Source organism: Coregonus clupeaformis, chromosome 17 (genome assembly GCF_020615455.1).
Source record: "Coregonus clupeaformis isolate EN_2021a chromosome 17, ASM2061545v1, whole genome shotgun sequence".
NCBI classification, from domain to species: Eukaryota; Metazoa; Chordata; class Actinopteri; order Salmoniformes; family Salmonidae; genus Coregonus; species Coregonus clupeaformis.
The window spans coordinates 10,996,154-11,066,942 of record NC_059208.1 but is presented as its reverse complement, the minus strand read 5'-3'; the positions used below and the strand labels follow the sequence as shown (position 1 = coordinate 11,066,942).

Sequence of the window (70,789 nt, the reverse complement as noted above, 5' to 3'; positions counted from 1 at the left end):
AGAGAGAGGGTTAAGGACACCTCAGCATTCTGAGAGGGAAGTAAGGAAGAGAGAGGGTTAAGGACACCTCAGCATTCTGAGAGGGAAGTAAGGGAGAGGGAGGGTTAAGGACACCTCAGCATTCTGAGAGGGAATTAAGTGAAGGTAGGGTTAAGGACACCTCAGCATTCTTAGAGGGAAGTAAGGGAGAGAGTGGGTTAAGGACACCTCATCATTCCGCTGCTCCAACATCCACACTAGAATTCATGTCGGCCTGAGTTTGTCTGCTGTGATAAACTACATAGACCTATCCTTCTGCATTTCAAAGATGCTCTTATCCAGATCAATAGCTGCAAGTAAAACCCTCAAAGTAGCCGCTGTTTGAATAACACGTACACTGAGAAAACGAAACACTAAGGACACCTGCTCTTTCCATGACAGACTGAGCAGGTGAAAGCTATGATCCCTTATCCACTTCAATCAGTGGACACAAGTATTGGTCTTCACAAAGTTCGCTGCTTCAGTGTTATGAGATATTTTTGTCAGATGTTACTATGGTATACTGAAGTATAATTACAAGCATTCCATAAGTGTCAAAGGCTTTTATTGACAATTACATTAAGTTTATGCAAAGAGTCAATATTTGCAGTGTTGACCCTTCTTTTTCAAGACCTCTCCAATCCGCCCTGGCATGCTGTCAATTAACTTCTGGGCCACATCCTGACTGATGGCAGCCCATTCTTGCATAATCAAAGCTTGGAGTTTGTCAGAATTTGTGGGTTTTTGTTTGTCCACCCGCCTCTTGAGGATCAACCACAAGTTCTCAATGGGATTAAGGTCTGGGGAGTATCCTGGCCATGGACCCAAAATGTCGATGTTTTGTTCCCTGAGCCACTTAGTTATCACTTTTGCCTTATGGCAAGGTGCTCCATCATGCTGGAAAAGGCATTGGTCGTCACCAAACTGTTCTTGGATGGTTGGGAGAAGTTGCTCTCGGAGGATGTGTTGGTACCATTCTTTATTCATGGCTGTGTTCTTAGGCAAAATTGAAGCCCACTCCCTTGGCTGAGAAGCAACCCCACACATGAATGATCTCAGGATGCTTTACTGTTGGCATGACACAGGACTGATGGTAGAGCTCACCTTGTCTTCTCCGGACAAGGTGTTTTCTGGATGCCCCAAACAATCGGAAAAGGGGATTCATCAGAGAAAATGACTTTACCCCAGTCCTCAGCAGTCCAATCCCTGTACCTTTTGCAGAATTTCAGTCTGTCCCTGATGTTTTTCCTGGAGAGAAGTGGCTTCTTTGCTGCCCTTCTTGACACCAGGCCATCCTCCAAAAGTCTTCGCCTCACTGTGCGTGCAGATGCACTCACACCTGCCTGCTGCCATTCCTGAGCAAGCTCTGCACTGGTGGTGCCCCGATCCCGCAGCTGAATCAACTTTAGGAAACAGTCCTGGCGCTTGCTGGACTTTCTTGGGCAACCCTGACGCCTTCTTCACAACAATTTAACCTCTCGCCTTGAAGTTCTTGATGATCCGAAAAATTGTTGATTTAGGTGCAATCTTACTAGCAGCAATATCCTTGCCCGTGAAGCCCTTTTTGTGCAAAGCAATGATGACGGCACTTGTTTCCTTGCAGGTAACCATGGTTAACAGAGGAAGAACAATGATTTCAAGCACCACCCTCCTTTTAAAGCTTCCAGTCTGTTATTCTAACTCAATCAGCATGACAGAGTGATCTCCAGCCTTGTCCTCGTCAACACTCTCACCTGTGTTAACGAGACAATCACTGACATGATGTCAGCTGGTCCTTTTGTGGCAGGGCTGAAATGCAGTGGAAATGTTTTTGGGGGATTAAGTTCATTTTCATGGCAAAGAGGGACTTTGCAATTAATTGCAATTCATCTGATCACTCTTCATGACATTCTGGAGTATATGCAAATTGCCATCATCAAAACTGAGACAGCAGACTTTGTGTAAATTAGTATTTGTCTCATTCTCAAAACTTTTGACCACAAAGCAATGATGACGGCACTTGTTTCCTTGCAGGTAACCATGGTTAACAGAGGAAGAACAATGATTTCAAGCACCACCCTCCTTTTAAAGCTTCCAGTCTGTTATTCTAACTCAATCAGCATAACAGAGTGATCTCCAGCCTTGTCCTCGTCAACACTCTCACCTGTGTTAACGAGACAATCACTGACATGATGTCAGCTGGTCCTTTTGTGGCAGGGCTGAAATGGAGTGGAAATGTTTTTTGGGGATTAAGTTCATTTTCATGGCAAAGAGGGACTTTGCAATTAATTGCAATTCATCTGATCACTCTTCATGACATTCTGGAGTATATGCAAATTGCCATCATCAAAACTGAGACAGCAGACTTTGTGAAAATGAGTATTTGTCTCATTCTCAAACCGTTTGACCATGACTGTAGATGAAGGAGAAGGGACAGGTTAAAGAAGGATTTTTAAGCCTTGAGACAATTGAGACATTGAGGGTGAATGGGCAAAACTAAATATTTAAGTGCCTTTGAAAGGGATATGGTAGTAGGTGCCAGGCGCACTGATTTGTGTCAAGAACTGCAACGCTGCTGGGTTTTTCATGCTCAACAGTTTCCTGTGTGTATCAAGAATGGTCCACCACCCAAAGGGCATCCAGCCAACTTGACACAACTGTGGGAAGCATTGGAGTCAACATAGGCCAGCATCACTGTGGAACGCTTTTGACACCTTGTAGAGTCCATGCCCCGATGAATTGAGTCTGTTCTGATGGCAAAAGGGGGGTGCAACTCAATATTCGGAAGGTATCCTTAATGTTTTGTACACTCTGTGTGTAAGTAAACCAATCATATCCATGTTAAAAAGACTGATACATCCATTCAATCTGAGGTGTAGTGGTAGTTGAAGAGGCCAGTCTGTCTGGATGGAGACTTGAACAAAGCCACCATTGATCCTGGTGCTTAATGTTGGTCTGATCACATTACCTTGGTCTGTGCATGGGGTTGGATGAAGGGGGGATTGTGCCATCAGAACACTGAAAGTGTGAGACAGAGGGGTCAGTAAGGGCACCAGTATAACCACTCTCAATTCATAACCTCTTGTCTAGGCAGTTCCTGGTTCCTTAAACGAACCCAACCATTACTTAAGTAGCCCTTCCTGCAGTCAAATGACCTAGTTGCTTCATGGGTGGAATGTTATGAATATTTTTCATAATTTTATCATTAATAAACATTATTTCCAAAAAGCCGCCGAAAATGTCTGTCAAACGGTTTGTGATATATATAACGTGCAATATTGGGATACAAACTCGAAATTGAACACATTTATTTCTGACATGGTACAGGTGTCTTCTTTTTTGTAAGCCCATAACCATTTGTGTGAGGTGTATACTTTTGTTTCAAAGTAGATTTGAAACACTCTGTGTGACCTTGATTTAGCCCATGACAGTAAAAGGTTAATGAGACCAACAGAGAGAATCAGTGTGGCAGTTTGTTTCTTCACCCACTTTAATCTGTGTGTTCAGGGCCTCAGGCAATACATTTTACATTTACATTTTAGTCATTTAGCAGACGCTCTTATCCAGAGCGACTTACAGGAGCACTACAGCTGGAGAGAGTGAAAGCTGTAAGGGGTAATCGAACTGTAGTTCCTATGGTGTAGAGGCATGAGCCTCAGACTGAACCCCCCCCCCCCAAAAAAAAAACAACAACAAAACACTTCTCTGGGTAGAGGCAGTACAACGCTCATTTCATAGCACAATGCTGATTTATAAATGTGTATGACACCGTAAAGACAGAATATAGGATACAGTGGCTTGCGAAAGTATTCACCCCCCTTGGCATTTTTCCTATTTTGTTGCCTAACAACCTGGAATTAAAATGGGGGTTTGTATCATTTGATCTACACAACATGCCTACCACTTTGAAGATGCAAAATATTTTTTTGTTTGTAACAAACAAGAAATAAGACAATAAAACAGAAAACTTGAGCGTGCATAACTATTCACCCCCCCCCCAAGGTCAATACTTTGTAGAGCCCCCTTTTGCAGCAATTACAACTGCAAGTCTCTTGGGGTATGTCTCTATAAGCTTGGCACATCCAGCCACTGGGATTTTTGTCCATTCTTCAAGGCAAAACTGCTCCAGCTCCTTCAAATTGGATGGGTTCCGCTGGTGTACAGTAATCTTTAAGTCATACCACAGATTCTCAATTGGATTGAGGTCTGGGCTTTGACTAGGCCATTCCAAGACATTTAAATGTTTCCCCTTAAACCACTCAAGTGTTGCTTTAGCAGTATGCTTAGGATCATTGTTGGGGCGGCAGGTAGCTTAGTGGGTAAGAGCGTTGTGCCAGTAACTGAAAGGTCGCTGGTTCTAATCCCCGAGCCGACTGGTATGGCAACTGCTTGGCCTCTGACCGCAAGGCACTACAGAGGGTAGTGCGTACGGCCCAGTACATCACTGGGGCAAAGCTCCCTGCCATCCAAGACCTCTATACCAGGCGGTGTCAGAGGAAGGCCCTCAAAATTGTCAAAGACTCCAGCCACCCTAGTCATAGACTGTTCTCTCTGCTACCGCACGGCAAGCGGTACCGGAGTGCCAAGTCTAGGTCCAAAAGACTTCTCAACAGCTTCTACCCACAAGCCATAAGACTCTGAACAGCTAATCATGGCTACCCGGACTATTTGCACTGCCCCCCACCCCATCCTTTTTACGCTGCTGCTACTCTGTTAAGTATTTATGCATAGTCACTTTAACTCTACCCACATGTACATATTACCTCAACTACCTCAACTAGCCGGTGCCCCCCACACATTGACTCTGCACCGTTACCCCCCTGTATATATAGCCTCCCTACTGTCACTTTATTTTACTTCTGCTCTTTGTTTTTTCTCAACACTTTTTTTTGTTGTTGTTTTATTCTTACTTTTTTTGTTTAAAATAAACGCACTGTTGGTTAAGGGCTGTAAGTAAGCATTTCACTGTAATGTCTGCACTTGTTGTATTCGGCACATGTGACCAATAAAATTTGATTTGATTTGATTTGATTTGATTTGACTAGGTGAAAAATCTGTCGATGTGCCCTTAAGCAAGGCACTTAACCCTAATTGCTCCTGTAAGTCGCTCTGGATAAGAGCGTCTGCTAGATGACTAAAATGTAAATGTAATTGTCCTGCTGGAAGGTGAACCCAGTCTCAAATCTCTGGAAGACTGAAACAGGTTTCCCTCAAGAATTTCCCTGTATTTAGTGCCAATGGAAGACCCAGAGTTACCTCTGCTGCAGAGGATAAGTTCATTAGAGTTACCAGCCTCAGAAATTGCAACCCAAGTAAATGCTTCACAGAGTTCAAGTGACGACACATCTGGACTCCAAATTTGTAGATTTTTGGTTCCAACCGCCGTGTCTTTGTGAGACGGGTGTGGGTGAATGGATAATCTCTGCATAATGTAGTTCCCACCATAAAGCATGGAGAAGGAGGTGTTATGGTGTGGGGGTGCTTTGCTGGTGACACTGTCTGTGATTTATTTAGAATTCAAGGCACACTTAACCAGCATGGCTACCACAGCATTCTGCAGCGATACGCCATCCCATCTGGTTTGGGCTTACTGGGACTATCATTTGTTTTTCAACAGGACAATGACCCAACACACATCCAGGCTGTGTAAGGGCTATTTTACCAAGAAGGAGAATGATGGAGTGCTGCATCAGATGACCTGGCCTCCACAATTCCCCGACCTCAACCCAATTGAGATGGTTTGGGAAGAGTCGGACGGCAGTGTGAAGGAAAAGCAGCCAACAAGTGCTCAGCATATGTGGGAACTCCTTCAAGACTGTTGGAAAAGCATTCCTCATGAAGCTGGTAGAGAGAATGCCAAGAGTGTGCAAAGCTGTCATCAAGGCAAAGGGTGGCTACTTTGAAGAATCTAAAATATATTTTGATTTGTTTAACACTTTTTTGGTTACTGCATGATTCCATATGTGTTATTTCATAGTTTTGATGTCTTCACTATTATTCTACAATGTAGAAAATAGTAAAAATAAAGAAAAACCCTTGAATGAGTAGGTGTGTCCAAACTTTTGACTGGTACTCTCTCTCTCTCTCTCTCTCTCTCTCTCTCTCTCTCTCTCTCTCTCTCTCTCTCTCTCTCTCTCTCTCTCTCTCTCTCTCTCTCTCTCTCTCTCTCTCTCTCTCTCTCTCTCTCTCTCTCTATATATATATAGATAGATAGATAGATAGATAGATAGATAGATAGATAGATAGATAGATAGATAGATAGATAGATAGATAGATATAACAGGTCAATTTTAGATAAAATAGGAACATCATGTTGGTGCACAATGACCATAGCGTCCCTTTACATCACTACAAACAGTTGATACAACATTACACTAAAAGTACAAACACCAAAGGGAAGTTCACACATTTGTACATGTCCTTATTTTACCGTTTAAAAAAAATATATTTGTTTTGTTACAGAGAAAAGTGAGTCATCACTTGACATTGACTACAATTAATTTAGAAAATGTGTCTAAAGCATATTAGAAAACATTTTTTATATCACATCAGAATCCCATTCTGAATGATGTCTCTGCACAATTTTGTGCCCTAAATCCATGTTTGAATGACGCTGTTTACGACAACAACAACATCAAGATGCAAATATGGATTTATTGGAAAGTATACCTTTTTTTTCACAATTTGAGCAGAGACATCATTCAGAATGGGATTCTGATGTAATCAGAATCAGATTCATATTACATCAGATTTATTTCCCCACTGTCCCATAAATCCATATTTGTATCTTGTTGTTGTTGTTGTTGTAAACAGCATCATTCAAACATGGATTTATGGCACAGTGGAACATCTTTAAAAAACAATTGTGCAGAGACATCATTCAAAATGGGATTCTGATGTAATATGAGTTGGTGTGGAGTGTTTTATAGTGTTTTCTAATATGCTTTAGACACACTTTCATATTTTCATACTGCATTATAGTCATTATCGCAAAATGTGACAACCAATTTTCTCTGTAACGAAACAAAAAATGGTTTGGGGTATCAACTACAAGCACAGAAAGAGTGAAAATAAGGCCACGTAAAAATGGATGAACTTCCCCTTCAACCCTATTAAATCTATTTGTTTACTTTATGAAAGTTCATTTACTGAGAATGATGTCAATCTCACGGATCTGACCTGAACCAATCATGAACTGACTAATAGCCCCGATATCAAATCAGATTCCTCGATTTAATGCTGACTTGTCCTTGGATTTGGGCCAACTATCATGATTCAACAGTTCCGTTACACATTCTTCCGATAAAACTCCATGAAAACGTACATAACAACACTATCATATCCAACTTAGGGCAAACAATTTTAACCAGGCTTATAACATGTCTTTAAAAGCCTGTGTCCGATAGCGATGGAAGGGAGAGAAAGTACAAATTCTAGAATCAATTGCGCTGCCTACCTCCACAGTCCACACACATTCAATCAAAGCATTGGTGGGTTGGTGGGAGGGGCCAGCAGGTGAGCTTAGGGCTGGTGTATAAGAGCAGGTCCAGATGAGAGAGGAGGGACACGGCAGTACGAGGAGCTGCAGAACACAGGAGACACACAAAGGTGCCACAGAGAACAGGTAGGAAATAGATCTCTCCCTCCACCACAATGGAAGCCTTATTCTCTGACCACACATCTCTCTTCACTATCCCTTATCCCTCAATCTGATCCGTTTTCTGGTAAATGTGCCTTGAAATGCTATGAACTTTTTCAGAGTCTTTCAGTCTTCAACAACTTCAACAAATCTGAATAGATGTGCAATTATTGTAATTCTGCATGGCATTAATTCATTATCTTTTTCCCCTCTCAGCTATACTGTTGAGTTATAATGGTATGATGATAGAAGTAGACTATCTGTGCAGTTTTGTTGCATGCATGTGGTATCTGGGCCCGTATTCCCAATGATTCAGAATAGGAGTGCTGACATAGGATCAGTTTTGATTAAATTATTAGAATTATATGGACAGTGGGGTCCTGATCCTAGATCAGCATACTCTGAGATGCTTATTGAACTCTGTTTCCTTCCAGAAAATTAGTAATCATGATTCGAGGTCTGCTGTCGGTGCTGTTGGTCCTGGTGGCTGTAGCTGTGTCTTCATCTCTGGCTAAGCCTGAGAAGAACATTGCCAAGAGGGGGAAGAGGATCCCCCAGACTCTCTCCAGAGGTAACACTCTCTAATGAATAGAGCTGACATGCGATTCCTTATTCTACATGTTAGTGGAGGCATGTCTGTTCTACACATTATCTTTCTACCTGAATGTTCTGTAATGTTGCACCTTCCTGAGCAGACTCCAGGTGTCCTGACACTGTTCTTCCTGACTGTCTCCTATAGGCTGGGGTGATCAACTGGTCTGGGCTCAGACCTATGAGGAGGCTCTGTACTGGGCCAGGGCACAGTGAGTGAACAAACATTTATGGCCACATACGAAATGGCACCCTACTTTTTATGAAGTTGAAAATAGGGAATAGGGTGCTATTTCACATACATGATGTAATAGATCTGGATGGCTGATGTGTTTTAATACATTTAAAGGATTTTCTTGGAATCTCTTTAATATTCTATTCTATTTTATTCTGTTTTGACCAGAACTCATTTGTCTCCACAGGAACAAGCCTCTGATGGTCATCTTCCACCTGGAGGACTGTCCCCACAGTGCATGTAAGACCCTGACCTCTAACCTCTGACCTCTAACCCCTGACCTATAGCAAATAAGCTGCCACTCTGTTGCAGCTTCCTGAACAGACCACAGGTCAATGTCCCTCCCTTGGCTAGTTATGAGTATTACTTTGCATCCTGGCATTCTCCCAAATCGTGATGCATCATTCAGTTGTATTAGATGCCAGGACTTGTTTAAACAGCCATTATCAAACTCATTTTAGAACCGACATGGCTCTGTTTTCCAAGGTGGTATACACCTTTTACATCCTGCTGCCATGTATGGGAGAGGACAATAAAACAATTATGGAGATCTCTTAAGTTAAGTCAATGTAAAAAAATTATAATGTCTTTCATGATGTCTTCCATGTATCTAGCCATGAAGAAGGTCTTCGCCGAAGACAAGGACATCCAGAAGGTGGCTGATGAAGACTTCATCATCCTCAATCTGGTGGTGAGTTTTAAATGAAGTCTTTGGAATACATTATCAGAATCAATACCTAGATTATTTCTCTTTTGATCTATTAGATTTTATGATTCTATGTTTAGATTTTTATTTGTATTTTAGCGCACTGTTATTTTTGTTTTTTTGATCTGACTTTTAGTATTAAGAAGCAAATCATTGATATGTGTTTCTTTCCCTGTGTTATCAGTATGAAACCACAGACAAACATCTTTCCCCTGATGGCCAGTATGTCCCTAGAATCATCTTTGTCGGTGAGTGAAAATGTCACGTTTTCCCAGCAGCATTACATGAAGGAATGTCCCATTTTCCCAGCAGCATTACATGAAGGAATGTCCCGTTTTCAAACAAAAGCAACAGATTTTAATCAATAGTTATCGCTACCCCCCCCGCTCTCTCTCTCTCTATCCCTCTCTTCATCTCTCTCTCCTCAGATCCCTCTATGACAGTGAGAGCTGACATCACAGGGCGCTACTCCAACCGTATGTACGCCTATGAGCCTTCTGACATCAAACTCTGTGAGTACAACTTGATCTTATCTCCCTTTTGACTGTTTGATTGCATTTACATACTGTTAATATATCTGTATTTAATAGATTGTAAATATTTAAGCATTGTATACATGTATAAGCTTTTATTAATGTAAGGTATTACAAAGTGTATTCAGATATTGTTTTATAATTAATTCAGAGATATTGTATTTGGCCTTTAGTGCCATCTTAAGGAAATTTGACCTTTGTGAGAAACAACCTGCTCCTGAGTGACTCTTGAGTGACTTACTCTTGACTTACTCTTAATTTTCCCTTCTCCCTATAGTATTGAGCAACATGCAGAAAGCCAAGAAGCTGCTGAAGACTGAGTTGTAAGCACTGACTCATCATGTGACCCCGTGACCTTTGGCCTGCGACCTCAGAGGTTTTCTGAACATTCTCTAAATATTCTTGGAACATTCTCTGAACATTCTCTGGAGCCTAGGAGTCAGCCAGTGGCATACTGTCACCATGTAAACCTAAGCACTGGAAAGAACTAGTCTTCAATTTCACAAAACGCAATTCCATTTTTAAAATTCTGTTATTTTTCCTGAACCTCTCTGTCTTTGTAATGTATTGCTGTACATCTGAGATGTCTTTTTATTAAATATAGTGCAATTATTAAATTATGTGTGTGTCATTGGAAAATGTAACCAGATCATCTGAATGTATTCAGTCCTTTCACCCTTCATGACAATGACTCAAGTTAAAAGGGCTATTGAAAAAATACAGTGTGCATGAATGCGTGTGTTTGTGTGTGTGTAGCTAGGGAGTGAGTGTTGACATCCTGGTCACGTCCTGAATGGGCGGGGTCACATCCTGAATGGGCGGGGCCAGAGAGGATCTCAAAGGACTTTTCCTGAACCAGTCACAGCCTGATTGCCTGGCTACCGAACATCAAGACACCTTTGCTGTGTAATGGGCTTCTTTCTTAAGCAGGGCACTGGTTGGTCGGGAATGACACACACACACACACACACACACACACACACACACACACACACACACACTCTACACACACCAACACATTATTCTCAGTAATGTCATGAAGTACTGTAATATTGTAATGTAATAAGTTAATGGGAATCTATGTTAATGATATGCCAGAAAGCAAATAAAAGCATTATTTTGTGTCATTCCACTTGCGTAGAGATTTTAGAGTTTCTTGGAAATGGTTAGGCTACTGCTGTGAGCTGAGCTCTACATTTTGCAATGTCATTGAATGCCACTGGTTGTGTTTCTATGGAAACAGAGCCCAACAGACCCAGCGAACTTTCAGGAAAAAACATTATAATAGGTCAACTTGACTGGGCATTGGTGGGAATTGAGTTACACATTGTTGAAAGGAAAGCCCAAGAACAGAAACAGTGTATGAAATATATATTTTTTAACATTTCTATTTTATTGAGATTTCTTGTACACATGGTCAGGTATGGTGTAGTTCACAGAACCACCAGTGCGGTGGAAGCAGCAGCACACACTAGTAGAGGAGACATGCAAGAGGCACAAGCCAAGGTAACTGTTACAACAGCACACACAGACCCACGCACACAACAGACACACACGCACACATGCACAGACCCACACACATGAGTATGCGCGCACCTATGCACACACACACACACATGCACACACAATCGACTGCCAGGCTTTGTAACACTATCAGCAGAACAAAGCGCATCATCTTTTCTTTCACGTCAGTCTTCCCCAGCATTTCATAGTGATGATATTCAGACAGCATGAGCAATTGACTCTTAAAGGGATACTTTGGGATTTTGGCAATGAGGCCCTTTATCTACTTCCCCAGAGTCAGATGAACTCGTGGATACCATTTTCATGTCTCTGCGTGCAGTTTGAAGGAAGTTGCTAACTAGTGCTAGAGCAATTGCTAACTAGCATTAGTGCAATGACTGGAAGTCTATGGGTATCTACTAGCATGCTAGTAGATACCCATAGACTTCTAGTTATTGCGCTAACGCTAGTTAGCATTGGCTCACAAAACTACCTATAACTTCCTTCATGCTGGACACAGAGACATAAAAATGGTATCCACAAGTTCATCTGACTCTGGGGAAGTAGATAAAGGGCATCATTGCCAAAATCTCAAAGTATCCCTTTAAGTTATTGCATTTTGTTTTGCTGATTTTTCAAATAATTAGGAATGTTTACACAGAAATAAACATACAGAACACAAAAAAAATGCAAATGCTGTGTAACATAATGACTTAAAGTAAAGCCAACAACAAGCTGCTTAAATAGTGGTAGTTATGTAGTTACAGCATACAATTGTCAACATCACACTATAGTTCTTCAGTTATTGAGTGTATCAAATCAAATGTACAAGTATTCAATGATATCTTCAGTCGTTCTTCACCATGTCAGCCATCATCTGTAATACAGGAGTCATTCAGTAGTCACATCACAGTTCACATGCTCTAATACAGGTCTGAGCATACTGAACGCTTGCCCAGCAAGGGTGTATCAAATATCAAATGTATTATCTGAAAATGTTGATTTCTTGAGGAGATTTGTCACCAGAAGCAGAGCCAGAGCCAGAGCCTCTGTATATGAGAGGATAGACACGGAGTGTACAAAACATTAAGGACACCTGCTCTTTCCATGACATAGACTGACCAGGTGAATCCAGGTGAAAGCTATGATCCCTTATTGATGTCACTTGTTAAATCCACTTCAATCAGTGTAGATGAAGGGGAGGAGACAGGTTAAAGAAGGATTTTTAAGCCTTGAGACAATTCAGACATTGAGGGTGAATGGGCAAGACAAAATATTTAAGTGCCTTTGAACGGGATATGGTAGTAGGTGCCAGGCGCACTGATTTGTGTCAAGAACTGCAACGCTGCTGGGTTTTACATGCTCAACAGTTTTCCGTGTGTATCAAGAATGGTCCACCACCCAAAGGGCATCCAGCCAACTTGACACAACTGGGGAAAGCATTGGAGTCAACATAGGCCAGCATCCCTGTGGAACGCTTTTGGCAACCTGTAGCTGGATGGACCTCTGTAGCTCAATTGGTAGAGCATGGCGCTTGTAACGCCAGGGTAGTGGGTTCGATCCCTGGGACCACCCATACGTAAAAATGTATGCACACATGACTGTAAGTCACTTTGGATAAAAGCGTCTGCTAAATGGCATATTATATTAATATTAGGAAGGTGTTCTTAATGTTTTGTACACTCAGTGTATACAGGACATGGTTCTGATCAGGAGTGGTCTAAGGTATCCTATTAGGGTAATAGGCTCATGCAGCATCTTTAATGTACAGCAGGGTCATGTTCATTAGGGCACACAACGGAAAACATTTTGCAGTGGAAAGTGTAAAGGAGCGTTTCTTATTCGACAAGTGAAGGTCAGTTTTCTTCCGTTTGGTGCCTAATGAACATGACCCAGTTCTTTTACAGACACACACCTCACTCTGGAAAAACAATCACTTCATGTAACACCACACAAAGGGCTGCCGCTTCGCTCAGCTGGTGAAAACACACACAAGTCACTCGCTTATTTACAAACACAGCCACTAAAACAGGCAGCTAACCCTCCTCCACCTGGAGAGCTACTTGGTGTGCAGGCTTTTACTCTGGCCCTGCTTTAACTAACACAACTGATTCAGCTGAACAAGGTCCCGATGAGCAGCTCATTTGTTTAGAATCAGCTGTGTTAGTGTTACAGTTAGAGTAGGGCTGGAGCAAAAGCCTGCACACCCAGTAGCTCTCCAGGAGGAAAGTTGGCCACTCCAAGAGTGGGGCACAAAGCCAGCAGTTGCCAACGGTTACAGGAAGGCACTGGGATTGGCTCGAGGGTCCTTCTGGTTCCTGTACCGGTACGTTAGCCACACCCCCAGGAACTGAAAAAGGACGAATAAAACATTAATGGGTCAAAATAACAAACATTACTGGGCCCAGTTTTATGCTGCTGACCTACAAATAGATCACATACTGTATATAGCTACATTTTCATAACCTATTAGATTTCATAAACTGCACCTCAAAATAGGCCAGTTTACTGTAAAACAAAAGCACTATTTTAAAACACGATATAAGTTCAATTGATTGATTGCTTGATTGATACAGCAGAACATTCCCCTGACTGTATATAAAGGGCGATCTCACCTCAGTGAAGCTGAAGAAAAGGCCTATCCTGCCCACGAAACGCAGCACCTCTCCTGCATGCTCCTGGATTTGCTCAGCACACGGTGAACAGGAGTGGTTGGGGAAACAGGCCTGTAGAGGGACACAGATGGACCAGTTAGTCAGGAAAACTGCTTCACAACCACAATACTGAATATACAGCAGCTAATATCATCAGAAACAAAGCCAACACCTCCTTTGGCTGCCATTCCTTCCAGTTCTCTGCTGCCAATGACTGGAACGAACTGCAAAAATCTCTGAAGCTGGAGACACTTATCTCCCTCATTAACTTTAAGCATCAGTTGTCAGAGCAGCTTACTGATCACTGCACCTGTACACAGCCCATCTGTAATTAGCCCACCCAACTACCTCATCCCCATATTGTTATTTATTTTGCTCATTTGCACCCCAGTATCTCTATTTGCACATCATCTTCTGCATATCTATCACTCCAGTGTTAATACTAAATTGTAATTATTTTGCACTATGGCCTATTTATTGCCTTACCTCCATAAATTTCTACATTTGCACACACTGTATATAGATTTTCTATTGTGTTTTTGACTGTACGTTTTGTTTATTCCATATGTAACTCTGTGTTGTTGTTGTTTTTATCGCACTGCTTTGCTTTATCTTGGCCAGGACGCAGTTGTAAATGAGAACTTGTTCTCAACTGGCTTACCTGGTTAAATAAAGGTGAAATAAATAAAAATAAATACATTTTTAAAAATCCAAAAACGAAATGTTAATATCCGAGCCATTGAAACACAGATGTACTGTATGTGTAAAAACGTGTTATTTCGTTGTAATTAGATATCTTGGCATGCACAAACAGAGCTTGGGACATGAGCTAGAGCGGTCAAAGACAATAGACGGTAGATTCAGATTCAGTGCAACAGAGGGTTCATTTGTTAATGCTTACAGCGTCGCAGGTTCCGTTGTTGTCTACGTGGTAGAAGCCACAGCAGTTGAGACTCTTCTCCACATCTCTCTGGGTGGTGTGAGAGTTGTTCCATCCCACCTCCAACAGGTGTTCCTAAAACAGGGGTATAACAGCAGGCACGGACCACCATAGATACACTCATACACAGATATAGATGCATTACAATACCTGTATGCTCAGGACCAGACATCTCTAAGGTAGTCAGCTGTTCTAGACCCAGATGGTGGACAGTCTGAATAAAATAGTGATTTTGCTTCTAAAAATATACTCAATACTGCATGGAACCGGAACACACCGCAGTGCAGAACACTAAGAAGCCTGAGAAGAGACACGGGAGGTCCCTAGCTCTGTGATTTCACCACAAAATGCAGCTCACATCCTTACAGACATACTGTATCATGATTAATGAGTACAGGTTGTCTTTTATCTATCTAGTGATTTAATTACAAGGTTTCTGTGATTTGTCTGAAAAGTTGTTTTTTGTTCCTCTAGCAACTAGCAGAAGGTTGTTGTGATTGACAGTAGTTTGTGTTCCTACCTGCTGATCCTTGTTGATGGCCAGACAGGCGCTGGAGACAGAGAACTGGACGATGAACACCATGAAGAGGATGATCATATACTGGGGTCCACTGTCAAGGAATAACACTCCAATACACACATTCTCAACACAGAGCTTTTGTAGTTTTGAACCCAGTTCCTCACACTTCCGAAGGCAGAGGTTACTTATTTTCAACAGTCAATGGGTTCGAACTATTTTATTTCTCTAACCTTCTGTATCAGTAACATGGAATATTCTAGAGCGAAAGACCCTAATAATGACTGTGTAATACTGTAATAATGTAATGTAATAATAATCCTGTAATAATGACTGAAAGCCAGAAGCAGGGGTCAGGAGTATCTATGCAGGCTGACTACAATGTGTAATGCCATACTGGACCTGGGCCCAGATTCACAAAAACCTCTTACACAAAAAATTAAGAAGATTCTAAAGAAAAAAAATAAGAAGTTCATAAGAAGTGCAATTCCTCAACAATATCTTAAGATTGAATGATTTTCTTATGAACTTCTCAAATATCTTCTTATGAATCTTCTTAAGAGGTTTGTTGCTAGGAAATCAATTTAGCTAGCTATCTAGCTAGCAATGGCAATCATGTTAGCATATTTCTTACTGAGATTACGGTTCTAAAACATGTTCTTGGGTTTAAAATAATCAATACTGAAACTTTCAGATGAAGTTTGTGAGTGAATTAAACATGGTAAATTGCTTTCATGAGCTTTTTCTCTCAATGCCCTGAGTTTAAGACAAGGGTTTAGCTATCTTGGAATTAAGAACATTTCCAATAACTTTATTTTCAAGAATCTAATTTCTTCTTAACTTTTTGCTTAAGGAGAAACATAAGAAATAGCGCAATCAAATTTCCAAGAACCTTTTTGAGGAATAGCAACTTTGCTTCTTAAGTCTATAGTTAAGGAAAAATGGCAGTTAAGAAGAAATGTCTTCTTAAGAAGGTTTTGTGAATCCGGCCCCTGGTCTGAATGGAAAATCAGCATGGATTTTCCCACAACATACAGTAGGGTAGGGGTAAGAGAACAGCACAGCCTGGAAAACAAGTAATGGATAAACAACAAGGGGCTATGAGTCCTATTGAAATAAAGCACAGTGGGTGAGGGTAAAGGACGACGTGTAGAGGGTTGTCTCATTCAGACAATCCCTTTTGGCGATCTGCTGAAGCTATTTGAAAAGCTTATTTGAAACTTCAGTTCTCTTGAATTTAACACGTAGCCTACCCAAGGCCGCAATCTACTGGACTTGAAACCCAACCCCAAACCTGTACTCAAGCCATAATTCAAATTCTAGACCCCAAATGTACTTGGGTGTCGGGTCAGGTCAAGTCTGCCTTAGTGGAAGGTTGGGATACGAAGAAGAGTAGGACCTGGTGGTGCTTCATGGCCCCGATGAGGCCGACCAATGCCACGAAGAACAGGAACACCCCCACTCCGATGACTCCGCCCACCACCTGGAAGCTGGACACCAGGCCGAACCACTTCCCCCATGCAGCGATGCCGATCATCAGCAGACTCACCATCTAGAAATGGAGGGACGGATAGACGGACATAAATAAATAGATAGGCAGGCACAGACGCAGACAGACAAGACCCTAAGCAATAGTTATCTTTGGGTCATTGTATGAAGTATGAACTGTATGAACTCTCCCCACAGTCAAATAGGAATATCAGATCTGACATGTTATCGCCTTCTCATTATCTCAGAAAGTACTCGAGAGTACAACATGGTCTGTGTGTGTGTGTGAGAGAGAGAGAGAGAGAGAGAGAGAGAGAGAGAGAGAGAGAGAGAGAGAGAGAGAGAGAGAGAGAGAGAGAGAGAGAGAGAGAGAGAGAGAGAGAGAGAGAGAGAGAGAGAGAGAGAGAGAGAGAGAGAGAGAGAGAGAGAGAGAGAGAGAGAGAGAGAGAGAGAGAGAGAGAGAGAGAGAGAGAGAGAGAGAGAGAGAGAGAGAGAGAGAGAGAGAGTGAGTGGACATTGACCACACCTATCAGATAGGCTTACAGGTTATGGTATGTAATAAAACAAAGTGAGTAATGTACAGTACCAGTCAAAGGTTGAGACACACCTACTCATTCAAGGGGTTTTCTTTATTTTTTAAAACTATTTTCTACATTGTAGAATAATAGTGAAGACATCAAAACTATGAAATAACACATATGGAATCATGTAGTAACCAAAAAAGTGTTCAACAAATTAACACAAATTAAGCTACCGTTGTGGTCCTCTGTAGCTCAATTGGTAGAGCATGGCGCTTGTAACGCCAGGGTAGTGGGGTCGATCCCCGGGACCACCCATACGTAAAAATGTATGCACACATGACTGTAAGTCGCTTTGGATAAAACCGTCTGCTAAATGGCATATTATTATTATGACAGCTTTGCACACTCTTGGCATTCTCTCAACCAGCTTCACCTGGAATGCTTTTCCAACAGTCTTGAAGGAGTTCCCATATATGCTGAGTACTTGTTGGCTGCTTTTCCTTCACTCTGCGATCCAACTGATCCCAAACCATCTTGATTGGGTTGAGGTCGGGTGATTGTGGAGGCCAGGTCATCTGATGCAGCGCTCCATCACTCTCTTTCTTGGTCAAATAGTCCTTACACAGCCTGGAGGTGTGTTGGGTCATTGTCCTGTTGAAAAACAAATGATAGTCCCACTAAGCCCACACCAGATGGGAAGGCTTATCACTGCAGAATGCTGTGGTAGCCATGCTGGTTAAGTGTGCCTTGAATTCTAAATAAATCACAGACAGTGTCACCAGCAAAGCACCCCCACACCATCACACCTCCTCCATGCTTCACGGTGGGAACCACACATGCGGAGATCATCCGTTCACCTATTCTGCGTCTCACAAAGACACGGCGGTTGGAACCAAAAATCTCACATTTGGACTCATCAGACCAAAAGACAGATTTCCACTGGTCTAATGTCCATTGCTCGTGTTCTTGGCCCAAGCAAGTCTCTTCTTATTATTGGTGTCCTTTAGTAGTGGTTTCTTTGCAGCAATTCAACCATGAAGGCCTGATTCACGCAGTCTCCCCTGAACAGTTGATGTTGAGATGTGTCTGTTACTTGAACTCTGTGAAGCATTTATTTGGACTGCAATTTCTGAGGCTGGTAACTCTAATGAACTTATCCTCTGCAGCAGAGGTAACTCTGGGTCTTCCTTTCCTGTGGCGGTCCTCATGAGAGACAGTTTCATCATAGCGCTTGATGGTTTTTGCGACTGCACTTGAAGAAACTTTCAAAGTTCTTGAAATGTTCCGTATTGACTGACCTTCATGTCTTAAAGTAATGATGGACTGTCGTTTCTCTTTGCTTATTTGAGCTGTTCTTGACAAAATATGGACATGGTCTTTTACCAAATAGGGCTATCTTCTGTATACCACCCCTACCTTGTCATAACACAACTGATTGGCTCAAACGCATTAAGAAGGAAAGAAATTCCACAAATTAACTTTTAACAAGGCACACCTGTTAATTGAAATGCATTCCAGGTGACTACCTCATGAAGCTGGTTGAGAGAATGCCAAGAGTGTGCAAAGCTGTCATCAAGGCAAAGGGTGGCTACTTTAAAGAATCTCAAATATAAAATATATTTTGATTTGTTTAACACTTTTTTGGTTACTACATGATTCCATATGTGTTATTTCATCGTTTTGATATCTTCACTATTATTCTACAATGTAGAAAATAGTAAAAATAAAGAAAAACCCTTGAATGAGTAGGTGTGTCCAAACTTTTGACTGGTAGTGTAATTGCAATGGTACAAACGGTCAAGAGCACACCAGATTCACCTCAGACTACATGCTTTTAGAGGTAGAAGAAGCGACAGTCAAAAGTGGAACATAATCTCCTGTCATGACAGCATTTATCTCCCTGCAAATGTATATTCAGCTTAAATCTAGGTCACCACTGTGGTCTGTTTTGATGCCACCATCACTCCTGTATTTCCCAGACTGTAAAACATTGGGTTGTGCAGTGGACATCTGAGGCCCTATGTTGAGGATTTGGACAGGAACGATTTGGAGTCTACAGACACACACCCTATGGCCCATATAATGTTGTTTTCTGTAACTATCACTTGAACAAAGACAGGAGGAAAAGAGATAGGAAATGAAGAGGAAAGAATATAGGCTATTCTAAATATTCAGTAACCTAAATACTGAATATAAATTATAATATTTTGACGTGTCGAGGTTGCCTTTGTCAAACTGGAGACGCAGATCTTATTCCAGACAACGGTTCAGTTTGAATAATTAATAGCAGCAGAGTCTGGTCTGACCCAATGTATTGTTTACAACAGGCTGCATGGCAAAAATGTTTCTTACACACCCGTACAGACCGCATAAAAAGCAGCATATAGTCAGTCTACCCGACCCAACAACCAAAACCTGTTACAGTAGCATAATAATGCTCCATATGGTAAATTCTTGAACCGCATACTCACAACATAGAGGATATTGAGCGCACAGAGGGAGTGCTTGGAGCAGGTGAAACCGGCGCAGCCCATCCTGGCGATTTTTTATAATAATCTAAACGAATAATAAGATAAAGCAATTCCTTGTAAAAAAAATAATAAAAAAATAAAACGGAAATATCCTAAATCAAGACGGTTACGAATTTCACCACTACAAAGTCTAGTCGCGAGATGACATCCCTAGAAGGGAGGTTGCTATTGAGCTGCCACAGTACGCTGATTGGTTACAGGAGAAGTTTGTCATTGATATGCAAATAATTGCGGAGACGTGGTGGCGGGTGGCGTTAGAGCGTTTCAGACCGTTGTCGGACCGCCAGTTTGCTCCAGCCGGTGCAGGTTGAGTGTGCGTTCCAGATAGATAGCCTACACAAAAATTACAAGATCATTGTATCATATTGTGTATCATATTGATGTGGACACATGATACATTGTATCCGAATACCCTTATGAGAACTGGAGATGGCTAATTAGTTGAGGTTATCAGTGACAGTCCATGTGAGGAAGTGCATGTGACTAAGTGCATGTAAGACCAGCATCACATTACAGAGATAGGCAGGCCTAGTTCTTGAATAATTCATAATCCTCTGTTGGTCAGTCAGGCCTTGCATGGATGGGGTCTCCCTGATCACCTAAACCTAAACACAGACAGACAAACAACAACTGACAGACAGGTTGGGGTAGGAGAATACCCAGATATCCAGAGATCCTCAAATGAAACACACACGCACACACGCAGGAACGCATCAGAGTGAAAGCTGTTCAGGCATTTATTTGATTTACATGCACCAATAAACTGAAAACCCCAAAGGTAGTGGACTCTCAGCCCCTGGATTTAAAAAGGAAAACAAGTCTGAAATCAGGTTATGGCTCTATTTAATATTATTAGAGGCAACATGCTGCTCTGAGAAACATTTAGACCTACAGTAGATGCAGCAGTATGGCATTGATGTAATTCTCCAAATCTACAGTGGAGGTCCATGTTGCTCATTAACTCCCTAGATTCTGTGTCCAAAATGGCAACCGCTTCCCTAAGGGCCCTGGTCAAAAGTAGTGCATTAGATAGGGAATAGGGTGCTATTTGGGATGCAACAAAATTTGTTTACCTAAGGGCCATTAGAACTCTGGGCCATTTCCTTGAAGCACAGGACAGAGGTCACAATAGTGTCAACGGCATTCCTTTACATGGCCTGTTCAGGTGCAGAAGCAGGTGCATGAAGGTTAAGTTACACAATGACTGACTAAACTTCCCCTATTATCTCATCCCAGTAATAGCATTCACAGTCACCCACTTTCTCATTCAGCTCTGAGTTACTGAGTACCTAACTAATCAGTTTTTTGAAAACCACAACTTCCTTGGCCTCTATCAGAGACATGGAAATAACCCTTATTTACTTGCCTACTGATTTAAGAACACAATACAGAAACAAGACTAAACACGCAAATACATATCAAAACACTTTAATAATAAAAAGATAAAAGCATTGCCAAGTTACATACACAAAGTTGAGTATCCATAAAATATGAGTATGACAATCTACTGCAGATTGAGATCTTGACTTCCTCTCTATACCTAAACAACGTTAGTAAAGGTAGTCCTCTCTGACTGACTGATGTGTTTAACCTGTATTAAAGGCCCAATCTTTAATTAAAAAACAGCTGTAAATATCAGAGATTGGGCAGTCTTGATAGATGACATCTAGTCTCCTGTCCTCATGAAGATGAGTCGGGAGGTCCAGTTTTTATTTTTGCTGGGGGTTGTGCTTTGATTGCCTGAAGCAGGAGGTTGAGGAGTCTGACCGCTGGTCGATCTGACATTATGGATGGGCGCGTTCCAGGTTGTCTTTATTGTAGTCACGTTGCACACGTTATCTCATACTTCTCACAATGCCTGGAGAAGTGTTTATCTTGAATGTCTCAGGAACCCCATTAATATGATAAAGCCTAGCAAATCTTCTAAAATAGGTAGCATGAATGCTTTAAAGACAACCTGGGGACTGACTGACATATAGGCCACAGGATGCAGCAGACTTCAACGTTACAGACAAATTCCTTGCTGGGTCTGTCTTCTAGTCCTCCTCTCCCTCAGACTCAGACTCTACAGGGGAAAATAAACAAGGAGATTATGACTAAACAGCTCCTCTTCGTGGTGAAAACAGGAATTACAGTTGAGAGCACATTACAGCCCAACAGGAAGTCTATTTCTTTTTTTAACCTATATTTAACTAGGCAAGTCAGTTAAGAACAAATTCTTATTTACAATGACGGCCTACACCGGCCAAACCCGGACGACGCTGGGCCAATTGTGCACCGCCCTATGGGACTCCCAATCATGGCCGGTTGTGATACAGCCTGTAATCGAACCAGGGGGTCTGTAGTGACGCCTCAAGCACTGAGATTTACATTTACATCATTTAACAGACACTCTTATCAAGATCATACATGTTTTTTTGGGGGGAGGGGGTTTCATACTGGCCCCCCATGTGAATTGTACCCACAACCCTGGCGTTGCAAGCACCATGCTCTACCAACTGAGCTACAGGGATGCAGTGCCTTAGACCACTGCACCATTCGGGAGCCCAATAGAACGTTAATAGTCCAGTTTCATTGATTCAACAATGATTTTCTGAAAATGCAATGGTTTTATATTCAGTTACAGATTAGGTTACCTGTAAATGTAACCTTCAACTTGAACTTGTATTTAAATGTAAACGTTACCCTCTTCTGCATTCTGCAGCCACTCAACAAACTTCTTCATCTGCTCGACAAAGACACCTTTCCCTTTGGTGGTGTGAGTGTCTTTGTACCACCTCAGAATGGCCTCCTCACTCAACACGTCAGCTGGGTGGAGAGAAGAGAGACAGAACAGGAACAATTAGCATAGCACCACAAGGAGAAGTTATGTGAATTTATGTGAAATTGGAATTTCAGTTTACTTCCTAAATTTAAATGCAATTGACCCCAACCTGACTACTAAGACAAATGAAAGAGAGACCATTTCTTTCTTTTTCTACATAGAAATAGTGTGAAACAGTGTCCTGTATAAGATGATAATACTGACCTTTGTAGAAGAGCACCACTATCTTGGAGAAGGACTTCATGAAGTGGATGTTGTCATAGCAATACTCCTGGATCCTTAGTAGCAGCACCAGCTCTGACTGGCCCTGGGTGCTGAACGCTGCTAGCAGGGGAGCATAATGCTGAAAGGGAGAAGATACACACCCCACCAACAAAGTCATTCATTCATTCATTCATTCATGGTGTTGATGTTAGTGTTCGAGGTGTTTGAGAGCCTCCAAAGTGACCAGCTCTCATGTTGTTATAGAGTGGTTAGGTTAGGAGTGATTTACATTATTAATGGTTGATGTTAGGATAACGTACTTTAAGGTGTTTAAGGGCTTGCTCGGTGACCAACTCCTCCTTCTTGTTCCACTCCACAGCGTTCATGAGAATGTTCCACAGCAGACCAATCACAGCCTGCTCCTGGAGGTCACTCCTTTTCATCTCCTCCTTGACGTACACTACCATCTAGAACCACAGAAGAATGGAATTTATTATTTTTGCTTATACAACCCAACCCAGAGATAAACAAACACACCCCAATGATGGGTTGGAAGCACAGGGTGGGGCGCAATGCAGCTCTCTTGGTGCTTGTTCAAGAGTACAACGGCAGTGTCACGCCCTGGCTCTGGGACTCTGTTATGTTGAGCCAGGGTGTGTAGTTTCTATGTGTTTGGGTTATAGGTTCTTTACCTAGCTCATGTGTTTCTGTGTTGGCCGGGGTGGTTCTCAATCAGAGGCAACGAGTGTCAGCTGTTGCTTGTTGTCTCTGATTGGGAACCATACTTATGCAGCCTGTTTTGCCACAGTGTTTGGGGGATCTTGTTCCGTGTATGGTTTGTGTCTGTTACCAAGGACGTCACGTATCGTTTTGTTGTTTTGTTCGTGTGGTACTCTAATAAATAAAAGTATGTTCTCATTCCACGCTGCGCATTGGTCCACTGTGTTCGACGATCGTGACAGGCAGGACATGGTTCAGTGGCTTGCGAAGGTTTTCACCCCACTTCGTATTTTCTCTATTTTTTTGCCTTACAACCTGGAATTAAAATGGATTTTTGGGGGGTTTGTATCATTTGATTTACACAACATGACTACCACTTTGAAGATGCAAAATATTTATTATTGTGAAACAAACAAGAAATAAGACAAAAAAACAGAAAACTTGAGCGTGCATAACTATTTACCCCCCCAAAGTCAGTACTTTGTAGAGCCACCTTTTGCAGCAATTACAGCTGCAAGTCTCTTGGGGTATGTCTCTATAAGCTTGGCACATCTAGCCACTGGGATTTTTACCCATTCTTCAAGGCAAAACAGCTCCAGCTCCTTCAAGTTGGATGGGTTCCGCTGGTGTACAGCAATCTTTAAGTCATACCACAGATCCTCAATTGAATTGATGTCTGGGCTTTGACTAGGCCATTCCAAGACATTTAAATGTTTCCCCTTAAACCACTCCAGTGTTGCTTTAGCAGTATGCTTAGGGTCATTGTCCTGCTGGAAGGTGAACCTCCCTCCCAGTGTCAAATCTCTGGAAGACTGAAACAGGTTTCTCTCAAGAATTTCCCTGTATTTAGCGCCATCCATCATTCCTTCAATTCTGAGTTTCCCAGTCCCTGCAGATGAAAGACATCCCCACAGCATGATGCTGCCACCACCATGCTTCACTGTGGGGATGGTGTTCTCGGGGTGATGCTAGGTGTTGGGTTTGCGCCAGACATAGCGTTTTCCTTGATGGCCAAAAAGCTTCCATTTCCACATGCCTTTTGGCATGTGTTTGCTTATTTTTTTCTTTAAGCAATGTTTTTTTTCTGGCCACTCTTCCGTTAAGCGCAGCTCTGTGGAGTGTACGGCTTCAAGTTGTCCTATGGACAGATACTCCAATCTCCACTGTGGAGCTTTGCAGCTCCTTCAGGGTTATCTTTGGTCTCTTTGTTGCCTCTCTGATTAATGCCCTCCTTGCCTGGTTCGTGAGTTTTTGTGGGCGGCCCTCTCTTGGCAGGTTTGTTGTGGTGCCATATTCTTTTCATTTTTTAATAATGGATTTAATGGTGCTCCGTGGGATGTTCAAAGTTTTGGATATTTTTTTATAACCCAACCCTGATCTGTACTTCTCCACAACTTGACCTGTTTGGAGAGCTCCTTGGCTTCATGGTGCCGCTTGCTTGGTGGTGCCCCTTGCTTATTGGTGTTGCAGACTCTGGAGCCTTTCAGAACAGGTGTATATATACTGAGATCATGTGACAGATCATGTGACACTTAGATTGCACACAGGTGGACTTTATTTAACTAATTATGTGACTTCTGAAGGTAATTGGTTGCACCATATCTTATTTAGGGGCTTCATAGCAAAGGGGGTGAATACATGTGCAGGCACCACTTTTCCGTGATTTATTCTATTGAATTTTTTTGAAATCCAAATAAAAATCCATTTAAATTACAGGTTGTAATGCAACAGAATAGGAAAAACGCCAAGGGGGATGAATACTTTTGCAAGGCACTGTATCTGGTACTGTACCTCTCGTATGGGGCAGTCCTGAGAGAGGCGCTCCTGCAGTTCTTTCTGCAGCTCCTTGCGTGTTCCCTGAGACTGCTGCACACGCATGAAGTCTGACAGCTCCTTCAGCCCTGCCTCTTTGAAGTACTTGGAGAAGTGCTCCACGTTCTGCTTGTTGGCAGGAAACAGCTCCTAGAGAAACAACAAGTCTAGGCTCAAACAACTTCCATTGAACTTCAACCCTACAAATTCACTCAACAGCTCCATCTTGTGGCTGAAATATAATCGGAGCACAATAAAAGAGGCTCTCTAACCTCTAGGCCAGTGGTTCCCGACCTTTTCCATTCCGGGGACTACCAAATCACTGTCAAAAGCTCTTGAGGACCACCATTCGCGGAGTCTCAGAATTATTTTACATAAGGTTGGAAATCACTGCTCTAGGCTACTTGCCTAAAGTGTTTCTTACCAGGAGTTTCTTATCCAGGCTAGCCTTCCTCAGGGCTGAGGTGACTGCATTGGCATCTTTCTCAGATATCCATGCCTTGAACATCTTCACCGCAAAGGACGCAGAGATACCTGCAAGATACCAAGAGTAAGAGAACAAATTGGAAGAAAAACAGATAAATAAATATATGCTTCAAGAAATCGAACCCCCCCTACACACACACACACTCACCTTCCTTGACAACATTGTCGCTGAAGAGGCTGGTGAGGATGGGCGGGGGCAGAGTGCCGTTAGCCAATAGGATACCAGTCAACATAGCCAGCTTGGTTTGCTCTGATTCACTGAATGCCTTCAGGAACAGCATAAGCTACATACACAGGATAAAACATCCATCAATCAATCAATTAATCAATCAATCAGGACAACACAATTATGTAAACTAAAGACAATAGGATACAAAATGTCTACACACCTTAAGATATGTCATCTCATCACAAGTACGTAGGAGAATGAAAAACTGAAGTATAAAAGTTAAAGGGACTTCATGAGACTGTTTCCTGTGAATACTTTACCTTTTTGACTTCCTCCTCAAAGGCATTCTGCAGGTACTTGTACCTCCTGATCAGCTTGTTAAAAACCTTCAGAAACGCACAGACACACAGAGGGACATGAGATTCAGTGACAGACAGAAGGCTGGGAGGGAGACAGAGAGAGAGAGAGAGAGAGAGAGAGAGAGAGAGAGAAAGAAAGAGAGAGGCAGACAGAGTTAGAGACAGATCGTGCAGGAGTGCTGTGAGTTTAATCCAGGAGGATTATATTAAAAGGATGTCATCGTGGAGTGTTGACAAACTGGATACTCCCCAGGGTTTGGTGGGTATTAGCAGGTCTAATACCACTTTACTGCAGGTGTCTTAACTCCAAAATCCCCTCCACCCCCAGCCCCCATCCCTTGGTAGAAAATGTAGGCTAACGTTTGAGGATGTGAGTCAATGGTGAGACAGAGAGAGAGTGTATGTGTATGCATGCGTGTGTGTGCATGTGCGTGTTCGTGAATTCATTCATTCATTCATTCATGTGTGTCCGTCTGTCTGTCTGTCTGTGTGTATGTGTATACCAACCTGAGCATAGCGGCGGAGGTTGGCATGGTTCTCCTCGGTTGTAAACACACAATGTTCTGTCAACTTGGCCTTGTCCCCCTCATCAATGCGCGTCCCGCCGGGAGCTGAGACAGACAAAGCGGGAAAGTCACCAGGGTTAAAGGTTAAATCTTTAAATCCTGTTAACATGGGCCTTTCCCATCTCTGGTCTTAACGGATAGCTTTTACTTGTAATGATTGTGAAAGGTGGTTTTACCTACTTTAGTTGAATAAATTGATTGTAAATCGCTCTGGATAAGACCGTCTGCTAAATCTGACTAAAACATAATGTATGTATAACATGTCTGTCATCTAGTTGTAAAATGGATGGCTCTTGATGCAGTCTGATCCAATGTTTTAATCTCTTCTTGTTTGAGGATACAGTATCTGAGGGCTTAAGAGTCCAAACTGCAACCTGTTATACTGGATCTAATGCTTTTACAATTGTTGTTACTTTGAATCCGCTTTTAAGGACTGTTGTGGATTAACAATATAATCACTTACTAAAATGTTTTGACTGTGTGTGTGTGAGTGTGTGTGTGGGGTGTGTGTGTCTGAATGTCCTTCATGCGTTGCCTTCATGAGTGCATGTGTGTGAACCAGGAGCTGAGCCTCTATGCTAAACCTAAAGGCTAATCTGCTTCCCTGAGAGGATGGCTTATTTTGGTGGATGACCAGGTACCGATGTAGGATCTTAACATGATCACTCTTTTGTTGCTGAGAATTTTTCTGCATCGCAGGAAATGCAGGTGAGCTTTGTGATATAAATTTAAATTAACTGAAAGCCCACACTAACACACAGTTATATTAACAGTTTTCCACTTTTCATGCAGCCTACTTTTGTCCAGCTAACAGCCTAACTACCAATCAAGTAACATTATGGACAAAACATTCAGATCCAGTTGCTGCAAGATTATTTAGCTGTTAAGAAATAGGTCAAATTAAGATCCTACATCTATATCCCTGGTCTCCCTCTGTGCTGCTCTGTCTCTCCCCTGCCACTGACAGGTTCTTATTATAGGATTATAGGAGCAGGGTAAACCTTGTTATCTCTAATGGAGATTGACATGCAGAGACTGACACAGGTCTGGCAGAGAGTCCTACGTGTGCGTGTGTATGAGCTGGACAGAGACAGACAGCAACTAATTCTACACAGATTAAACATGTCAGGATGTGAATGAGCGTGTGTGAATGTGTGTCTGTGTGCGTGTGCAAGAGAGATAGCGTGTGTATGTGTGTGCGTGTGTGTGTGTGAGCCGGTCAGAGACAGACTGTGTGTGTGAGGACCCATCCATGTAAACAAGGAGTGGGTGGGGAGAAAGACAGAGTGATTATAGGGTAAATCTACCAGCTTAGGCACATAAAGGCAGGTCACAGCAGTTCACTCACTTAACATTGACCAGCAGTCAACAAGACAGAGGCTACAGTATTGCTCCATCACAGTAGTGTATATATTTCCATTTTGGACATGAATTACGTTTCTAAAGCCTAGTACCACAAGTGTAGGATTTTCCTTTCCTGCCTTGTGTTCTAACAAACTTTCTCCTTTCTGATCCAGCGATATGGTACCCAGGTGGGTTCATGCAGGTGCATGCCTCCAGCTTGATGATGTACAGTCTACTGAAGAACAGTCTCTCCCGGATGTCTTTGATAATGGGAAATGACCCTGATAATCTGACAAAGCCAGCTGTGATCTGTTTGTAAGTTTGTCCTTGCCTGAATGGACAGCCCGGTTACTTCGATCAGCTGGTTCAAGGATGGACACTGGGGGACAGTAACACTGTGCACAGTACTGATACGAAAGGACCACGATGTTCCACCACTGAGCAGTGAGCTGACACGGTGCAGATAACCATAACACTGTAGCTACCTTAGTATAACACCTATCGACATCATCAAGCGGTGCAGACCTCTTGGTGTAATGGCTAACGTTATGGACTGACAGTCCTGGGACCCGGGTTCGAGTTGCCTGCTAAATTCACTGCACTCCACTCACCGAGCATGCTCCCTGCGATGAGGATGTCGAAGAGGGTGTCGGCATAGCGACGGTAGTCGAGTCGGGACCCGGTAACGTCCAGGAACTTGGCTACAGCATCGAGGTCCCCTCCTGCTTCGTTGAGGCCCAGAATGATTGTGTCTCTGAAAACTGTGGGCTCAAACTTCTCCTTTTCATCTGGGTGGAGAGGGACAAGGCAGAGGAGGACATTAGTGTTGTATATACAGTCATTTTTATCAAACCCTAACACAGTTAACATCAGAAAGTGAGGTATGGTAAACCATGCATAATATATACTGTATGCCAGGGATCACCAACTAGATTCAGCCGCGGGCTGATTTTTTAGAGCGGATGGTCGGGGGACCGGAACATAATTACAAATAATTTGTAGATTGCAAATTGACCGTAAGAAGCCCAAACAGATATAATATTTGACTAAAACAGAATCATTTCAAACCTTGTTTACATTTGTATTCAATCTCTCTATTATGCGTGGGAATACTTTGGAACACATTTCCAAAATGTAAATCACTTGGAGTTGATTTCCTGGTGTTTTTACAGTCTTTTATGTCCAACAATAAAAAAAATAAAAAAAATACTTGTTTTATTTATTTTTGCTCAGAAAGCTTGGGGTCCAAATAGAATCGCCCGCAAGCCGCCAGTTGGGGAACCCTGCCGTATGCACATGATGTTAGTGAATGATCTCTAGGGCTAAAAGTCAATACATATTGTATAGCTACAGTTGTACATTTGGCAGCTTCACAGACAGCCCTTCAGTTCCCCAGCCAAGGTGTGATGAGGACAAGGGACACTGCCCTGATGGGACTAGCTGCTACTTGGCCTGGGGGAGGGTTAGCCTCCCTGATTAATCCTCTGTCTTTTTCACAAAGAACACATTGTCCAAATGATGTCCCCTTCATTAACAGCTCTCCGGGTATCAACACACGGATCAAGAGAATCAACAAGGTGCCCCACGGAGTATGAACCCAATGTTCCTACAACACTTACATGTCCTTCTGCTCTGTGAGTAATGTTCATAATGACACCCATTGTACTGGGAGGAAGTTCAGCTATAGCCTGGTCCTAGATCTGTTTGTGCTGTCATGTCTGAGAGTTGCCAAGACACCACAAACAGATCTGGGACCAGGCTAGTTCATCTCTGCCCTGTGTCCTGCCACTGCTGCCAGCGACAGTGACATGCTCTGCTCACACTGAGGCTAGCTGTTACATGGTCACACACCGATGCTTTGACATTCTAGGAACTTTAACATCTTAATGACTGGGACCCAGTCTGTGGCCAGGCTGGATTGTAGTCGGTGTTGTGTAAGAGGGAATGTCAAGCCACAACAGCAATATATTGCTGTAACAGAGAGATTAAACAGAACCCTAGAAGCGAAGAGTGTTTATAGTCTGTGTTTATGTGTGGAGCGAGAGAGAAGAGAAGAGGAGAGGAGAGAAAACAGGAGAACAGAAGAGAAGAGAGGAAAGTAGAGGAGAGAAGAGAAGTACCCTGCTATCCCTTTGCCGGTCCCTTACCAAGAAGCAGATCTTAATAGGAGAAATCTGAGCTAAAAGTGTGCATTGACACATTGGATGGCGGTGAGACTTCAAAGATAATCAAGACATCTTACACACAGTCTCAAAGAGGCAGTTGATTTAAGAAACAGGTTCAAGTATCTGGTCTTGCAACTTAACACTGTGTCTGCTGTCTTGCCAACATATTGGTATTGCAATTTAACACCATGCATGTTGTCTTGCCAACATACTGTACGTGGTAAACATTAGGCATTGACATTGGACGTAGACAGCTGTCTGTGGTCATAACTCAACTCACCCCTTTTCCTGGTCTTGAACCGCTGGCCTGTTAGCACTGGCTTCTGTTGCTTACCGGTATTCATAAAAGTCCTGAGGAGGAAAACACAAATACAGGAATCGGAAATGAGCAGACCATATACAGTGGGGAAAAAAAGTATTTAGTCAGCCACCAATTGTGCAAGTTCTCCCACTTAAAAAGATGAGAGAGGCCTGTAATTTTCATCATAGGTACACGTCAACTATGACAGACAAAATGAGAAAAAAAAATCCAGAAAATCCCATTGTAGGATTTTTAATGAATTTATTTGCAAATTATGGTGGAAAATAATTATTTGGTCAATAACAAAAGTTTCTCAATACTTTGTTATATACCCTTTGTTGGCAATGACACAGGTCAAACGTTTTCTGTAAGTCTTCACAAGGTTTTCACACATTATTTATAATAGTTAACAAACCATTTAATAATAGTTTATAAGCTCTTCAGTAAATCTCACACCTTCAGCAAATCTTCAGATGTCCACACGGTCAACCAAAGAGTCCATACGGCTAAAGGAACAGTTGAAAGCTCTATGCTTACCAGCTGTTAGTCCCTCTTAGCAGTGAGAGTGAGTTAGTCAGAGAAAGTTTTCACTGAATGCCCTGTGACTGTCGGTCAACCTTGTGCCCTGTACTAATATATATACACTACCGTTCAAAAGTTTGGGGTCACTTAGAAATGTCCTTGTTTTCGAAAGATAAGCAAATTTTTTGTCCATTAAAATAACATCAAATTGATCAGAAATACAGTGTAGACATTATTAATGTTGTAAATGGCTATTGTAGCTGGAAACAGCTGATTTTTTATGGAATATCTACATAGGCGTACAGTGGTCCATTATCAGCAACCATCAGTCCTGTGTTCCAATGGCACGTTGTGTTTTCTAATCCAAGTTTATCATTTTAAAAGGCTAATTGATCATTAGAAAACCCTTTTGCAATTATGTTAGCACAGCTGAAAACGGTTGTGCTGATTAAAGAAGCAATAAAACTGGCCTTCTTGAGACTACATTACATTACATTTACGTCATTTAGCAGACGCTCTTATCCAGAGAGACATTGTCTCCGTGCTGCTGTGCTGTTTGTTGCTACTTGGCTACCTGCCAAACTATTCACGTTTTACTTTTAATAAACGTTTAATCAATCTCTGTGTTCAACAAATTTACCAACTTTTTAGTTTTGTCCTCACTCATCTTTTTTCGTTAAACTTTTTCACCCCGGACGTTTTATCCCGAGACAGAAGAGTCATTTTCCTGTGCGTTTTAGCTGCCAATTTTACTTTATTTTCCTTTTTTCCATCGCAACTTTTTCACTCCGGACGCTTTATCTGGACATGGTTCGTCAACATCTTCAACAGCCGAAGCTAAGTAGTAACATTAACATGATGTCTTCTAATTGCAGTCGCTGTACTCATAATATACAGGAGAACGATCGCCTTACGGCGAGAATAGCTGTGCTACAAGCCCAGCTTCAGACGCAATCGTTAGGCAAGGGTAATTTCAGTGTAGGAAAGGAAGAAACAGCGTCTGTGCCACCAGTAAGTACAGACAGTAACGTTAGTATAAATCCCCCCGCACAGTCCCCGCAGCCGGACAACTTTCTCATGGCTTCTGGAGGGAAATACTGTTGGAATGCTCAACCGGTGTCGCTCATTCAGCCGACAGAAACCTTCAACCGGTTTTCCCCATTATGTAGCGAGTCGGAGTCTGAGTCTGAGTCTTCTCTTGTCTCTACTCCTCCCGTTACGGGGTCTGAGACGCCGAAGGCTCCCACCATTAGCTCTGACAAATTGAAAACCCTAGTCATTGGCGACTCCATTACCCGCAGTATTAGACTTAAAACGAATCACCCAGCGATCATACACTGTTTACCAGGGGGCAGGGCTACCGACGTTAAGGCTAATCTAAAGATGGTGCTGGCTAAAGCTAAAACTGACGAGTGTAGAGAGTATAGAGATATTGTTATCCACGTCGGCACCAACGATGTTAGGATGAAACAGTCAGAGGTCACCAAGTGCAACATAGCTTCAGCTTGTAAATCAGCTAGAAAGATGTGTCGGCATCGAGTAATTGTCTCTGGCCCCCTCCCAGTTAGGGGAAGTGACGAGCTCTACAGCAGAGTCTCAGCACTCAATCGCTGGTTGAAAACTGTTTTCTGCCCCTCCCAAAAGATAACATTTGTGGATAATTGGCCCTCTTTCTGGGACTCACCCACAAACAGGACCAAGCCTGACCTGCTGAGGAGTGACGGACTCCATCCTAGCTGGAGGGGTGCTCTCCTCTTATCTACCAACATAGATAGGGCTCTAACTCCTCTAGCCCCACAGTGAAATAGGGTGCAGGCCAGGCAGCAGGCTGTTAGCCAACCTGCCAGCTTAGTGGAGTCTGCCAATAGCATAGTCAGTGTAGTCAGCTCAGCCATACCCATTGAGACTGTGTCTGTGCCTCGACCTAGGTTGGGCAAAACTAAACATGGCGGTGTTCACCCTAGCAATCTTATTAGGATAAAGACCTCCTCCATTCCTGCCATTATTGAAAGAGATTGTGATACCTCACATCTCAAAATAGGGTTACTTAATGTTAGATCCCTCACTTCAAAGGCAGTCATAGTCAATGAACTAATCACTGATCATAATCTTGATGTGATTGGCCTGACTGAAACATGGCTTAAGCCTGATGAATTTGCTGTGTTAAATGAGGCCTCACCTCCTGGTTACACTAGTGACCATATTCCCCGTGCATCCCGCAAAGGCGGAGGTGTTGCTAACATTTACGATAGCAAATTTCAATTTACAAAAAAAAATGGCGTTTTCATCTTTTGAGCTTCTAGTCATGAAATCTATGCAGCCTACTCAATCACTTTTTATAGCTACTGTTTACAGGCCTCCTGGGCCATATACAGCGTTCCTCTCTGAGTTTCCTGAATTCCTATCAGACCTTGTAGTCATAGCAGATCATATTCTAATTTTTGGTGATTTTAATATTCACATGGAGAAGTCCACAGACCCACTCCAAAAGTCTTTCGGAGCCATCATCGACTCAGTGGGTTTTGTCCAACATGTCTCTGGACCTACTCACTGCCACAGTCATACTCTGGACCTAGTTTTGTCCCATGGAATAAATGTTGTAGATTTTAATGTTTTTCCACAAAATCCTGGACTATCGGACCACCATTTTATTACGTTTGCAATCGCAACAAATAATCTGCTCAGACCCCAACCAAGGAGCATCAAAAGTCGTGCTATAAATTCTCAGACAACACAAAAATTCCTTGATGCCCTTCCAGACTCCTTCTGCCTACCCAAGGACGTCAGAGGACAAAAATCAGTTAACCACTTAACTGAGGAACTCAATTTAACCTTGCGCAATACCCTAGATGCAGTTGCACCCCTAAAAACGAAAAACATTTGTCATAAGAAACTAGCTCCCTGGTATACAGAAAATACCCGAGCTTTGAAGCAAGCTTCCAGGAAATTGGAACGGAAATGGCGCCACACCAAACTGGAAGTCTTCCGACTAGCTTGGAAAGACAGTACCGTGCAGTACCGAAGAGCCCTCACTGCTGCTCGATCATCCTACTTTTCCAACTTAATCGAGGAAAATAAGAATAATCCAAAATTTATTTTTGATACTGTTGCAAAGCTAACTAAAAAGCAGCATTCCCCAAGAGAGGATGGCTTTCACTTCAGCAGTAATAAATTCATGAACTTCTTTGAGGAAAAGATCATGACCATTAGAAAGCAAATTACGGACTCCTCTTTGAATCTGCGTATTCCTCCAGGGCTTAGCTGTCCTGGATCTGCACGACTCTGCGAGGGCCTGGGATCGGGAGAGACACTTAAGTGTTTTAGTACTATATCTCTTGACACAATGATGAAAATAATCATGGCCTCTAAACCTTCAAGCTGCATACTGGATCCTATTCCTACTAAACTGCTGAAGGAGCTGCTTCCTGTGCTTGGCCCTCCTATGTTGAACATAATAAACAGCTCTCTATCCACCGGATGTGTACCAAACTCACTAAAAGTGGCAGTGATAAAGCCTCTCTTGAAAAAGCCAAACCTTGACCCGGAAAATATAAAAAACTATCGGCCTATATCGAATCTTCCATTCCTCTCAAAAATTTTAGAAAAAGCTGTTGCGCAGCAACTCACTGCCTTTCTGAAGACAAACAATGTGTACGAAATGCTTCAGTCTGGTTTTAGACCCCATCATAGCACTGAGACTGCACTTGTGAAGGTGGTAAATGACCTTTTAATGGCGTCAGACCGAGGCTCTGCATCTGTCCTCGTGCTACTAGACCTTAGTGCTGCCTTTGACACCATCGATCACCACATTCTTTTGGAGAGACTGGAAACCCAAATTGGTCTACACGGACAAGTTCTGGCCTGGTTTAGATCTTACCTGTCGGAAAGATATCAGTTTGTCTCTGTGAATGGTCTGTCCTCCGACAAATCAACTGTACATTTCGGTGTTCCTCAAGGTTCCGTTTTAGGACCACTATTGTTTTCACTATATATTTTACCTCTTGGGGATGTTATTCGAAAACATAATGTTAACTTTCACTGCTATGCGGATGACACACAGCTGTACATTTCAATGAAACATGGTGAAGCCCCAAAATTGCCCTCGCTAGAAGCCTGTGTTTCAGACATAAGGAAGTGGATGGCTGAAAACTTTTTACTTTTAAACTCGGACAAAACAGAGATGCTTGTTCTAGGTCCCAAGAAACAAAGAGATCTTCTGTTAAATCTGACAATTCATCTTGATGGTTGTAAAGTCGTCTCAAATAAAACTGTGAAGGACCTCGGCGTTACTCTTGACCCTGATCTCTCTTTTGACGAACATATCAAGACTGTTTCAAGGACAGCTTTTTTCCATCTACGTAACATTGCAAAAATCAGAAATTTTCTGTCCAAAAATGATGCAGAAAAATTAATCCATGCATTTGTTACTTCTAGGTTAGACTACTGCAATGCTCTATTTTCCGGCTACCCGGATAAAGCACTAAATAAACTTCAGTTAGTGCTAAATACGGCTGCTAGAATCCTGACTAGAACCAAGAAATTTGATCATATTACTCCAGTGCTAGCTTCCCTACACTGGCTTCCTGTTAAGGCAAGGGCTGATTTCAAGGTTTTACTGTTAACCTATAAAGCGTTACATGGGCTTGCTCCTACCTATCTTTCCGAGTTGGTCCTGCCGTACATACCAATACGTACGCTACGGTCACAAGACGCAGGCCTCCTAATTGTCCCTAGAATTTCTAAGCAAACAGCGGGAGGCAGGGCTTTCTCCTATAGATCTCCATTTTTATGGAACAGTCTGCCTACCCATGTGAGAGACGCAGACTCGGTCTCAACCTTTAAGTCTTTACTGAAGACTTATCTCTTCAGTAGGTCATATGATTGAGTGTAGTCTGGCCCAGGAGTGTGAAGGTGAACGGAAAGGCTCTGGAGCAACGAACAGCCCTTGCTGTCTCTGCCGGGCCGGTTCCCCTCTCCACTGGGGTTCTCTGCCTCTAACCCTGTTGCAGGGGCTGAGTCACTGGCTTGCTGGTGCTCTTTCATGCCGTCCCTGGGAGGGGTGCGTCACTTGAGTGGGTTGAGTTACTGACGTGATCTTCCTGTCTGGGTTGGCGCCCCCCTTGGTTTGTGCTGTGGTGGAGACCTCTGTGGGCTATACTCGGCCTTGTCTCAGGATTGTAAGTTGGTGGTTGAGGATATCCCTCTAGTGGTGCGGGGGCTGTGCTTTGGCAGAGTGGGTGGGGTTATATCCTTCCTGTTTGGCCCTGTCCGGGGGTTTCTTCGGATGGGGCCACAGTGTCTCCGGACCGCTCCTGTCTCAGCCTCCAGTATTTATGCTGCAGTAGTTTATGTGTCGGGGGCTGGGGTTAGTTGGTTATACCTGGAGTACTTCTCCTGTCTTATCCAGTGTCCTGTGTGAATTTAAGTATGCTCTCTCTAATTCTCTCGTTCTCTCTTTTTCTCTGAGAACCTGAGCCCTAGGACCATACGTCAGGACTACCGGGCATGATGACACCTTGCTGTCCCCAGTCCGCCTGGCCTTGCTGCTATTCCAGTTTCAACTGTTCTGCCTGCGGTTACGAAACCCCTACCTGTCCCAGACCTGCTGTTTTCAACTCTTAATGATCGGCTATGAAAAGCCAACTGAGAGACCTGAGCACCTAGGACCATACGTCGGGACTACCGGCCGTGGTGACTCCTTGCTGTCCCCAGTCCGCCTGGCCTTGCTGCTATTCCAGTTTCAACTGTTCTGCCTGCGGTTATGGAACCCCTACCTGTCCCAGACCTGCTGTTTTCAACTCTTAATGATCGGCTATGAAAAGCCAACTGAGATTTATTCCTGATTATTATTTGACCATGCTTGTCACTTATGAACATTTTTGAACATCTTGGCATGGTTCTGTTATAATCTTCACCCGGCACAGCCAGAAGAGGACTGGCCACCCCTCATAGCCTGGTTCCTCTCTAGGTTTCTTCCTAGGTTTTCGCCTTTCTAGGGAGTTTTTCCTAGCCACCGTGCTTCTACACCTGCATTACTAGCTGTTTGGGGTTTTAGGCTGGGTTTCTGTACAGCACTTCGAGATATTAGCTGATGTAAGAAGGGCTATATAAAATAAAATTGATTGATTGAGTTGAGTATCTGGAGCATCAACAATTGTGAGTTTGATTACAGGCTCAAAATGGCCAGAAACAAATAACTTTCTTCTGAAACTCGTCAGTCTATTCTTGTTCTGAGAAATGAAGGCTATTCCATGTGAGAAATTGCCAAGAAACTGAAGGTCTCGTACAACGCTGTGTACTACTCCCTTCACAGAACAGCGCAAACTGGCTCTAACCAGAATAGAAAGAGGAGTGGGAGGCCCCGGTGCACAACTGAGCAAGAGGACAAATACATTAGAGTGTCTAGTTTGAGAAACAGACGCCTCACAGGTCCTCAACTGGCAGCTTCATTAAATAGTACCCGCAAAGAAACACCAGTCTCAACGTCAACAGTGAAGAGGCGACTCCGGGATGCTGACCTTCTAGGCAGAGTTGCAAAGAAAAAGCCATATCTCAGACTGCCCATCTTTTATTTTTATTGGCCAGCCTGAGATATGGCTTTTTCTTTGCAACTCTGCCTAGAAGGTCAGCATGCCGGAGTCGCTACGACTCTTTGCCTGCCTTGACCTACCGATTGCCTGCCCCTATTTAACACACGTATGTTGTTAGAATTTCGATATCATGAACAGAATTTGTGTTATAAGCAGTTTCAAGAGGACATGTCATTATTTTCCCCAAAGCGCCAAAAAGTGACTTTTTCAAATCCTCCTACAAAGTCACATTTAGGTAAGATGTTTTGATTTCTATATTGTATCAGAAAGGGCCGATTATGAGGTTTCCAAAACACGTATTATTTTCTGACAGCATATGAAATGTATACAAAATGGCTGCTCATTGACGTAATAGGGGCGGGAGCGAGGCCCGGCAGTTTAAGTTTTAAGACATTATAAAGGCTCATACATTCTTATTACAAGCTATAAAGCATTATTTTAGCTACAGGTGCAAGTGTTACCAACAAATCATATTTGGTGGTTAGGGTTAGTTAGGGTTAGAGTGAGCCTCTTGTCTCTCTATAGCTCTGTACACACTGGGTACTCTGTAAAAAAGAACTCCAGACAATACCCACAGTTTTAGTCTTGTTACCCCAGGGAGAGCACAGTGAGCTGGGCTAAGCACCGGTAGTCTACCCTGGGGGATGGTGGTAGTGATCCCACAGCAATTATCAATGTGGAAGACGTTGTAAACTGGACTCACCTGATGTGAACCTCCACACAGACCTCTGCTAAGGGGAGATTGAGGTGACGCGTAACTCTGAGGTAAAATTGTGAAAAGGAGAAGAAAATCTAAAAAATGTAATTTTCTGTGATGAGACAATCAATCTGAATAATGTGCCTTTTCAATACCAGGTTGTCTGTGAAAAGGCCTATTTCTCTGTCTCATCACAAGAAATTGGGGAAATCAACCCCCTTTTCACAATATTACTCCTCTGTTAATTCAGGCACCTAGAGCCAAATCTCAGTGTAACGGTCTGTCACGAGAGACTCCTCCTCTGTTAGTGGACTTATTCTCTACTCCATAGACTCCATGACAGAGAACCAATTTGATGTGGATGGCTGCACTTGTAACATCTCTGACCAGTTTCATAACCACAGCTTTATATGGTCAGTCACAACCAGTATTCTCAACAACAACTCCCCTCATGATTTCACATGTCAAGCCATGTGCATTGTCACATACCAGTGCCACAGACCCTTTCCCTCTCCACCATCACACACACACAAACACACACACACACACAGCAGGCTGCCTATCACCAACACGAACGGACGCACACAAACAGGCTCTGTAGTTCTGTCCAACTGACATTCAATGCCCAAAATAAATACAATTCCTGGAAGCAGGCAACAGTGGCCAGAGAATGGTGACCGGGAGACTCAACAGCCTCTGTGGAGCTCAATCAGTCTGATAAGAATGACAGAAAGTGTGTGCTTGTACGAGAGGGTGACAACGAAACGCGACTAGTTTCAAGTTTCAAGACTACAGTATAAAAGAACGCACCTCCATAAGTGTGAGAGCGAAAGAGACTTCACTTCCATGAATGAATGCCTGTGCCCTATCTGTCCATCGGCTCCCATTATAGTGGGCTACAATACAGATGTAGGATCTTAGTTTGATCACCTTGTTGCAGGAGAACTTTCCTGCAATGCAGGATATATAAAACTTGTAGTGTAAAACTGATCATTTTCACTTTTAAATCTAAAGGCCATCAACAGTCAAAATCATGTTTTTCATGAAATGTAATGATATTTGGATGAAACTAGATGAAAAATAGTCCTGTGTAGCTCAGTTGGTAGAGCATGGCATTTGCAACACCAGGGTTGTGGGTTCGATTCCCACGGGGGGCCAGTATGAAAAAAATAAAAATAAAATGCACTCACTGTCATTCAGTAACTTTATGATCAAACTTGATCAATGTAGAAGCAACAGTCATTTTTACATTTTAGTGATTTAGCAGACGCTCTTATCCAGAGCGACTTAAGTAGTTAGCCATGAGAGAAAAAGTAATTTTCTCTAATATTTCCCCCAAAAATATTATAGGTGATATTTTAGTCACTCAAAAGGCTATATTTTTTTAAGACTTGATTTTCCCTTAAGAAAAATGTATCAGCTACCAAAATGTTCATTAATTATAATCCACATAATAATTTACATTTCCTGTTGCTGCAAGATTATTAAGATCGTACAGCTTTGTACAGTCAAGTCTCCTATAGCTGCTTTAATGCCCTCCAAATAGTTCAGTGGCAGAGCGTGCTGAGCGGTCACCTCGATCCTTATTCTTGGATCACTGATAATCTGTGCAGGTGCAGACAGAGAGCTGCGTGTTATTATAGGCTATTGAATTCCAATTATAAACTATAAACATAATTATAAATTATGGGTGGTTCGAGCCCTGAATGCTGATTGGCTGACAGCCGTGGTATATCAGATGTATACCACTGGTATGACAAAACATTTATTTTTACTGCTCTAATTACGTTGGTAACTAATTTATAATAACAATAAGGCACCTCGGGGGTTTGTGGTATATGGCCAATATACCACGGCTAAGGGCTGTATCCAGGCACTCTGCGTTGCATATGCTTAAGAACAGCCCTTAGCTGTGGTATACTGGCCATATACCACACCCCCTCATGCCCTTATTGCTTAAATATACCCAAATGCCAGTCTCGTTCTCCAGTAGGCTATTATGTCTTTGGAGGACTGTGGGCACTATCATGTCACAAATAATGTTTATAAAGCTTGCTTAAATGATACATAGCTAGTGGCTACATTGTACAGTCAGTAGCCCTTGGCCGTTGGCATCTCCAAAACCGGCCAACCCCTGCGAGCACCTGTAGCCCACCGCACCGCGGGCAGAACCAGCTTGGCAACGGCAATCACAGCTATCCACATCGTTACTTTTGACAATTTCACAAGTTATATTTGTAAAAAATCAACTTATGTAAAGAACTAACGATAAACAACAAAATTGTAAGAGAGTGAGGGCATGATACCGTTATATCGCTAAACTTGTCACCAAACCTAGCCAAGCTCATAAAGTTGAACATTTAGGCCAAAACCTGAAATATGATGACATTTCATAATGTGAAATATTTGAGGGATTTACCTTGCAGTGGTTGACTCTACAACAAGTTGAGATGACCCACGCGAAGAAAGAACAGTTACTTATCAATGCGTTGGAGTGACCAGACGCTTGAAATACAGTCGGGTTAAACCAAATACGTCAGTATATGGGGAATCCAGACCGAATGAAATATACCAAACTATAACATTAACATATGGGATATTTCTCCTCAAAATACATTTATTACAAACAATTATTATTATAAAGAGGGAAAATAAGATGTTTTCGATATAAATGCTCGACATTTACGCATTTTAAAAAATTAGTGGACAATCTGTCACCTCTTTTCACATAGTGGTGTAGTCCAAGGATGGTTTATCTTCGGTTCAGGACCTGTTATAAATTTGGTGAAGTCCATCACCTTTTACTGTCGTCACGCCTGTGTCTGGCAAATGGTATAACGATTTTGGGATAAACACACATCCACAGCAAGATATTGTTCGTCAACACAGAAAATATAAATTACATTTTAACAACAGAGAGAATGGCTGCTCCCAAGAAAGGAGATCTTTCAGCAGCTGAGCGGGAAATATTACAAGTTATTGCTGCAGGTAAGTTTCTTGTTTATTTTATTGTCTGACTTTTTCAATGCGTTTTGTCACAATATTATCTTGCGTTGTCACACAAATATAACTTTTTTGTATTACTTTTTATTACAATTGTTATTGTTTTTTTTATTTCACTCAATGGTCATGCTATGGTCATTCCACCCCACCCCCCCAACAGTCTCTGCCTCCACCCCAATGGACATGTATTTATTCATCACTGCTACAGTTGTTATTATGTATATAGTGCTATTTCTATTTCTATTGTTGTTTTTCATTACCATTTTCACTATTTTATTTAACTTAGTCCTGCATGTTGGAGCTCGAAGCCTAACACTTTCACTGTACCCTGCAATCACACCTGCAACCCTGTCCATGTGACTATTAAACACTCTGAATCTCTGAACATAATTCTCAACAGGCATTTATGCATTTTCAGTAGGCTACAGTTTCGATGTAATAATGTTATATTAATAATTCCAATACTTCCCATACATCACCAACACAAATTATGACAAATTAAATAATTATATACCAAACTGCTGGAGTGCAACAGTTTTTCCACATTCACAGTGTCTTGCCAAAACCTCATTGTAGAGTATACCTATGGGGAGATAAAGTGAGATTGCACATATCATTTATAGATATTGTATGATATATTGTTAATAAGAGGTATTGCATGTTTCATTCTATATCTAAAATCTCTATTCGGTGTGAACCAGGCGATGTGCAGGAGGTTGCACGGCTGCTGGGCTCCAAGGACGTCAGAGTCAACTGTCTGGATGAGGTACTGTATGGATGGGGGCTAGGGAGTCTTGTTGAAAACTCTGACAAAGTTATCTGTGTTGTTTGTGTAATTTGCCAATACTAAGATGATATTTGGCATTCTCTTTCACAATATATCCTTGACCAAGATAGCTTAAAGCAATCCATACACTAGCCACAATATCCCTGAGATGTTTAGAATAGTATAAACCATACATTTAATGTCTCTTAAAAGTGCATTTCACTAAAATCCTCTACGCATGACCACTAATAGTTTTGTCATGGTCTGACAAACCTGTAGGGCATTAGTGACACAAAGTAAATGGTGATGTAATTAGGATGGTGTAGCCATAGAGACATGTATAACATTCTGTGGGTGGAGGCCTGCAGCATATGTTTTCCATTGTTATCTAGACATATGGCTGAGACTCTTGAGTGCAGGATGTAGTACTCCAGCCACTAGATGTAACCCACAGACTACTTCAGACCATGTCTGTGTGTGTATGTGTGAATGTGTGTGTATGTGTGTATGTGTGAATGTGTGTGTGTGTGTGTGTGTGTGTGTGTGTGTGTGTGTGTGTGTGTGTGTGGGAGCAGGATGTAAAAAAAAATTTTTTTTGGTCACAAGTGTGTCCAGTCTGTCAGAATCAGACGGAGCAGCAGAGCTTGACAGTATATACCCACACGGTCTCAGCCTGGCCTTATAATGCCATACAGTATAGCTCTGACATAACTGTCACATGTTTGAGTATTGTGTGGAGAAACATGTAACAATGACAGTCTCTTCCTGCCTTACTTCCATAGTACTTTACTTTACAGCGCAGAAAGTACCATGTATTTACTATGGTAATTACACAGTCCAATGATTTACTAGTTTGTTTCTTTAGTATTCATTAAAAGAAGCTGTTATCAGTAGGCTACCAGGTGAATACCAGTAGAATCAGTACCCAAAATGATAGTATGATCCTTTCCGTCTCCTCAGTATGGCATGACCCCACTAATGCATGCAGCATACAAGGGTCAAGCAGACATGTGCAGTCTGCTGCTACAGCACGGGGCAGACGTCAACTGTAATGAACATGATTATGGATACACAGCACTCATGTTTGCTGGACTCTCAGGTTAGTCCAGGGCAGGCATCCTTTTTCATACAGCATATACTGTAATTTAGCCAATATTATGATATTGGTCATATTTTATTTGAAAGGTACCTACATAAGGACTTCATAACACATTCATAATCCATACATAACTCATTCATAAGCACTACATAAGAATTTAATAAACAATTACACTTTGCCATAACTTGCCCTATCCCAGGAAAGACGGACATAACGTCCATGATGCTGGATGCCGGTGCAGAGACAGACCTGGTCAACTCAGTAGGTCGCACGGCTGCTCAGATGGCTGCATTCGTGGGTAAGGAAGTGATCACTTTAAACTTCTTTCACACAGGTCTTTTCCTGCAAATACCCAACTTTTTTGTGACTTTTTCTGAATTTGCTAAATTGAAAACCAAATTAACCACAGCCCTTATATCAGTCCCCTTGTCCCAAACTTTTGGGTTTATTATGATGATTATGAAAATGAAGGTGATGATGATGCTGATGATGATTTTGATGATGATGTTTGTCCCACCTCTCAGGCCAGCATGACTGTGTGACAGTGATCAACAACTTCTTCTCACGAGCACGGCTGGAGTACTACACTAGACCTCAGGGGCTGGAGCGAGAAGCCAAACTGCCCCCCAAACTGGCCGGACCTCTTCACAAGATTATCATGACCTCCAACCTCAACCCTGTCAAGGTGGAGATATTTATTCTACATTAAATTCTAAATGGTTCCTTTCTAACTTTTTTAAAAAACTTTTAGTGCGAGTGTTTATGTAAAATAGAGAATACAATTCATTAAAGGGATAGTTCGAAATTGTTCTACTTACCCAGAGTCAGATGAACTAATGGATACCATTTGTATGTCTTTGCGTGCAGTTGGAAGGAAGTTGAATATAGTTTCTGAAGCCATTGCTAACTAGCGTTAGCGCAATGACTCGAAGTCTACAGGAGCAGCTAGCAGAAACTACCTTCAACTTCATTCTATTCGATTATCTGACTCTAGGTAAGTGGAGTGGCTTGATCGCGTTGTTAAGACACTTTAGATGGCCAGTATAGTTTCCTGGAACCCAATGAGCTTTGGTTTACTCAATTTCTCCAGTAGTTTAAGGCTGCTTCCCAAATGACACCCTATTCCCTATTTAGTGCACGTTGATATCTTTGACAATTATGAAAGTGTGGGGGGGCACACTTGATATTAGCATTTATATGGGGGGTAGGATGGAAGGCTGATTTGTTATGGGCTGCCTAGCTCCCATCCCCTTCCCCACAAGTCCCCTTGTTATTCTGTAATTCAACTCTGGCTTGGATAGCCTAGTGCCCTTTTGAATTCCATACCCTGCATGATCAACTCTCACCTGCTGCAGCTTGCAGTCACACGCCCGTGGTGCCGCTGCCCGCTTTAGATCTGTCTAAATATATCTATCTGTTTGGACGTGAATGCAGGACACAGAGAGAGGTGCCACTATAACACTCTCAGACCTCTGCTACTGTATATTAGCCTGCTGGCTAAAGTCATGGTTCAAGTTTAAAATGTTATTAGTCGTATGTACAGGATATACATGGGATACACCGTCCAACGAAATGCTTACTTAAAGTAATATTACGGTCGGGACAGCGCACCAATGTACAAGAAAAGTCAGTTCTGTTTTCGCTGTCTAACCAACTGCACATGCCTTGTGACTGTCATACGTCGGTTAGATGAGATTGCAACGTAGTTATTTCCAAGTGTTTTTCCAAGACAGTTATGAAGTCATAGGAGCGTGTGTATACAGTAGCATAGCAAAGTGACCAGTCAGTACTTAATCTATGGTTTCTGCCACTGTGTCTCTGTGATGGATAGTGATTCTTTACATCATAAGACTTCAAATTGTTCAAACATGGCATTGGAAAGTGTCTTTTTTTTCTCTTAAACAGCTTTGTTTGATGTGTGGAATTTCTTTTTTTTCTTTTTTCTTTATTTTTATTTCACCTTTATTTAACCAGGTAAGCCAGTTGAGAACAAGTTGAGCTGTGATATTCATATCCTCTATCCCTCATGGCCTCGGTCTCACAGAGTAGCCTTCGCTATGGGAGTTCAGCAGGATATATAGTTTATAGAGTGTTATATAATAAACAGCATACTAGGAATACTGGGATATGATGGATGGTTACGTGCTGAATGGAATGGCGCGTGTGGTGAGGAGCAACCAGGACCCTCTCTTTATTTATTTATTTATCATTTAAAAAGAAATTTGGGGGGTAGATCAGCTGTAATATTGCAGATAGATTGTAGCTTCCATCAATGTAATTGTCTGCATAATTTCCAATCCCCCATATATATTTATTTGTAAATATACAGTACCAGTCAAAAGCGTGGACACACCTACTCATTCCATGGTTTTTCTTTATTTTTACTATTTTCTACATTGTAGAATAATAGTGAAGACATCAAAACTATGAAATAACACGTGGAATCATGTAGTAACCAAAAAAGTGTTAAACAAATCAAAATATATTTTATATTTGAGATTCTTCTCAAAATAACAGTTTAGCATGTTCTTGGCATTCTCTCAACCAGCTTCATGAGGTAGTCACCTGGAATGCATTTCAATTAACAGGTGTGCCTTGTTAAAAGTTAATTTGTGGAATTTATTTCCTTCTTAATGCGTTTGAGCCAATCAGTTGTGTTGTTACAAGGTAGGGGTGGTATACAAAAGATAGCTCTATTTGGTAAAAGACCAAGTCCATATTATGGCAAGAACAGAGAAATGACAGTCCATCATTACTTTAAGACATGAAGGTCAGTCAATCTGGAAAATGTCAAGAACTTTGAAAGTTTCTTCAAGTGCAGTCGCAAAAACCATCAAGCGCTATGATGAAACTGGCTCTCATGAGGACCGCCACAGGAAAGGAAGACCCAGAGTTACCTCTGCTGCAGAGGATAAGTTCATTAGAGTTTACCAGCCTCAGAAATTGCAGCCCAAATAAATGCTTCACAGAGTTCAAATAACAGACACATCTCAACATCAACTGTTCAGAGGAGACTGCGTGAATCAGGCCTTCATGGTCAAATTGCTGCAAAGAAACCACTACTAAAGGACACCAATAATAAGAAGAGACTTGCTTGGGCCAAGAAACACGAGCAATGGACATTAGACCGGTGGAAATCTGTCCTTTAGTCTGATGTTTCCAAATTGGTTCCAACCACCGTGTCTTTGTGAGACGCGGTATGGGTGAACAGATGATCTCTGCATGTGTATTTCTCACCGTAAAGCATGGAGGTGTTATGGTGTGGGGGTGCTTTGCTGGTGACACGGTATGTGATATATTTAAAATTCAAGGCACACTTAACCAGCATGGCTACCACAGCATTCTACAGAGATACGCCATCAGATCTGGTTTGGGCTTAGTGGGGCTATCATTTGTTTTTCAACAGGACAATGACCAAACACACCTCCAGGCTGTGTAAGGGCAATTTGACCAAGAAGGAGAGTGATGGAGTGCTGCATCAGATGACCTGGCCTCCACAATCCCCAGACCTCAACCCAATTGAGATGGTTTGGGATGAGTCGGACCGCAGAGTGAAGGAAAAGCAGCCAACAAGTGCTCAGCATATGTCGGAAATCCTTCAAGACTGTTGGAAAATAATTCCAGGTGAAGCTGGTTGAGAGAATGCCAAGTGTGCAAAGCTGTCATCAAGGCAAAGGGTGGCTATTTGAAGAATCTCAAATATAAAATATATTTTGATTTGTTTAACACTTTTTTGGTTACTACATGATTCCATATGTGTTATTTTATAGCATTGATGTCTTCACTATTATTCTACAATGTCAAAAATAGTAAAAATAAAGAAAAACCCTTGTATGAGTAGGTGTGTCCAAACTTTTGACTGGTAGTGTATATATACATATCTTTTTAAAATATATTTTACTTTATTATTTTCCACTAACCCTACCACCCCTCCCCTAATTGGAGTAAACTAATGAACTACAACAATTAGGCTTCTACTTCCAGCTTATACATACTATATACATTTTACAGACACAATCTATACAATAGTTATATTTTGTTTGTTTTTAGTCTTTCCTTCTTCTACCCTCAACCTCTCCATCTATTTCTGATGTACATCCAGTTTGATTTCTATTTGCCATATTTTTTAACTGTGCTGTTTCACAAAAGTTCTGAACCTATATACATTTTACAGACACAGTATATTTTACATTTGTTATCTTGTTGTTATTAGTCCCACCCTTCAGCTCCATTCAACCCCTCCCATCTATCTCTTAACACCTTCCATATTGGATTTCTATTTGCAATATATTTTTCAACTGTGCTGTGATGCTTCACAAAAGTTCTGAAACGTTCTATTCTCATAGTTTCTACAGATTGTAAATGAAAGATAAACATTTTTGCTAAAAGTATTATTATATTATTGATCGATTGACTATGACTTTTCAAATCACCCAGTATTGCTATCTGCAGCGTTAGCTCCAGGTAAATGTTGCAATTCTTCAGCCATTCCTGGACCTGTGACCAAAAACAAGCTACATATGGATAGTACCAAAATAAATGATCTAATGACGCTGTCTCTTCGCAGCAAAATCTGCAGAGCTGGGAAGGTTGTATCCCCCATATATATAACATTATATTGGTTGCAAGAATTTTGTATAATAATATAAATAGAAAAATTCAATGTTTTGAATCTGGCGTCATTTTGCGTATCAGTTCTTAAACCATGTGCCATGGAATCGGTACATCGAAAATCTCTTCCCAATTATTTTGCAATCTATATGGCACAGCTGTCAATTATTTATTTATCACAATGTTCTTTAACCAATTTTGGTCTTTAATGCAGGGCCGACAGACAAGTTCCTTACTTTTTCCCCCTTCCACTTGCCTCTTCCATTTTTGCAGTAATGCTGCAATTAGTTGGTTGTAATTTTGAGTAGAGCAGACATTTCCATATATTTTTGTTAGCTGCATGTGTGACATAACTCCACCAGTCCTATTTATAGATTATACCTTTCTTAAACATGTTATCAAATTTATCAATTAGTATATTTGAGTTTAACCACAATATTTTTGTATTATTTGTTCTGTCTTTTCTGGAGGATTAAACTGAAATAGCAACCAACTTTCTATGGCTTGTTTAAAAATATACACTACCGTTCAAAAGTTTGGGGTCACTTAGACATTTCCTTGTTTTCCATGAAAACATACATGAAATGAGTTTGAATATGAAATATAGTAAAATGAATAGGAAATGTAGTCATTGACAAGGTTAGAAATAATGATTTTTAATTGAAATAAGAATTGTGTCATTCAAACTTTGCTTTCGTCATAGAATCCTCCATTTGCAACAATTACAGCCTTCCAGACCTTTGGCATTCTAGTTGTCAATTTGAGGTAATCTGAAGAGATTTCACCCCATGCTTCCTGAAGCACCTCCCACAAGTTGGATTGGCTTGATGGGCACTTCTTACGTACCATACGGTCAAGCTGCTCCCACAACAGCTCAATAGGGTTGAGATCCGGTGACTGTGCTGGCCACTCCATTATAGACAGAATACCAGCTGACTGCTTCTTCCCTAAATAGTTATTGCATAGTTTGGAGCTGTGCTTTGGGTCATTGTCCTGTTATAGGAGGAAATTGGCTCCAATCAAGCGCCGTCCACAGGGTATGGCATGGCGTTGCAAAATGGAGTGATAGCCTTCCTTCTTCAAGATCCCTTTCACCCTGTACAAATCTCCCACTTTACCACCACCAAAGCACCCCAGACCATCACATTGCCTCCACCATGCTTGACAGATGGCATCAAGCACTCCTCCAGCGCATCTTTTCATTTGGTCTGCGTCTCACAAATGTTCTTCTTTGTGATCCGAACACCACAAACTTCGATTTGTCTGTCCATAACACTTTTTTTCCAATCTTCCTCTGTCCAGTGACTGTGTTCTTTTGCCCATCTTAATCTTTTCTTTTTATTGCCCAGTCTGATATGGCTTTTTCTTTGCAACTCTGCCTAGAAGGTCAGCATCCCGGAGTCGCCTCTTCACTGTTGACGTTGAGACTGGTGTTTTGCGGGTACTATTTAATGAAGCTGCCAGTTGAGGACCTGTGAGGAATCTGTTTCTCACTAGACACTCTAATGAATTTGTCCTCTTGCTCAGTTGTGCACCGGGGCCTCCCACTCCTCTTTCTATTCTGGTTAGAGCCAGTTTGCGCTGTTCTGTGAAGGGAGTAGTACACAGCGTTGTATGAGATCTTCAGTTTCTTGGCAATTTCTCGCATGGAATAGCCTTCATTCATCAGAACAAGAATAGACTGACGAGTTTCAGAAGAAAGATCTTTGTTTCTGGCCATTTTGAGCCTGTAATCGAACCCACAATTGCTGATGCTCCAGATACTAAACTAGTCTCAAGAAGGCCAGTTTTATTGCTTCTTTAATCACCACAACAGTTTTCAGCTGTGGTAACATAATTGCGAAAGGGTTTTCTAATGATCAATTAGCCTTTTAAAATGATAAACTTGGATTAGCAAACACAACGTGCCATTGGAACAAAGGATTGATGGTGGCTGATAACGGGCCTCTGTATGCCTATGTAGATATTAATTAAAAATCAGCCGTTTCCAGCTACAATAGCCATTTACAACATTAACAATGTCTACACTGTATTTCTGATCAATTCGATGTTATTTTAATGGACCCCAAAATTACTTTTCTTTCGAAAACAAGGACATTTCTAAGTGACCCCACATTTTTGAACGGTAGTGTATATATTTTGGAGATTATTTAATTTTAAAATAACCGAAAGTGAGAGATTGTAATCTGAATAAAGGGAAAAGGCCATTATTGAACATGGGGTGAGACATTCTTACTAATTTGCTAGAGAACCAGTTCGGATTTAAGTATAGCTTTTGTATGACTGACACCTTTAGTGAGAGGTCTAATGCTTTAATATTTAATCATTTCTGCCCTCCGAATTCATATTAATTATATAAATAGGCCCTTTTAATTTTGTCTGGCTTGCCATTCCAAATAAAATTGAATATTTTTTGCTCATATAATTTTAAAAACATGTCGCTAGGTCTAGGCAAGACCATAAGCAAGTAGGTAAACTGGGATATGACTAAAGAGTTCATCAATGTGATTTTTCCACAAATAGACAGGTATTTTCCTTTCCATGGTAGCAAGATCTTATCTATTTTTGCTAACTTTCTATAAAACTGTATTGGAGTGAGATCATTTCTTTCTTTCGGGATATGTATACCGAGTATGTCCACATCCCCGTAAGACCATTGTGATGTCACGAGAGGCTGTGTCCTGGAGGGACGTTACATCCCCCTGAGGTGGCTGCAAACCCAGACAGCTATGGCTCCATCTGCTGGTATGGTCGGGAACTCCACCCCTCTATGGCCAATCTTCCCACGCAGCTGAAACAGATCAGGAGCTGATGAGCTGGAGGTTTTTGAAGGGAAGAGACACACTGAGGGTGAGTGTGTGGGTTGTGAAGTAACACAGTCTCCAACCTGGGCTCTCTGGAGGACAAGAGTGCTGCACGTCCACTTCCAAGAGGAATATAAGGATTTGGAGATACTTACCTTTGGGAAATACTCACCTTTGGATATATGCACCTGTGGAAATACGTGAGAGACATTTGGAAGGACTTTTTGCTGGGTTGGCCACTAGCTGCAACGTGGACTACAGTAAGGCTGGGGAAAAGTTAACTGAGCGAGTGAGAACTATGATTTTGGATGTGGAAGAGACATCCCTGAACTGTTAACCCTTAAAGAGCCACAAGAGAACAGAATTTGGTTATATTTTCGTTAATTTCCCAAGACCTTTAATAAAATCCTTGTTTTGTTTAAACCTTGTCTCCTTGCACTACTTGAGCAATCCCGCTGAAAGCTGTGTAGCCTCTCGTGACGTCACAGATGGTGGAGAATACGGGCACGCTCAAGCGTTAATAGTGCATGTCAGAGGAGGATACCGAAGGTTTGATCACCCAGTTTTCCAAGTTGGCCGTAGGCTCCCCCCCGACTGAAATGGAGGACATATTGAAAGCCCTTGTTGCTGGCCAGCAAGCCCAGATGCAAGCAAACGTGGCTCTCTTGGAGGAGCAAAAGAAAGCCAACCTTCTGAAGGCAGAGGAATTGCAGTTGCAGAGACAGAGGGTTGTCCAAAATACCCGCCCAATAAAGGCAAGTGACTTTATATCTAAGATGGGAGCTACCGATGACATTGAGGCATACCTGCATGCATTTGAGGCCACGGCCACTAGGGAAGCCTGGCCCAAGCAACAGTGGGTTGGTCTGTTAGCCCCCTTTCTAACCGGGGAAGCGCTGAATGCTGTCCGGGACCTGGGCCCGGACCAGGTTACTGACTATGATGCCCTGAAGTCTGAGATCCTCAGCAGATATGGACTCACAAAATTTGGTATGGCCCAGCGCTTTCACAGTTGGACCTTCCAACCAGACCAACCTCCTCGGGCGCAGATGCATGAACTTGTCCGAATCGCAAGGAAATGGCTGGATCCGCAGAGGAATACAGCAGCGGCGGTGGTGGGAGGCCGTTGTGGTGGATCGTTACCTACGCGCCCTGCCTTATGAGGCAAAAACGGTTCATCAGTCAACAGGCCTTGACCACGGCTGATCTGACCGTGGAAGCTGTGGAAAAGTACCAGGCCACAGCGGAGATGCTGAATGCTTCCCGAAAAGACCCCAGGAGTGCGGCCCCACCACAAATGGGAAGGACCCGTCCAAAGGACCCCCAAGGTCTCGAACCCAGCCACGTCAGGACTTATCCCGGCTCCAGGGGGAGCCAGAAACCAGGCGGGTCCAAGAAGAGTACACCAGGAGGGGGAAACTCGACAGTGTTACCGGTGTGGGGAGATGGGACATATCTCCTGGCAGTGTGGGAAACCAGCCGATGAACCTATGCCCACTGCGGAGTCCTCCAGCTCAGCACCCACACACCGGGTTGCCTCGCTCTTGGGAGTCGTAGATGGCGGCCCAGATCGACCCCCCACCTGCCCGGTAACTGTGAATCACCATGATGTGGAGGCCTTACTGGATTCTGGTAGCCGGGCCACCCTGGTGCGTAAGGGATTTGGTGGGCCCAACGTATCTGACCCCGGGGAAAGTCCTCCCAGTTTCCTGTGTCCATGGGGACACCAGAGAATACCCCATTACTGAACTTACAATGACCAGCACACGGGGAACCATACACACGACGGCGGGGGTGGTTGATTCCCTCCCCGTCCCTGTCCTAATTGGACGAGACTGCCCAGCCTTTTACCCACTCTGGAGAGAGTCTCAGGAGAGGATAACCCGAGTACCTCGGAAACGGAGAGGCAAGACTCATCCTGGGAAGGCTCCGGTGCAATCCTCCGAGTTACTCACTCCTGCCCGGGCTCTGATAGGGATGGCAGGTGCCCAGACCGACACAGAGACGGAGCTACAGAATCTGGACAAAGAACTGTCTGGTCTGAAGGGGACCGCTGAGAGGTATCGTTTGTTAAAGCAACAGTTAGACATGAAGACAGAAGAGTTAGATATCCTCCAGGCTAAACTCCCAACAGAGCTCCTTCCCTAAGCAACAGGAGGAGCTGGAGAGGCTGCGCAGGACCATCGAGGAGTGTGAGGAGACCCTGCGCAGTAGTAAGGAGGTCCAGAAGAAGGCAGAGGAGAAGTACAAGGTGTTGGAGAACAAGATGAAGAATGCGGAGGCAGAGAGAGAGAAGGAACTGAAAGCTGCTCAACAGAAGCTAAACTCTGCTAAAACCAAGGCTGATGCGTTCAGTAAGAAACTCAAGGAGAGACAACAGGAGGCTGAGTCCCTGGTCCTAGAGGTGGAGGAGTTGAAGAGAGAGCAGGCTGGCAAGCACCACGGCAATGCGGACGCCCTCTCCCGGCGTGATGCCTTCTTCGCTGCCTTTACCCCGACGAGGACGTCGGTCCCGAGGAGGGGGATGTGTGATGTCACGAGAGGCTGTGTCCTGGAGGGACGTTACATCCCCTGAGGTGGCTGCAAACCCAGACAGCTATGGCTCCATCTGCTGGTATGGTCGGGAACTCCACCCCTCTATGGCCAATCTTCCCACGCAGCTGAAACAGATCAGGAGCTGATGAGCTGGAGGTTTTTGAAGGGAAGAGACACACTGAGGGTGAGTGTGTGGGTTGTGAAGTAACACAGTCTCCAACCTGGGCTCTCTGGAGGACAAGAGTGCTGCTCGTCCACTTCCAAGAGGAATATAAGGATTTGGAGATACTTACCTTTGGGAAATACTCACCTTTGGATATATGCACCTGTGGAAATACGTGAGAGACATTTGGAAGGACTTTTTGCTGGGTTGGCCACTAGCTGCAACGTGGACTACAGTAAGGCTGGGGAAAAGTTAACTGAGCGAGTGAGAACTATGATTTTGGATGTGGAAGAGACATCCCTGAACTGTTAACCCTTAAAGAGCCACAAGAGAACAGAATTTGGTTATATTTTCGTTAATTTCCCAAGACCTTTAATAAAATCCTTGTTTTGTTTAAACCTTGTCTCCTTGCACTACTTGAGCAATCCCGCTGAAAGCTGTGTAGCCTCTCGTGACGTCACACCATTTAAATGGTAAACTACACGTAATGTAAAAGTTATAATATAGTACACTTATCATAATTTTGTTTTAATCTCTCTCTCTCTCTCTCTCTCTCTGTCTCTCTCTCTCTCGCTTCCTCTCTCTCTATCTCTCTCTCTCTCTCTCTCGCTTCCTCTCTCTCTATCTCTCTCTCTCTCTCTCTCTCTCTCTCTCTCTCTTTCTAACTCTTTCTCCGTCTCTCTCTTTCTAAATCTCTCTCTCTTTCTAACTCTTTCTCCATATATCTCTTTCTAATATTATCTCTAACACTTTCTACCCCCCTCTTCTTAGCTGGTGATGCTGGTCAGGGAGAACCCTCTGCTAGTGGACGTGGGAGCATTAGAGAAGTGTTACCATGTCATGGACCTGCTGTGTGAGCAGTGTGTGAAGCAGCAGGATATGAATGAGGTCCTGGCCATGAAGATGCACTACATTAGCTATGTGCTGCAGAAATGCATGGCCTTCCTTCTGGACCGTGATGACAAGCTAGATGTGCTCATCAAGAGGTGTGTGTTGTGTATGTGTGTGTGTCACTCTCAGTGCATCATCTTGTTTCTCTTGACAGGGGTTGATGTGATTGATTGCATTGCTGGCATTCTAAGCAAATGTAACTATCCAATTAATGTTTCTGTTATTGTACAAAATTCCCAGACTAACCATTGGGTACTAATTGTTATGTGTTTCATAGTTTATTTTTAGTGCTGTATATTGGATGAATATTGTATGTAAACTGTATAGACAGTTCCCTAGACAATGTCAATTTTTCATTGTCTTTACATTGTTATAATTTGTATGTCTCTTCTCTCAGCCTGTTGAAGGGGAGGGATGGAGATGGTTTTCCTCAGTACCAGGAGAAGTTCATTAGAGACTGCATCAGGAAGTTTCCCTACTGTGAAGCCGCACTGCTACAGCAGCTGGTCAGGAGCATCGCACCAGTGGAGATCGTGAGTGAGCTTCCTGTCATTCATTGATTCAAACTTTCCTTTGACTTAGGTCTTATCCAATGTAAGGCTCCTCCTATAAACTCAATCATGGACTCACTTAATTTGTCCCCGCGGGAAATTAACCAATTGAAGATTGATTTGATTGCACAACATTTTAAAAATGTTACATTTCCATATTAAAGGGGAAGTGCAGTCAAAAACATGATTTTCTTGTGTTTTACACTACCGTTCAAAAGTTTGGGGTCACTTAGACATTTCCTTGTTTTCCATGAAAACATACATGAAATGGGTTTGAATAGGAAATATAGCAAAATGCATAGGAAATGTAGTCATTGACAAGGTTAGAAATAATGTTTCTTAATATAAATAATAATTGTGTCCTTCAAACTTTGCTTTCGTCAAAGAATCCTCCATTTGCAGCAATTATAGCCTTGCAGACCTTTGGCATTCTAGTTGTCAATTTGTTGAGGTAATCTGAAGAAATTTCACCCTATGCTTCCTGAAGCACCTCCCACAAGTTGGATTGGCTTGATGGGCACTTCTTATGGTCAAGCTGCTCCCACAACAGCTCAATAGGGTTGAGATCTGGTGACTGTGCTGGCCACTCCATTATAGACAGAATACCAGCTGACTGCTTCTTCCCTAAATAGTTATTGCATAGTTTGGAGCTGTGCTTTGGGTCATTGTCCTGTTGTAGGAGGAAATTGGCTCCAATCAAGCGCCGTCCACAGGGTATGGCATGGCGTTGCAAAATGGAGTGATAGCCTTCCTTCTTCAAGATCCCTTTTACCCTGTACAAATCTACACTTTACCACCACCAAAGCACCCCCAGACCATCACATTGCCTCCACCATGCTTGACAGATGGCATCAAGCACTCTTCCAGCATATTTTCATTTGGTCTGTGTCTCACAAATGTTCTTCTTTGTGATCTGAACACCTCAAACTTTTTTCCAATCTTCCTCTGTCCAGTGTCTGTGTTCTTTTGCCTATCTTAATCTTTTCTTTTCATTAGCCAGTCTGAGATATGGCTTTTTCTTTGCAACTCTGCCTAGAAGGTCAGCATCTCGGAGTCGCCTGTTCACTGTTGACGTTGAGACTGGTGTTTTGCGGGTACTATTTAATGAAGCTGCCAGTTGAGGACCTGTGAGACGTCTGTTTCTCAAACTAGACACTCTAATGTATTTGTCCTCTTGCTCAGTTGTGCACCGGGGCCTCCCACTCCTCTTTCTATTCTGGTTAGAGCCAGTTTGCGCTGTTCTGTGAAGGGAGTAGTACACAGCTTTGTACGAGATCTTCAGTTTCTTGGCAATTTCTTGTATGGAATAGCCTTAATTTCTCAGAACAAGAATAGACTGACGAGTTTCAGAAGAATGTTATTTGTTTCTAGCCATTTTGATTCTGTAATCGAACCCACAATTGCTGATGCTCCAGATACTCAACTAGTCTCAAGAAGGCCAGTTTTATTACTTCTTTAATCAGCACAACAGTTTTCGGCTGTGCTAACATAATTGCAAAAGGGTTTTCTAATGATCAATTAGCCTTTTAAAATGATAAACTTGGATTAGCAAACACAACGTGCCATTGGAACACAGGACTGATGGTGGCTGATAATGGGCCTCTGTACACCTATGTAGATATTCCATTAAAAATCAGCCGTTTCCAGCTACAATAGCCATTTACAACATTAACAATGTCTACACTGTATTTATGATCAATTTGATGTTATTTTAATGGACAAAATAATATATTTTCTTTTGAAAACAAGGACATTTCTAAGTGACCCCAAACTTTTTAACGGTAGTGTATATACTGTACATTTCCACACTATGAGGTTGGAATAATACTGTGACATTTTGAAAATTATGATAAAACCCTTTTAGTGTAAGAGCTGTTGGAAATGTTCGGCTGAAATTTCAGCACGTTTTGCATGGGTGGAGTTTTGGCCTCCCTGGTGACATCACCATGCGGTATAAGTTAAAGTTAGCCTTGCAAAGCTACCTGATCCCGCGAGCTTACATTACAACTCTGCACAGATATGCAATGTTTTAATGCAAGCTCGAGGGATCAGGTGGCTTTGCGAGGGCTAAGTTAAAGTAACTGTCCAGTGAAAATCTCACATTTAAAAGTTCAGATTATGTTAACTCATACCCAAATAATGTTGTTGACTAATCCTATACTCGTATTTGTGGCCAAAGCATAAATTGGAGGAAAAAAACACTTCAAAAACCCCACCTCAAACTTGTATCTCAAACAGACCGTTTCAAAATGGATTGAGATGATATCCATGAGCTGGCCAATCAGCGGTCTACTCGCATGAATATTTTTTATGACCGGTATACGGCCTCACCATTCCAACAAAGAAAGCTGATTTTTAACATACTTAATTATCATTTTTTGTAAGGAAAACTATTTAACTTATATTATAATTAATATAATATATTTCATAGAAATCTGGAAACACTGGACAGTTACTTTAATAGACCAACAACAAATAAAGTTTCAAACCTCTCTGCCAATAACAGCTAGTATTAAGGTTACATATCCCTCCCATTATGCTCCTCCAATTAGGTCCCTCACTCAAACCACTCCTAAACAGTCCTAGCAAAATTATTGCTTGAGAAATAGCTTTTTGCTAAGAAGCTATGTTTGTTTCTTTTTGACCATTTTCATTGAAAACAATCACAGTAAGGTACTTAATTGTTACCCAGATATGATTTGATATTGAGATAAAAACGGACGCATTGGACCTTTGAGGAGTCCATGATCATTCTCAATGAATTCTGATTATATTGACAATTGATGTTAGTACAAATGCCTTTCTGTATGGGAATGCTTACTGTTCAATGTTTTACATTCAATGTTCCACTGCTTCTCTTGTCTCCAGGGTAACGACCCAACAGCGTTCTCGGTGCTAACCCAGGCTCTCACGGGTAAGATGGCCTTCATAGACGCTGAGTTCTGTGCTACGTGTGGAGAGAGGGGGGCAGAGAAGAGATGCTCCCTCTGCAAAATGGTACGAAAACCACTTCCGACCTCCGATACACAAGCACAGGGTTTCTCTCACTCATTTCCCTCTTTATTACTTTGGTTACACTTAATAATAACTTCCATGAATACACCATTAGGAATGCCTATAAATGCTTAGTAAATGCTAATAAATGTTTCCTATTACTACTACTACAGGTGACGTACTGTGGGTTGATGTGTCAGCGACTCCACTGGTTCACCCATAAGAAGATCTGTAGAGGACTGCAGGAGAAGGATGCCCCGAGACTGAGGGAGCTCAATGGTAAACTACACACTCATATCTGTTGAAAACACATATAATAGGCCTACTACAGCTATACTACAGTGTACTATAGTGCTCCATACTTTTTAACCCAGGAATTGGCTTAATCTGGGTTTGGGATACCAGCCTCTATAGCCTACTTTACTACTGTAGCTTGTTACATACTTGTAGCTTTGTGGCGCCCTCTAAGGTTAACTTTAGACTGTTTTCCCCCTCTCCTCTCTATCCTGGGTCTAGATGAGGAGAGTGACATGGTGAAAGAGACAGCCAGCTTCCTGGCAGAGCTGTGTTTGAAGGCAGAGGAGCGCATGGCGTCATCAGGGTGTCCCGGTCCCTCAGCGCCAGACCAGCTGAACTGTCCCTCCACATCCTCAGAGGGACCACCATCCTGCAACCAGGAATGAGAGGGACTGCTAGTGTTCTTTTCTACTGGGTAGTTAATTGGTTAATTGATTAATGTTACTGATTGGCCAGAGTTCAGTGATATTAATAATAAAGTTGTATTGAATATTAAACTGAATTGATTCCATTCACCTGATGTCTGAGGTCTGTATCAGTCCCTGGTTAAAGGAGAAGGATGAAAAACATAAAATCAGCAGTACTACTGATTGGCCATGATGTCCAGATTAGAGAGAAAGTGGCTAGTGGGGATAAATGCTTTACTCACAAGGCAGCTGGACTGGAGTCTAAGGAAGGATTGTTACTATGGACCCAATGAGGCCTATTTTGCTAGGGGAGGCTGAATTATACAGGGTGTGTATATGATGTACAGCATATTGGCTGCGTTTACACAGGCAGCCCAATTCTGATATTTTGCCAATAACTGGTCTTTTAACGAGTCAGATCAGATCTTTTGCCAATAATTGGGCAAATGATCACAATTGGGCTGCCTGTGTAAATGCAGCCATTGAGGTGTATCTATATTAGCTTTGGTGTGCTTTGCTTGTCTGGATGTCGTTTGAGCAAATTATTTATCTTATTTAATATGTGAGCCTTGAATATTCTTTAATGTCTTGAATTAACAATTTCCTCCCTCACTGTAGTAGTGTGAAAAATGCACTCTCATGTTGAAATGGGACCACCTTAATGAACAACACGTGTCATATTGTTATTACTTAGTTATGGCCATGGGTAGAAAACACAATATTAAGGGCTTCTTTTTGCATTATTGTTAAGTTGTGTATTCCTGCTATAATTTCAGCATCATATTATCATTATTTTGATGTTCCCTTTGTTGACACAGATGTCTTACCAGTGATGTATCAATGCCATTCCATGTCACGGAGTAGAATGATGATCCAATAATGATCTGATTTTGTATTGGTTGACAGTTTTACATGTTCAATTAAGTCAATAAAGAGTGCCTTAATAATTCTCCTTCACTGTCCATTTTTGTTATGGGGACATGCCCATATTTTTGTTTTGACACTAGATGGCAGCTTTCCCCTTTAATACCATCCATGCGCTGATGATGATTGGTTATATAGCTACTGCACTCTGTTGGCAGGGTTCAAAGGGTACTGAGGCATAATGGTATTTTTGCTGCAGCGATAGTTCTATACAATATGCAGTCAGACTTTCGCTGCAGAGTGAGCATGAAACAGAGCTCATTCTAATGACAAATTCTCACAGTGAAGACAGTAAGCTTTAATTCATATTCATGTATCAGCCAGTCATAAAGACAAAAGTCCTTGATAAACAAATATGGCTACATCTCCCAATATTTCAATTACTCCATTGTTTACCTTTTTTGTTGGTGGCCTCATCTTGGTTGCTATGCACATCTTCCAGACTGTGTTTTTAACACCATTTATGTAATAACACTGTTTCCTCATCCCCCCATCCCCACCCCCCCTGTTTTCCCCATCCACCCCAACCCCCTGTTTCCCCATCCACCCCACCCCCCGTTTCCCCATCCATAGGGGACAGCAACATTCATCAAACTATATTGACAGAAATATATATTAATTGTCTGTGTTGAATGACTGGTAGGTAGCCTTTACATATTACTTGGAGGAGTACACAAGCTGTAAAAATAAAACCGCATTGCCCTTTGCTTCAGTGGGCGTAGCTATGCGTGAAAAGGCCTAGTTCATTCATAAAATGTACGCACTACATGCGCACTGTGTTGTCCCAAAACAAGGGGTCGGGTATATAAGCGACTGAACGACAAGTAACATCATAACGACACCATTCCTCACTTAGACCGCGGAACTTACATTCCCTCACTCTCTACCGACCTGCCTGCCGAGTGGCTACCGAGAGTTGCAGAGATGCTTCTTACCACGAGTGTGTACCAGCTCGCGCTCTTCTGCCTTCTTATAAGTAGTTGTCAAGCTGTCAAGAACGGCGCCACGGAAAACTTAAACGCTCAGTTGATCAGTATGGTCCAGGATACACCGAGTAGTAATGTATCAATGAATCAAGCACGCAACGGAGGAAGGCGTTTGACCAGCGCTGCGCGGAAAGGTGAATTGCATTTTTATGCGCATATCAGATTTATTGATTCGACGATTCATACAGATTAATTGTACTCACCGGTCCTGACAGTTGGAATTATTTAATTCCTTATGTAGGCAAATTTTTCATAGACATGAATGGGAATAAATGAAAATTAAAATCATAAACTTGTGTTTGAATGGCAGAAAGTTCAAGCATTTGGAATTGTGTTGGACCTCTTGTCAACTCATGCTGCACATTCAAATTATATTGATAATGCCACAGTTCCTGTCAAAACGAATCTTTATGAGCAGCAAATGGAATAATCCCAAAGTGCAAACTCCAAACTAAATCAAATGCAAGTATTTACAATGTCAAATAGATAATGCCATGCAATATGTATCTGACAGAAGGTAACATTCTCTCCTCCCCTCTACATCACAGAGCAGGGCCAGGCACAGAGCCAGGTGGGCTGCAGAGAGCTGCGTTCCACCAAGTACATCTCAGATGGTCAGTGCACCAGCCTGAACCCGGTCAAGGAGCTGGTTTGTGCTGGGGAGTGTCTCCCCTCCCACCTGCTGCCCAACTGGATCGGTTCAGGCCCCGGCTACACCGGGAAGTTCTGGAGCCGGCGGGAGGCCCAGGAGTGGCGCTGCGTCATCGACCGGACCCGGACCCAGCGCATCAGCCTGCAGTGTCAGGACGGAAGCTCCAGGACCTACAAGATCACAGTGGTTACTTCCTGCAAGTGTAAACGCTACTCCAGACAGAACAATGACTCTGGGAATGGGAAGTCAGAGGTGGAGGTGGGGCAGGCCCAGGGCCAGGCCTCCACACTCCAGAGGAGGAAGGGAAAGGAAGGGAAGAATGGACGTTCTGGGCAGGAGGACTGGGTGGAAGAACAGCCTAAAAAATACTGAACTGAGCCCTCTGGTCAGGGGGGTTCTGTACACCTCTGAGGGGATGGAAGGTCTATCTGTGGCCCCACTTCAGAAACAACTTCAACACCAACAGACACTAGTTTTGTTTAGAAGGCATCAATGTGTTCGCTGTGTTTAATGCAGCTATATGGAGGAGGCTATGGAATGATTCCTCAGACAGTGCAACTGGTTTGCCAAATATTGACTACTGTGGATGTGTTTGTGAATGTATGTGTTTTTGTATGTGATAGAATGAGACTAGTTCAAATCGCACAAGAACTGCATTTGACAACGTAAGATGAGGTGTTCTCTCAACAGCTGAATATGTTGTCCAAATAATAATGTTTAGATTAACAGAAAATGGCATAGTATGTATATAAATAGTGATTCTATACTCTGGGTTACTTTTCAAAGTATGTAAAGGATTACTATGACAATGTAATATATCTTTGTACGGGGATAGCTGAACTTAATAGAAATAAGTTCATGTTTTTATATATTTGCTAGATTCCATGTAATTACTTTCGGGACAAATTGTGTCTCAAATTATTTGCCTTTGGATAATGAAATAAATAGTGCCTACCATGATTAGATCACTGATTGAATATTAATAATGACTTTCTTTAATAATTAATATAATAATATGTTTTTTACTTGTCAATAAATTGTGCTTTAATCATTAGTAATTAAATGCTTTGAGCATAAGGCCACAGACAGAGGAGCTATAACTTCACAGGGAATAGGAAGTCAGGAACAACAGAAGCATTAGCCAGTGATGAAATGTTCTGTTGAGTCTAATACAAACTCTACTCTGTGCAGGAATCCCCTCTCCTCCAGGCTGTTGGGCCTGTTCCAGTTAGTGGCTAGATGTTAACATACATGATTGTATCAGATATCCCTTCATTGTATCACCGTGAAAGATATGTATTTGGTACTTGCAGTGCAAGTACTACGGGGAAGTTACACTTTCCTCAAAGAGCATTGGGAACGCTTGATATTTGTAGTTAGGGGATGACAGCTCATTTTGGTATTAGGACAGAGTGGTTCTAAACCGGACAGTACCAGAGTGGTGTGTTCCATCAGGGAGAAGGATAGGAAAATCATGTCTGTGAATCTCAGAGCGGAGCTTGCGTCATTGACACAATAATACAAGGCTTGTAAAACCTCCTCTCTGTAATTATCCCTGACTACATATTCTCCTCCTTAGTAGCAGTGATGCTGTAGGACCACCTAGCTTTATTTATTACCATAACTACCACAAACACGCTGTAAGAAACGCATTTCAACTCGTATGTGCAAAGTCAATCTGCAATCACATTTCTCTCTCTCTCTCTCTCTCTCTCTCTCTCTCTCTCTCTCTCTCTCTCTCTCTCTCTCTCTCTCTCTCTCTCTCTCTCTCTCACTTCAATATACTTTATTGACATGGAAAGTAAAACACTTACATTGTAAAAGTAAACATATGACAACGATGGTCAAAGACAGGAATATACTAGACTGTTAGTAATAATAGGCAAATATGAATAATCACACTATATTTTTCACTAGCTGTCCCTCAGGTTTTGGTAGGAGGCCACAGCATTTTGGTTTTTCACGAAGTATGTATTTAAGATTATCTTTATAATTTAGGTTTTCAAATTCTTCGTATTGTTTTATAATTTTGGGGAAGAATGTATTTCTTATGTCAGAATATCTGTCACAATTTGACAGAAAATGCAGCTCTGTCTATAACTCTTCATGGGGGCAGAATGAGCACACTGAGTCTGTACATAGTATCAGTCAAAGTGGTCAGATAGTCTGTCACTGTGTACTGTCTGTTTAGAGCCAAATACAGTGGTGAAAAAAAGTATTTAGTCAGCCACCAATTGTGCAAGTTCTCCCACTTAAAAAGATGAGAGAGGCCTGTAATTTTCATCATAGGTACAGGTCAAATATGACAGACAAAATGAGAAAAAAAATCCAGAAAATCACATTGTAGGATTTTTTATGAATTTATTTGCAAATTATTGTGGAAAATAAGTATTTGGTCAATAACAAAAGTTTCTCAATACTTTGTTATATACCCTTTGTTGGCAATGACACAGGTCAAACATTTTCTGTAAGTCTTCACAAGGTTTTCACACACTGTTGCTGGTATTTTGGCCCATTCCTCCATGCAGATCTCCTCTAGAGCAGTGATGTTTTGGGGCTGTCGCTGGGCAACACAGACTTTCAACTCCCTCCAAAGATTTTCTATGGGGTTGAGATCTGGAGACTGGCTAGGCCACTCCAGGACCTTGAAATGCTTCTTACGAAGCCACTCCTTCGTTGCCCGGGCGGTGTGTTTGGGATCATTGTCATGCTGAAAGACCCAGCCACGTTTCATATTCAATGCCCTTGCTGATGGAAGGAGGTTTTCACTCAAAATCTCACGATACATGGCCCCATTCATTCTTTCCTTTACACGGATCAGTCGTCCTGGTCCCTTTGCAGAAAAACAGCCCCAAAGCATGATGTTTCCACCCCCATGCTTCACAGTAGGTATGGTGTTCTTTGGATGTAACTCAGCATTCTTTATCCTCCAAACACGACGAGTTGAGTTTTTACCAAAAAGTTATATTTTGGTTTCATCTGACCATATGACATTCTCCCAATCCTCTTCTGGATCATCCAAATGCACTCTAGCAAACTTCAGATGGGCCTGGACATGTACTGGCTTAAGCAGGGGGACACGTCTGGCACTGCAGGATTTGAGTCCCTGGCGGCGTAGTGTGTTACTGATGGTAGGCTTTGTTACTTTGGTCCCAGCTCTCTGCAGGTCATTCACTAGGTCCCCCCGTGTGGTTCTGGAAGTTTTGCTCACCGTTCTTGTGATCATTTTGACCCCACGGGGTGAGATCTTGCGTGGAGCCCCAGATCGAGGGAGATTATCAGTGGTCTTGTATGTCTTCCATTTCCTAATAATTGCTCCCACAGTTGATTTCTTCAAACCAAGCTGCTTACCTATTGCAGATTCAGTCTTCCCAGCCTGCTGCAGGTCTACAATTTTGTTTCTGGTGTCCTTTGACAGCTCTTTGGTCTTGGCCATAGTGGAGTTTGGAGTGTGACTGTTTGAGGTTGTGGACAGGTGTCTTTTATACTGATAACAAGTTCAAACAGGTGCCATTAATACAGGTAACGAGTGGAGGACAAAGGAGCCTCTTAAAGAAGAAGTTACAGGTCTGTGAGAGCCAGAAATCTTGCTTGTTTGTAGGTGACCAAATACTTATTTTCCACCAAATTTGCAAATAAATTCATTAAAAATCCTACAATGTGATTTTCTGGAAAAAAAATCTCAATTTGTCTGTCATAGTTGACGTGTACCTATGATGAAAACTACAGGCCTCTCTCATCTTTTTAAGTGGGAGAACTTGCACAATTGGTGGCTGACTAAATACTTTTTTTCCCCACTGTAGAATTGATATTTACTTAGATTTTTTGTTGTGCCTTTCCAAGAGGTGATATATTTTTATTTTTGCTTTGGGTTAATTTGGTTGGGTCAGATTTTCTGAGTGCTGTCCTGAGGCTTTGTTTTGTTAAATATTCCGTCAGTACCACAGGCCTTTCTGGGTTGCAGGGTCTATAGTTTTTACAGTAGTTATTTTTCTGTTATTGGGGAATCCAAAGGGTTCTGATTGTCTTTACTGGCTAATTCAAGAATTTGCAGTTTTTCATATATTTATTTTTGTTCCAAATTCATCTTAATATTTCTATATACACTAATTCTTCAAAGTGAGTGTTCCATAGGTCACCATTTTGGATTGCTAATTCTTCTATGTGTGGTTTGCTTAGGGAGTTACACTTTTCCCAGAAGTTGTTTGAATCAATGGATTCCTCAATTTCATTAAGTTGGTGTCTGATGTATTGTCCATTCTTTGTTCTGAGAGTCTTTTCGGATTATTTTAGGGTTGCCCAATACTGAAGGCACATATCCTGGTTGTCTGGTTTTCTATGTTTTTGGTTGGATAGATTCCAAAATTTTTTTGTTATAGATTTGCAATCATAATCAAACCGTTTGTCTTTAAAAAAAATGTTTTTAGGTGTCTTTTTTTAATTGGATAATGATGTCAATTTGTAAAACAAACAAAAAAAATCATTCTTGTTTTGTACAGCCAAATGTACACCTTCCTTATTGTAATGATATGTGTGGGCCAGAAAGTTGTCTAGGAGAGATTTTTCGTTTTTCGATTGCCAATTGCTTTCTGGTAGTTTTCCATACTATTCCTAGTCTATCTATAGGACTGATTGGTCTTGTGTAATTTACTGGGCTCTTTTCCCTTGTGGTTTGTTTCTGCCCTTTTTAGATATGCTGTAAGTTTTCTATGGTCTGATAGTGGTGTTAGTGGGCTGACTGTGAATGCTCTGAAAGACACTGGATCTAAGTCTGTGATTACATAATCTACAGTACCAAGAGGTGAGTTGTATGCATACCTCCCAAATGAGTCCCTTCGTTGCCTTCCATTGACTATGTACAGACCCAGCGTAGTTGGTCCCCATTTCTGTTGTTGTTTTTATCAAAGTTCTTCCTGGGGTGATATGAGGGCAGAGGAATGCTGAGGTTTGTAGTTATGTGTTTGTCTCTCTGTGTGCTAATGGTATCGGGCTCTTCTCCAGTCCTAGCAATAAGATCACCACAGATCAGAACATTTCCCTGGGCCTGGAAATTATTGATCTCTTTCTCTCTCTCTCTCTCTCTCTCTCTCTCTCTCTCTCTCTCTCTCTCTCTCTCTCTCTCTCTCTCTCTCTCTCTCTCTCTCTCTCTCTCTCTCTCTCTCTCTATGTCTCTGTCTCTCATCTTGAAGCATGCAATTTGTTACTTATACCCTGTCATCACATCCTAGCCTACTAGTGTTTCAATCTCCGCACTGTTGGCCCCACCACCACCACCACCACCACCACCTCTCCCTCTCTCTCTCTCTCGCTCTCTCTCTCTCTCCCTCTCTCTCTCTCTCTCTCTCTCTCTCTCTCTCTCTCTCTCTCTCTCTCTCTCTCGGACCATGAACTATCCCACAATCTCATAATTACATGCTTATGGAAGCACTTCTGAGGCTCAGCCTTGTAATCTTGTAATACTTGACTTGGACAGAATTCCACATCCTGTCGTAGCCTGATGTCTCACACTGATAGAACTGCATTAAATGCTTTCCCAGGAAATGTGACTCACCTTTCTACTTTTTACCTGCAGAACCTATACCTGACGAACCAGGGTCATTTTCATTAGGCACCAGAAATAACAGGGACTAAATCAGGGAGGGACTTTTTCCATTTCAAAACATAAAAAAATGTAAATGTTTATATGGTGTGCCCTACTGAACTCAACCAGGGGGTTGATATGATGTGAGGGGGTAGGTGGTGACCTTCGTGGGCGTCGGAACTGAACTGAACTATGTCCATCTCGTTCCATGTGGTAACGATCCACTATAATGAGGCCCAATTCATCATAAGATAATTTTCTGCTTTTACCAGGCTGGCTGCCAAACCAGTTTCTCTCAGAGCCAGTGCCACTACAGGGCTAATCCTCCCCATCACCAATAGAATACATGGGGATACATGGCCTAGCAGCACTCATGATCTGACACTGATGGGAAAAATTATCAGCACCAGCAAGCAGCCACACTCCATCGATCCATCTCATCACAACCAAACATTGCACCCCTTTTGCACAGCATAGAGCATATTGGTCATAGTCTAAATAAAATGACAATGTCTGCTTCCGAAAAATGCCAGCCTATTCCCACTATACTATGTCTGCTTCCGGAATGGCACCCCTGTTTATAGTAGCTAGTGCACAACATTTGGCCAGAGCCTTGTAGATGGACGGTGAGCCGGGCGGTCTCCATGTGTGTTCTGATTCTGAAACCAATAGCCAGGGTGTCAGGAGACGGATGCCTAATTCTCAGAGAGAGAGGAGTTTAATCACTGCGATGCACACACGCACACACAGACACACAGACACACACACACACACACACACACACACACACACCTGGTTCTCATTCCTGCAGGATGTTATATCCAGACCTTACAGAATTTGCCAAGCTAGACAAAGACAGTCTGTGCTTGGTAGACTACGGACAAGCCCAGTGGAGGTCCCTGGATTTCTGTTTCTAATTGATTCAATTATAAAACTGAAATTTCAGTTCGTTTCTGCTGGATAGTACATTGGTGGAATATACAGTGGCAGTTGAGCTCATATGTAAATTGAGGAGAAAAGCCAGTGTCCAAATCGACTTGAAGCCAGAGCTTAGAAGCGCAAATGCTGCTTTCATTTTTTAAATATATATTCTTACATTATATGAGTGGTTTATCCATGCTGTGATATCTTGTTCTATCGCTTGCCCTCCACTTCCATACCTCCCCCCCTCTCTTTCTCCTCTTCTCCCTCTATCGCTCAGAATTCATAATTTTTTCACATCTGTCTGACATTATTGCCTTTGGCCTGATTACCGGGACAACTACTACAATTTAACCCTTTGAGGATCTGAGTAGAAGCCCAACCCCTAACACTGGGATTATCCAAAATACACTGAAACAGGTATTTAATCAATTCACATTCATATCTCACTCTATAATCAATGCTAAATAATGTTCAATACATAACACATTCCAATATCTCAGGAAATAATATCACAAACATATGTTAGGAAAATACAGATCAACATAGAACATTCAAATTAATGAGCGGTGAGCGCAAGCACCTGCTGGATATCTAATACGCACATGACTGGCGCACGCCCTCCAAACAAAGATAGTCTATTTATTGACAAGATAGTCATGTGACCGCTCTAATAATGGAAATACATGTCCTCAAGATGGAAGGCAGTGGGAGGAGGCGAGATCACGTGGAACTATTCTAGCGAATGAGAGGGCAGAAAGCGTGTGAAGACATATTGAGATCTAGGTCTCGTTTCCAAATGCACCCTGTATAATACAATATAAAATACACTTTAAACACAAATATATATACACACCACAGGACGTTGGTGGCACCTTAAATGGGGAGGACGGGCTCGTGGTAATGGCTGGAGCGGAATTAGTGGAATGGTATCAAATTCATCAAACACATGGTTTCCTGTTCCAGCCATTTATATGAGCCACCCTCCCCTCAGCAGCCTCCACTGATACACACACATTAGAATACAAAAACACAGTCATGGTAAGCACAAATAAAACATCATGAATCACCCAGAGAAACAGTTACATTCATCCACAAATAAATCCCCAATCAATACTTTAAATTGCCCGAACAGCACTAGAACATCAAGTTCAAATATATTTTGAATTTTGTTCCAGCAATACGGTGATTTAAAACTGAAAGCAGGTTTACCTACTAGCTCGGTGTAGACCCTAGGAACCTCAAGAGTTAACCAATCCTGTGAATGGGTTAGAAAACTCAGCTGTCTATACTTCAACAGCAAAGTTAGATTAGACAAGTTTATGAAGTAGTATCAAATTTGTCACCTGTAACAAAACGAAGGGCACTATGGTAGATGGCATCCAAAGGTTTAAGAGTTAGCAGCTCCACTTTGATAAATAATATCACCATAATCAATAACAGATAAAAAGTTTGACTGAATAATCTGCTTCCTACTGCTTAGAGAAAGGCACAATCTTTTTCTGTAGAAAAATACAACTTTAAATCTTAGCTTCTTAACCAGCTCATCTATATGTTTTTTAAATGTCAAATCCATATAAATCCAAATGCCTAAGTATTTATATGCGCGAACATGTTCGATTAGAGAACCATCTAATGAGTGAACATGTGAAACATTCTTAAGAGAGTTTAAAAACAACATATATGTCGTTTTGCCCGTATTAAGCACAAGTTTTAAATCAGCAAGGGATTCCTGCATAGCTATCAAATCTGGCTGTAGTTTTGACACAGCCAGATCAACAGTCGGGGCAATAGCATACATAATAGTATCATCTGGCACATAGATGAAGTTTACAATTTTTAACAGATTGACCAATGGTGTTTACATAAATAGTGAAGAGAACAGGTCCCAAAATCGACCCCTGTGGTACGCCTTTCTGTACCTCAAGAAATTCAGACTTAACCCCATCCATCACGATGGCCTGAGTTCTGTCACTAAAATAATCATGAAACCAAGAACAGGCGTCAGAGCTCAGTCCTATAGAGGACAACTTATTCAATAAAATACTGTGATCAACAGTATCAAAAGCTTTTGACAGGTCCACAAACAAAGTACATTTCATTTTAGCGTCTAAAGCATTGACAAGATCATTAACAACTAAAGTGGTTACTGTAATAGGGCTATGCCCCGGCCTAAACCCTGATTGATTTACATTCAAAATACATTTTTCAGATAAAAAATAGCAAAGTTGTACATTTACCAAGGATTCAAGACTCTTAGCTAGACAAGAAAGCCTTGAAATGGGACGATAATTATTAAGATCACTACTATCCCTGCCCTTATGGAGTGGCAGCACAAGAGCTGATTTCCATACTTTTTGATTTCCTGAAAGTAATGTTAAATAAAAAATTTGGTTATTGAGCCAACAATGATGGGCGCTGCACACTTAAGCAGACCAGGATCCAATTGGTCGGCCCCTGTGGATTTCTTGTCTATTGCTAGCAAAGCATCCAGGACTTATTTTTCTGTAACTAGCCTAAAAGAAAAGCTTTGACTATCATTTCCCTGATCATTCAGCGAGTTTCCCCTATCAGCATCTAGCCCAATATCATTGTGAATAGGTTTAGAAATTCTTTCAAAGAGATAGCCCGCTGAAATAAAATGGTTATTAAATGCATCAATGATGGCATTTTTTCCCGTAATGAGGCCAGTGTCTGAATTAATTTGTTGTGGCAGAGAGGAGGAAGTAGAACCCTTCAGTGATTTGACAGTTTTCCAGAATTTAGAATTTAGCAGAAGAACAGGCCTTAGAGATAGATAGAGGACTCATCTTTGTATCTGTGCCATTATAGCATCTGTGACAGCATGGGCAGCGCCATTGAGTCTATCTCCATTTTAAAGTAGTATATTTTTCTTCTTCATTGGCTGATTGCTCCCAACTCATAGGAATTCCTACCCAGTTGAATAGTTTAAAATGGTGGAAACCCTCAATGGCAATGTCCATTCTAAA

At 42.0% G+C, this 70,789-nt stretch overlaps 5 protein-coding genes across 6 annotated transcripts; 3 read left to right on the top strand and 2 right to left on the bottom strand.

The window, feature by feature from the left end:
• The first annotated feature begins 7,559 nt into the window (after nt 1-7,559).
• On the top strand, nt 7,560-10,833 carry LOC121585625 (anterior gradient protein 2 homolog). Its single transcript, XM_041901948.2, has 8 exons — nt 7,560-7,621; nt 8,071-8,207; nt 8,376-8,439; nt 8,650-8,702; nt 9,077-9,153; nt 9,353-9,416; nt 9,597-9,680; nt 9,979-10,833. The coding sequence occupies exons 2-8, from the start codon at nt 8,084-8,086 to the stop codon at nt 10,026-10,028; spliced, it is 516 nt and encodes a 171-aa protein (XP_041757882.1). The 5' UTR covers nt 7,560-7,621; nt 8,071-8,083; the 3' UTR covers nt 10,029-10,833.
• A 1,993-nt stretch (nt 10,834-12,826) lies between these two features.
• On the bottom strand, nt 12,827-20,022 carry LOC121585624 (tetraspanin-13). Its single transcript, XM_041901947.1, has 6 exons — nt 19,796-20,022; nt 16,700-16,867; nt 15,319-15,399; nt 14,760-14,873; nt 13,820-13,930; nt 12,827-13,554 (listed from the first exon to the last, which is right to left on the bottom strand). The coding sequence occupies exons 1-6, from the start codon at nt 19,856-19,858 to the stop codon at nt 13,480-13,482; spliced, it is 612 nt and encodes a 203-aa protein (XP_041757881.1). The 5' UTR covers nt 19,859-20,022; the 3' UTR covers nt 12,827-13,479.
• Nucleotides 20,023-21,267: 1,245 nt separating this feature from the next.
• Nucleotides 21,268-41,114, bottom strand: LOC121586579 (basic leucine zipper and W2 domain-containing protein 2). 2 transcript variants are annotated; one of them, XM_041903376.2, is made up of 13 exons: nt 41,034-41,061; nt 38,621-38,677; nt 30,785-30,855; nt 28,951-29,127; nt 26,937-27,040; nt 26,391-26,456; nt 26,050-26,185; nt 25,840-25,949; nt 25,395-25,565; nt 23,204-23,350; nt 22,884-23,022; nt 22,541-22,663; nt 21,268-21,920 (listed from the first exon to the last, which is right to left on the bottom strand). In XM_041903376.2, the coding sequence occupies exons 3-13, from the start codon at nt 30,846-30,848 to the stop codon at nt 21,892-21,894; spliced, it is 1,266 nt and encodes a 421-aa protein (XP_041759310.1). In that variant the 5' UTR covers nt 30,849-30,855; nt 38,621-38,677; nt 41,034-41,061; the 3' UTR covers nt 21,268-21,891. The 2 variants fall into 2 exon arrangements, with proteins under 2 accessions (XP_041759310.1, XP_041759309.1); XM_041903375.2 differs by lacking the exon at nt 38,621-38,677 and having other exon boundaries at nt 41,034-41,114.
• Nucleotides 41,115-41,418: 304 nt separating this feature from the next.
• Nucleotides 41,419-59,676, top strand: LOC121585623 (ankyrin repeat and MYND domain-containing protein 2). Its single transcript, XM_041901946.2, has 10 exons — nt 41,419-41,602; nt 42,319-42,383; nt 43,344-43,482; nt 43,682-43,780; nt 44,007-44,167; nt 54,367-54,581; nt 54,884-55,019; nt 57,906-58,034; nt 58,205-58,310; nt 58,548-59,676. Exons 1-10 carry the CDS (start codon nt 41,536-41,538, stop codon nt 58,712-58,714), a joined length of 1,284 nt encoding a protein of 427 aa, XP_041757880.2. The 5' UTR covers nt 41,419-41,535; the 3' UTR covers nt 58,715-59,676.
• A 763-nt stretch (nt 59,677-60,439) lies between these two features.
• On the top strand, nt 60,440-62,257 carry LOC121585622 (sclerostin domain-containing protein 1-like). The gene is made up of 2 exons (XM_041901945.2): nt 60,440-60,779; nt 61,194-62,257. Exons 1-2 carry the CDS (start codon nt 60,584-60,586, stop codon nt 61,667-61,669), a joined length of 672 nt encoding a protein of 223 aa, XP_041757879.2. The 5' UTR covers nt 60,440-60,583; the 3' UTR covers nt 61,670-62,257.
• Nucleotides 62,258-70,789: the final 8,532 nt, after the last annotated feature.

Bases quoted from the DNA above. Each gene is read 5' to 3' on its own strand.
- LOC121585624 (XM_041901947.1), bottom strand. From the start codon at position 19,858: ATGGGCTGCGCCGGTTTCACCTGCTCCAAGCACTCCCTCTGTGCGCTC. The intron at 16,868-19,795 runs GTGAGTATGCGG...CTCCATTTCTAG, and splicing joins CGCTCAATATCCTCTATGTT to ATGGTGAGTCTGCTGATGAT. The intron at 13,555-13,819 runs GTGAGATCGCCC...GTCCTTTTTCAG, and splicing joins TTTTCTTCAGCTTCACTGAG to TTCCTGGGGGTGTGGCTAAC.
- LOC121585625 (XM_041901948.2), top strand. From the start codon at position 8,084: ATGATTCGAGGTCTGCTGTCGGTGCTGTTGGTCCTGGTGGCTGTAGCT. The intron at 8,208-8,375 runs GTAACACTCTCT...TGTCTCCTATAG, and splicing joins CCCCCAGACTCTCTCCAGAG to GCTGGGGTGATCAACTGGTC. The intron at 9,681-9,978 runs GTGAGTACAACT...TTCTCCCTATAG, and splicing joins GCCTTCTGACATCAAACTCT to TATTGAGCAACATGCAGAAA.
- LOC121585622 (XM_041901945.2), top strand. From the start codon at position 60,584: ATGCTTCTTACCACGAGTGTGTACCAGCTCGCGCTCTTCTGCCTTCTT. The intron at 60,780-61,193 runs GTGAATTGCATT...TCTACATCACAG, and splicing joins GACCAGCGCTGCGCGGAAAG to AGCAGGGCCAGGCACAGAGC.
- LOC121585623 (XM_041901946.2), top strand. From the start codon at position 41,536: ATGGCTGCTCCCAAGAAAGGAGATCTTTCAGCAGCTGAGCGGGAAATA. The intron at 41,603-42,318 runs GTAAGTTTCTTG...GGTGTGAACCAG, and splicing joins ATTACAAGTTATTGCTGCAG to GCGATGTGCAGGAGGTTGCA. The intron at 58,035-58,204 runs GTACGAAAACCA...CTACTACTACAG, and splicing joins GATGCTCCCTCTGCAAAATG to GTGACGTACTGTGGGTTGAT.
- LOC121586579 (XM_041903375.2), bottom strand. From the start codon at position 30,848: ATGAATACCGGTAAGCAACAGAAGCCAGTGCTAACAGGCCAGCGGTTC. The intron at 27,041-28,950 runs GTGAGTGGAGTG...TGTCTGTCTCAG, and splicing joins CATCGCAGGGAGCATGCTCG to CTCCCGGCGGGACGCGCATT. The intron at 23,351-25,394 runs GTACAGTACCAG...CTGTGGTTCTAG, and splicing joins AGGACTGCCCCATACGAGAG to ATGGTAGTGTACGTCAAGGA.